General features: G+C 42.9%; 1 long non-coding RNA gene across 1 annotated transcript; it reads right to left on the bottom strand.

Annotated features, from left to right (window-relative positions):
• Positions 1-31,824: 31,824 nt before the first annotated feature.
• LOC137543977 (uncharacterized) lies at positions 31,825-65,809 on the bottom strand. The gene is made up of 4 exons (XR_011025690.1): positions 65,750-65,809; positions 56,137-56,176; positions 53,080-53,112; positions 31,825-33,591 (listed from the first exon to the last, which is right to left on the bottom strand). It is a non-coding gene; the product is annotated as an uncharacterized lncRNA (long non-coding RNA).
• Between the last annotated feature and the right edge of the window lie 6,280 nt (positions 65,810-72,089).

Below are 72,089 nucleotides of genomic sequence, written 5' to 3'. Positions count from 1 at the left end.
CAATTCAAAACTTAAAATCACTATTACTTTTCTTGTTTATAAATGATCATTCCCCAGTTTACCTGACTCTTATTTGGTACATTTGCCGCACAAAGGAAGTTTCAGGGCATGCTGGGTTGTCCTTTTTTGCTTCAGTACATTAGTTAAGTCTGAGGGGAAATAAAGAAGAAAAAAAAGACAACCCAGTATGCCCTGCAACTTCCTTTGTGTGGCAACGTACCAAATAAGAGTCAGGTAAACTGGGATATGATCATTTATAAACAAGAAAAGTAATAGTGATTTTAACTTTTGGATTGCCTGGTTAGCATCCTTATTACTTGTTTACCAGATAAAAATAAAGAATTGATTTTTGATTTTATGCCCGACAGTAACACTTTAAGGCTGGTTTCACACCAGGACGTTGCGTTTTAGGGGACGTTAAGGGAGCATAACATGCCCTTAACGCAACGCCTGGTGCTCTCTGGTGTGGACGTCGGAGTGAGCCGCGTTGTGCAGCTCACTCTGGCGTCCGTGATGCCGTGATGCGCACTCTTGGATGCATGTGGCATTACGTGGTCCCGGCCAATTGCCGCACAGAGCGGCCGCTCCAGGAAGTAAACACTGCACGTCACTGAGTGCAGTGAATATTAATTAGCCATGTGCCTGGCCGCTCTCCGCTCCTCCCCAACATTACTGAGCATGTGCAAGCAGTCTAACGCGGCTCTGCCGCTTATAAAGTACTGCATGCAGTACATTGTCTAATGGCGCAGCGTTACTAAGTAACGCAACGTGGGCACTGTGAACAGCCCATTGATTTTTAATTGCTGTGCGGTGGGGTGCGTTAAAGGCTGCTCTAACGAGCGCCTGTAACGTCCCACTGTGAAACCAGCCTAAATCTACTTTTTAAGTTTTTACTGTTTTATTGTTTTTACTAAATGACACTCATTGAAGTATGCCAGAGCTAAAATCTATGAACTATTGACCATTTTTATCTCTTCCCTGCTCTCAAAAGATGTGTGATTAAACAAATTGCAAGTGAGCAATATGAGCTGAGCTTTCCTGTTGGTCAAGTAAGCCATCCATAAAAGAACCAATAGGCAGGCAAAACCGGCGGAATTTCCTCCTGACACTGAAAAATTCCTCTTGACATTCCTAGCACCACTACTAATTTGCATATATTTCTCCTGGGTATGGCTCTGAAACATTTTTTTATTATGCAGTTCTTACTGAAGGTCACCTCTGATCGTATACTTTCTAATTACATGCTCTGTTTATATTGCTCAACTTTATCTTAGAGTCACTTTAACCATTTGCCGACCGCGCACTCATAACGCGCGTCGGCAAAGTGGCAGCTGCAGGACCAGCGACGTGCATCTGCGTCGCCGGCTGCAAGCTAATTAATCAGGAAACAGCCGCTCGCGCGAACGGCTGCTTCCTGTCAATTCACGGCGGGGGGCTCTGTGAATAGCCTGCGGGCCGCCGATCGCGGCTCGCAGGCTAAATGTAAACACAAGCGGAAATAATCCACTTTGTTTACATTTGTACAATGCTGCTAACAGTAGCAGCGTTGTACTAGATCAGCGATCCCCGGCCAATCAGTGGCCGGGGATCGCTGTCACATGACAGGCAGGAGCCTGTTAGAGGCTGCACAGGACAGGTCCGTTCCTGTGCAGCCTCCGATCTCCGGGGAAGGGATGGAGGAGACGGAGAGGGGGAATCCTGCGGTGGAGGGGGCTTTGAGGTGCCCCCCCCGCCAGCCACACGCAGGCAGGGGCGATCAGACCCCCCCAGCACATCATCCCCCTAGTGGGGAAAGAAGGGGGGCGATCTGGTCGCTCTGCCTGGTGTTTGATCTGTGCTGGGGGCTGTAGAGCCCACTCAGCACAGATCAGCGAAATCAGCGCTGGTCCTTAAGGGGGGGTAAAGGCTGGGTCATCAAGTGGTTAAAGAAGAACTGTAGTTAAACATTTTTGACAGTGTTTTTCCATTTTAAAATCTTTCTTGTCTCTGATTTCCCGTACATTCTGAAATTTATCACAGGTGGCGACATCTTTAATCCTGCCAGGTGATCTCTGTGCATAGAACTCTCAGTAAAAGAACATTCCACAGAGGGAGATATGGCTTGCTTGGCAGTTGGAAATAGCCACAAAGCAACAAGGTTACACAGTATCCTGTCAGGACCAGGGTCCTGACATCACACTGTGGGAGGGGTTTCACCACAATATCAGCCGTACAGAAACCGCCTGATGATCTATCGAGAAAAGGTAACAATTTCTCACGGGAAAGTTGGTATCAGCTACTGATTGGGATGAAGTTTAAAGTTTTGTTATCATTATGATTTATTTTTCTTTAAGCCCCATTTTTTACACACAAGCATATGCTGAACATTTACATTTGCAATGGCTTTACTTTACTCTGTGTGGGAGTCATTCCATCTTCTGTCCATCATTAGCACAAAGTGAGTGACAGAAAAGCTACAAGGTCACTCCCTCTGTGTAAATCCTACGAACAGCTTGTATATGTTACAGCCAGAACCCGAAGTGTGGCCACTTCGCGTTCTGGCCAGACACTTCGGGTTCTGGCCGGCCAATGTGCGAAGTGGCCACAGCGCAGCGGCCAATGTTAGAAATGTAACGATTACAATAAGTTCAATGTATTTTACGTCCGTCTCGCTTCAGCTAAATGTATTACAACTTGGTTAATTTAATGAAATGCAGCCGGCGGCAATGTAATAGATGAAGCCGCCGGCTTTCGCACTGCCTCCTCTCCTCCTCCCCCCACCTCTCTCCTCTCCCTGCCTCCTATACAATACGGAGCAGCCGGCAGGGACATGCGTGTCCCAGAGAGTCGTTCGTCGCGGCAGGGGAAGCAGAGCGGGGAGGCTGCAGACATCGCTTCTGCCAGCACCCGCTCTGCAGGAACGCCAGGATAACCCTGCCACGACGAACGACTCTCTGGGACACGCGTGTCCCCGGCTGCTCCGTATTGTGTAGGAGGCAGGGAGAGGAGAGAGGGGGGGGGGAGGGGAGGATAGGAGTCAGTGCGAAAGCCAGCGGCTTCATCTATTACATTGCCGCCGGCTGCGTTTCATTAAATTAACCAAGTTGTAATACATTTGGCCGCAGCGAGACGGCCTTAAAATACATTAAACTTATTGTAATCATTACATTTCTAACATTGGCCGCTGCGCTGCGGCCACTTCGCACATTGGCCGACCAGAACCCGAAGTGGCCACACTTCGGGTTCTGGCCGTAACATATACAAGAAACATTTTGGCAAAGAGCAATGGTGCCCAAAGATAAGATAAATTATCCCCCAGCTTTAATTTCCAGGATTTCAGATGGATATCTGCAGCCATTGTCAGATAAATACTATGGAGGGTAGGGGATAGATTGATGCCTGTTTCCTCAGATTAGTTGATGCTTGTGGTGACTGACAGTTGCTACACCCTTCTCCAGTGACATTAGTGCTCTGCAGCATTTGTAAGTTGCCAATTGATGTGTCCTGACTGAGGTTAACAGCTTCTGGATGGAGGTAATTGAGATCTATGCCCTGTTTTGGACCTGCTATCCCTGCCAGGGCGTAGATTTCAATAACAACACTACATACTCCCGTTGCTATCGCCAATCGTGCTGATCTCCTGTCACTGCAGCTCACTCACTCTGCTGTCGGTATGATTGCAGAGCTCCGTGAGCTGGTCAGGAGCCAATGCCTGTGATCATGTGATTGGCTGTGATTGGCTCACAGCTTAAGTGTCTAGACACTTCTGGTACTTAAGTGGTCAAATTGAGCAACATCATCCTAACTTTCTCATCTGAATTTTTCAATGTGCCAAACAGAGAAGTTTCTCTCCTTTATTTGCACAATAATTACAAACCAATCTGATCATTTGTTCTGCAATTGTCAATCTTAGCAACTGAGGTAATATCAGCCTTTTCTGTTTTTTTTTTTCCAATTTTTTTTTTTTATGTTTTAAAGCAAAAATTTAAATTTTGAGTTTTATACGTCACATATACGACTTTAAAGGGGCCTGCATGATGCTGCAGTCACTAGTCAGGCAGCTGACAAGACAGGCATTTTATATACAAGTGGAAAACCTCTGCATTCGATAACTTTGGAAGGAAAAAACATTTAAATAGGAGAATTAACAGATATGATTATTATGCAATGGCTGATTCAGACAAGCAGCACTAGAGACGTTTAACAATGCAGTTTTTAATTATGGTACGCGGTTTGCCAGGCCGATGAATGTTCCATAACACGAGTCTTTCCTGCAGTTAATATTCTGCACAGTGCTAGGCATGATTTTTTCATGTTAAAAAGATTACAAAATCATAAAGCACAGAATGAATTGACCTTACGCTTGTATTAATATAAAACGCCGTTGACTTGATCCTGCCAATATTAGAATTTTAATAGCAAATACATATGTCTGGAATAATTATCAAATGTCAACACCTTCAAATAAAGACTTTATAAGTATCCCACGTCATTTTATTTTATTCTATATATTTTTTTCTAGAGAAATGATCCAAATGTTATTATGAGAGCGGTCTTGCAAGGAATATCTATAATTTGGTGACTCATATCTTGATGAAGCAACAAGCAGCAGGCGGGCTGACACACAGCTCTCTGGATGAGCTAATCAGCGTATAGCGGCGATCTTCATCACAAATTACATTTACAGAGGGGGCCTGAAGTGAATTTCTATAGTGGATAAAGGATGTGACAAGCATACAATGAATGAGGAAGGAAATTGTATTGTAAGATTGTTTAAAAGGGATACATAGATACATACATGCATACAAGGGTATCGTAAAGTTTTAATTATCCTCTAGAAGTTATTATGGTATATTGATTAGTGTGGTGCGCTATGAATAGCTATGAGTATGTAGCTACTCATAATCAATTTGTAAACTATATATCGTTCCCCACAGCAGAGGGGGGTTAACTTACCTATCCACCCACGGTCCACGAAACTCCACCACTTCCTCCTTCCGGGTTTGAAGGAGGAAGTAGTAGAGTAGTAGAGGCAGTGACATAGGTAAGTTAACCTCCCTCTGCTGCAGGCAGCGATATCTAATTTAAATTTTGATTACGAGTATTTATGCACTCGTAGCGCACAACACTAATACTGAATACATTTTGCAAAGAACTGAGGCGTAACTTCTGAGCTACTCCATTTTATATTTTTGTCTGAGGAAGCAGGCTTGAGAACCGTGAAATGTGTAGCATATTATTGGAATAAGAATTAAGGCTATTTTTGACCATATATAGTTGTTGTACTTATCTTGGGGAGGTAAGTCCACCCTTGCCCCCCTCCCCCCTTTTATATTGTTTTATCTTTGATTATATTTTATTCTGTTGGCGCCTCTGTTCTTTGCAAATGATAATTATCCACCTGGTGGATGGGTGTGACCACCCCTTTTTTCCTTTGACGGAGAGCGACTTCTTATCCTGAGTGGGGACAGGTCTAAATTCCCCTCAAGTGCATTTCGTGGTTGCCTTATCTCGGCAACCCACACTTGTGAGTATAGATCTACTGCTGCTACTATTACACCTGGTACCATTGATAATACACTATTGGGGGCTCTCGATTGTGTTCTTCTTTTTGTTTTTCACACTGATTACATTTTGTCAGTGTCCTCATTGGTCCCTAATGCTAGGTACACACTATAAAATTTTCTGGCAGATTTACTGTAAGATCAGTTATTTCCAACATGTCGGATCTGATTTCCGATCGATTTCCAATGAAAGTGAATGGAAAACAGACGGAAATCTATCGGAAATCAGATAGGACATGTTGGAAATAATCGATCTGGCAGTAAATATGCCAGAAAAATCTCACAGTGTGGGACCAATGCTGAGAAAACCAGCTCATTGCATCCTTTATTTATTTTAGAGATTAAGACAGAAGTGACTAAAGTATGATATGGAAAAGACTGAAGGTGCACCAACTTAATGCACGGCCAACAGACGAACTTGACGTTTGAACCACTTGTTGTTTGCACGACCATTACATACACACGTACTGACCAACTAAACAACCAACTCATTTAAATACTGCGCATGCACCATACCCTGCATTCAAACAAACAAGTCGTTCAATCGACTGTACACACGTGGCCAACTTGCACAATAGTTGGTTAGTCGATCCGTAGGTTGGATCGGGAAAACCGCTCATTATCAGTTAGTCATCTGGTTGTTTACTGCCCATACACACGCCTAACTTATCGTTCAAAAGACAAGTTTGAATGATAGTTGGTCAGAAAAGTTGGACACGTGTACGCATCTTGATGCTCACGTGTATTTGAAGGGAAATTCCTTTTACACCTCACAACAGTGTCATAAGATAAGGTCATTGACAAGAAAATATAGTCTGTACAGTGCTGTGGAAGATGTTGGTGCTATATAAATACTAAATAATAATAATAAGAAGAATCTGGGCAATCGTTTTCCATAAACTGCTATTATCTCTTCATGAATTTTCCAGACACTATTACCTTTCAAATGTGTATTACAAGCACACGTCCTTCCTTAATTTCAAATGACAACTGAAAATATTCTATGTGCAACATTTTTTTCACTTGTGTTTTAATTAGATGGGGCTACAGAGACCTCTGTCCCATTATACTGCATAAGGCTTTTGGGCTCTGCAGATCTCATTGCAGCAGCCATAGCCATGCTAAACTGTTTTTCAGCACACCCTTCTTCAGTTTTATTGTGCTGCTTAAAATCAGGTTAGCATAAAGGGAGTCAAGTTGCAAGATCCAACCACTTATTGATATTTGGTGCGCCAGTGAACCTATAAATCATGGAGGCTTCAGTAAAATTCAGATAGGGTCCTACTCTATAGGTAAACTTCCCTCCCTGTGATCCCCATGGCCTATTCATCAGGTATCACATGATATATAGCGCAGTCACTATGATCCCCTTCCCCTGTAAGGCTTGATTCACATGGGTGACAGCCAGCGTTTGGGGACATTGTTTATGAGTGGGATCAACCAACGCCTGCATTGAGATGATTGAAAGCATTAATTTCTTAAACAGACACTTCAAGTCTGGGAAAACATCTACACCAGTCACCAGAGGTCCCCAAACTTTTTTAGTCGAGGGCCGGGTCGACATACATCAGACTGCCGGGGGGCCGGAACATACATAAAATCATGTTGAAAAACATTACATTAAGTCTAGGTATCGATTCCCCCCCCCCCCCCAATCATGCCGGAGAACTCCCAGCAGCAGCCATAAAGTCATGCGGTGCCCGAAGAACGTCTTTGTGCACCAGACAGTGAAGTATACCCAGGTGACAAACTGCCGACCAGTTGGACAGCAGTGTCACCTGATGCAGAATTAGATTGGAAGCCAGTGAATGACTGCTCGCTGGCTTCAGTATGTGGATGGGTGATGCCAGCACTGCTATTCTATATGCGGGCTACTGATATTTAAAGGTGCAGTGGGCCACATCTATAAGTAATACATTTTGTGTTTGGGGGGCCAGTGAAAAAGCCTCGGTGGGCCGCATATGGCCAACGGGCCATAGTTTGAGGACCACTGATCAACACAGACACTAATATATTATTAACCTGAGGAAGTTAGTAGGACCTTCAAAACGCAGTGTCATTGTAACGATATTTTATTTGGAAATAAAGGTGCATTTTTTTCAGTTTTGCGTCCATCCCTAATTACAAGCCCATAGTTTATAAAGTAACAGTGTTATACCCTCTTGACATAAATATTTAAAAAGTCAAGCCCCTAAGGTAACTATTTATGTATTTTTTTTAATTGTAATTTTTTTTTTATTACAAAAAATAAATAAATTGGGGAGTGTGGGAGGTAAGGAGTTAATTTTTTGTGTAAAACTAATTTATTTGTATGTGAAAAATGCTTTAGGATGGTTGCAGGAAGTACTAGGAGGCTGTGAAAGTTTTTGTTTTTCACAATGATCGCGCTGCTTATCGGAGAAGCAGCGGATCATTGCGGGCTTAGATCAACGAACGAGAATGGATTTTCCCGTTCATTGATTTCCGGACGAGCGGCCGGCGGCGTGTTTACGAGCGGGAGTGCGCGCTAGAGTGAGCAGGAGCGTGGGCAACGGCGGGAGCGTGGAAAGTACGGATTTCTCTGTCCCTGGTGGTGAAAGGATGGAAAAAGGGACGGAGAAATTCGTATGCGTGGGGGTAAAGTGGTTAAACTACCAGCAAGCAAGAAAATACTCAATATAATTTTGTATACCGTCTTTTCACTGACTTTTAGCTACTTTTTCAATTGTAAAATGCTTAAACGTTATTTTAAAGAGAATATGAAAATTATCTCGCAGTAGAAAACAAAGGAGGAAAAGTTATTTGCTTATGAACCATTGGCCCTTACTTTTTCTACTATGTTTTCTCTCGGGAGATCATTTTCATCTTCTATTTAAAATAACGTTTCAGCACTGAAAATATCAAAAAATATCAAAAAATAAAAAGAAATATTGTCAAAATAATGTTGAGTATTTTCTTGCTTACAGGCAGTTTAAAGGGCATTTCATTGAAAATATCACTTAGGAGAAAACTAAGGAGAAAAAGTTAATTGTATATGGGCATAGGTCCCAATCTCTTTATCCAAACTAAAATAACTCTATCCAAGACAAAAATACTATCCAAAACTGATATAAACAGTGGATATCTATTTGCTCACAAATGAGTAAATATGCGCGGTTCCCTCCATGTGCTTTGCAGCTGCTGCATCCCATTCATTACTCCCACCGGCTTCACCTGCAAGCTCCCAGCAGTGCCAAAGCAATAACAAGGCAATAACACAACACAATTTTAAACATACATAATAACTGGCAGATTTTTGGGTTTTCCTCATTCCCTCATTTCTTCATCATTATTTTCCCATGAATACTGCTGTTTTATATCACGGAATATACTCATTTTTTTACATTTTACAAATTAAAATTCTGGCTGTACTCTGCATATTGTAATTCTTCTGGCATCTCTAAGTGCTCATATTAAATTGTGTGTCTGCCTCTAATGCAAACCTTCTAAATAGCATTAATTTGCAGTCTGAGCTCGGGGACATGTTTTTTCATTAAAGTTATGTTATAGAATATCAGAGCAGATCTGGAGGGCCCCAAAAAATGATCAGATGTGACAGAAGGCATGTGACGGCATATGCATGAGCATCCTTTAATAACGTCCGAGGCATCGAGATAGAAATCATGTACAAGCAATACAAAATGTTTATTTTTTATTGGGAGCTTTGTTATAGATTATTTTCTATTATACTTCAGTAAGTCAGATTTTTTGGCAATTCTAGCAGGGTTTTAAGAAAAGGAATGAAAACTTTATGTGCTTAGGCCACAGGTTATATGGACGGGCACATGCCATTTATTGTGCTGTAAGTGTAGTACAATTAGTAAACAAAACATAAGTAACATAGTCACATATTTTTATTTTTAGTTTAAGAGTTAATGTTTTTAAGACTGAACTCTAAATAGGAGCCATAACAGTCTAATGTAAAAACCAACAGGAGAAAGGACCCTTTGAACATTTTTTGAGCGCTGAAATGTTATCAGCATCGTTTCCTCTGCTAGATAGCAGTGTTTTCAGATCATTGGGCTGGGTTTGACTTGCTGCTCAACTAGCTTATTTGCATAGATAACAACTAGTTTTTTTTAAACACTTGCAATGCAGGAAACAAGAAAGGGACTTTGAGACCAGTACCATATGTACCCATGTTTATCTCATCATAGTACATGCCACTTCCGGTACACTAAATTAAAGCTAACCTGGAGTAAACTTTCCTTTTCTTGATCTCACCTTCTTTACCATCTGCCCTCCAGCAATCAAATTACCTGCTTAAAGTTAGATAACAATACAATGCAACCAATAGTAATCAAATAAATCACAGCTCTATAAGCAAATTAACTAAAGGAATAGCAAGCAATTATACTGAATCAGAAAATTCTATTTCCCTGAAAACCATTGTTAAAAAACCCCACACCCAAGTATTATCATGTAAACACCTGCAAATAACCATACTCTAATAATGTAGTAAAATAAGTTAATGATCAATACAGATTTCACCACAAGAGGTCACTGTGACCTGGGTCTAAGCAAAATGTTACTGTGTTATAAAAAAGCATTATTCCTATATTTAAATTAACATATAAAAGCCATACATTTCTACAAATAATATCAAAGTGATTTTGGCACTATACATTTTGGTGCATAATAAATTAGATTAGACATGCTTTAGATGCAATTTCATGGGTATTACACCTATGAGTGCTTATGTTTTTGGGATGAAAAATATGAACAAATAAAAATAGATAAGATGCTGAGATCAGAGTAGCTATACCAGGGATGTCAAACTGGTCCTTTGAGGGCCGAGATCCTCACACATTTTTAACAAAGCTTAAATTAATCGATGGGTCTGAATCAGGAAAGGTGTAGTCCATCAAGTAGACCACATACCACTCTTTTTCAGTCCATTCTAAACAATGGCATGGACTAACCCCCCCCCCCCCCCCCACCCTGGCCTGGAGTTCGACACCTGTGAGCTATACAGAGTACTAAATGGAAACATTTTTGTCTACTTGACATTGTATTACTAAAGGAAGCAATATGTAAATGTGAGGAACCCTACCTGGAAATCTAATGTCAATGGCAGGTAACACAATCATTTGTAGAAGCAAGAAGTTTTGAATCAGGATGATACCATTTATTGGCTAACTTAGAGATGGATAAACAGTGAGCTTTCGACTTATAAAAAGCCTTCGTCGGACTGGTTCCTGACCAAAACTGAAAAACACAGCTTATATACACTGACATACAGAGGAGAAACATTCTTTAGCAAACATAAATGTAATTAGAAGCCTCAACTGTTACTAAGGAGGCTTTCCCAGGCATCCTGGCTAAATTGATAAGATCAATAGAATCCTCAACATCACATGAAACAGATTCATGGTGGTGATGGGGAGACATCGTAAATTCCGAGATCAAATGGTAACTGGCCTGGTTACATGCACCATTAATTCTAAGCTTAAGAGAATTGTGGCATTTAAAGCCAGCACCTGAAAGCAAATAAAATGAATAGTGACAGTGAATACCATCTTACACAGCATATGGCACAAAAATGAATAAAAATATAGAAAAATTAAAATTAAAAGAATTGTGGCATTTAAAACCCATCGTGCCAGCACAAGAAGTTAGAGTCCTTGTTTAAACCATCTTCTACAGTTTTGAACCAATGTATAAACTTTGTTTCTTGTGTTAGTCTCATGTTTCCCGATTTGAAGCCACCCATTAATACAGTGACGCGAAAATCGCTTAAACTAAAGGACATGTAAAGAGTAAACCTTAAACAAAAAGGGGTATCATCTGTAGTATAAAGAATAGAAAACTATATAATTCATTATATCATCGAGTCAATGTAAACTTGTATATAAAATTAATCAAACTTAAGTTGGAAGAGGGAGAATCTCAGAAAGTTACGTTGGTCTGAAAAGGGAATTGTGTGGACACCAGAAGAACACAAGCATCAGTGGACTGTCTCAAATGAATGGCCACATCATCCTGCCAAATCTGTCCCTCCAGCAGGGGATATATGCAGCAGGAAGCACTGCTATTGGCAGGAGGAAGATTTCAGCTACAGGACAAAGGTATGGCCACCACACACAAAAACTGAATTGTGTGCTGAAAGGTGAGTATCAGAGGAAGACAAACAAGGAGCAATGATCTGACCACGCCTCAGAGGTTTTGCTGTTCACTGTTTACAGCGGCCCACCGACTCGTGTTCTCCTCACACGTCGCCAGCTGCGGGCAGCACGGTGGCATAGTGGTTAGCGCTCTTGTCTTGCAGCGATGGGTCCCCAGGTTGAATCGCAGCCAGGGCACTATCTGTATGGAATTTGTATGTTTTCCACGTGTCTGTGTGGGTTTCCTCTGGGCTCTCTGGTTTCCTCCCACATCCCAAAACATACAGATAAGTTTATTGACTTCCTCCTAAATTGGCCCTAGACTATGAGACATAGACTACACGATATATACATTGACATATGACTGTGGTAGGGATTAGATTGTGAGCTACTCTGAGGGACAGTTAAGTGACAAGACAATATACCCGGTACAGCACCGTCGGCGCTATATAAATACTAAATAATAATAATATGCAGCCGCGGGTGGGGGGGGGGGAGCAACACCTCTGGGGCTCACCCAGGTCCGTTTTGGGGGCAGGAGAGGTCACAGCATGAGGGGAGAGCATGGGCACCTACATTGGCGGGGAGGGGGCCAATCCCCCTCTCTCACCTTGTGCTCTCCTCTCAGCGCTCCCCCTCCAGCATTAATAGTTGGCAGCAGCGGCAGGCAGGAACACAGACATACTTTCATGCATTCCACAGCCAGAGGTTCCGCTCTCTAAGCGTCTGATGCTACTTCCTGTTTATCAGGAAGTAGCGTGTGGCACTTAGAGATCGGACCTCCGTGGTGGAACACATAGAGGTATGCCGGTGTTCCTGCTCGCCGCTGCTGCCACCTATTAATGCTGGAGGGGGAGCACTGAGGGGAGAGCACAAGGTGAGGAAAGGGGGAGTGGCCCCCTCCCCGCCAATGTAGGTGGCCATGCTCTCCCCTCATGCTGCAACCCCTCCTGCCCCCCAAAACGGACCTGAGAGGGTCCCAGGGGAGGGGGGCCATCTAAATTTTTACAGGGGGGCCCAGTGATTTCTAGTTACGCCCCTGCTGTATTGCTACAAAATCTGAGTCCATTTACATAAGAGTGTTGAAAATCACTGGTCGAAAAGATCCCTGTTTTTCGCAGATCAGTAGGTTGCTTTTCTTCCCAGAGCTGATATATAGTGCTAGCTTGTGTTGCCTATGAGATAGCAGCCATATTGTTTTCATACAATATAAGTGGCAGCATACTCAGTGATTCTGGTTATGTGGTCAAGCTCATAAGAGTTTCTAGCTGCCGAAGCCTCATTTTACAGACAAATACATATGATCAGACGTTTGGGGCATTATTTTTAGCTGTTTTGAAAAGAGTTGTCCTTTATGTCACACAAAAAGGTAATGTTTGCGCACTCTGATCACTAAGCTATTAGATGGCATTGTTAGATCTGTGCATGAGAACCTGATTGGATGGTTGCTTTACATGTACGTCACCTTAACCACTTGAGTACCAGAGGTTTATACCCCCCTAGTGACCAGGCCATTTTTTACAGTTCTTCACAACTTTAATGGTTTAATGCTTGGTCATACAACTTAGCACTCAAATGAAATGGTTTTCTGTTGGTGGTCTCTGATTGTTGGTGCGTATTTTTATTAATTAAAAAAAAAAACATCTTATATGTCTATGGCAGGGATTAGAGTGTGTGGCCTTCCATGGGACAGTTAAAGAAAACCTGAACTGAAAATTAAAAGTCAAAATAAGCATACACAAGTCATACTTACCTTCCATGTAGTCTACTCCTCAGTGTCTTTTTCCTGTCCCGTGTCCTGTTTGTCCACTGTGATCAAGGGAATTTTCCCTCCTCCATTTTGAAAATGGCCATTACCCATAACAGCTTTCTGGTCAGCACACAGTTAAACTGTAACATCGCCCACTTGAGCCATAGGGAAACATAAACATTACCCGGTACATCAGTTTTCCTCTCAGCTATAACTGACAGCAACTGATATATTTCAGATCTGACAAAATATTGTCAGAACTGGAAGGGATTATTGTCAGAAGAAAATTGTGAGCTTCTGAAAGGAACTGATGGCAAGGTAACTCTGTAATGTTCATTTGAAGTTACCTCATGTGTTTATTTTAAATATTTTTACTCAGTACAGGTTCTCTTTAAGTGACAAAGCTGTCCTCTGTACAGCGCTGCGGTAGATCGCTATAGACATACATTTTTGCCTGTATATCAAAAATCACGGGAAGGCAGGCTGATCGGTGCGGCTGGCTCTGTTTACTAATGGGCGCTTGCCATATGGCGTGATCGAGGAATAAGAGAGCCACTCTGCAGCCACCATCCTGCGATAGGCAGTCGCAGAGTGGTTAAATAAATTACCTCTAAGAGGTGAACAGAACTCAAGTATTTCCTCCTTTTCGTTCCTTCCAGGATGATCTAATTCAGTGGTGTAAGGAGCTATAAGCCCCAGTGTAGGGGTCCCATCAAGACCTCTATATATAACAATTGACATGGAACAGCCACTGCCAAAGACAGTGTCAGACGTATAGTATAGTATAGCGGCACCACTTTGTGAGTTGAGCGCCAGGTGATGATAATATTTTTCAATTGACTAACCCCACTTTCATACTAGCCCTCCCTCCTAATGCCTAACACTAACCCTCCATCCTACTCTCTAACACTATCCCACCCCTCCTAATGCCTATAACTAGTCCTCTCCTAAAATCTTACACTAACTCCCCCCTTTCCACCAGTGCCCAACTGCTGGCATTTCAGCAACCAATTATGTGGCTACCAAAGCGTTTGACAAAATAAACTGCTTCATGCAAGGGAGGTGTAAGCAGGGGAGGGAAAAAGTGTGTTAAAATTACCACTATTCAAAGCACATACACAGTAAAGGTAATCACTGCCAGCCTAACAATAAAGAGCTAGTAAAGCACTTCAAGGAGGGCCTCTAGGGGGTCCCTGTAGTCCAGGATACTCAGTGCAGTTGCAACCACTGCACCCCTATAGCTACATCACTAATCTAATTAGCTACTGACAGCTACTCTACATTGTGTAATTCCAATATTTTTATGAAACCCCAAATAACAGGGTATGTGAATGAGGCCTCATCAAAAAAGTGATGCCTATTTCTTCCAGGGAATCCATTGTCCACATTTCTGTTATATTTAAGAGAGTTCAACCACAACCAAAACTGTACAAAAAAAAGAAAGAAAGTATAAAATGAATCAGTTATAAAGGAAATATATTAATAATGTATTCCACCATGAGCCAAATATCCTGGGAGATCATGAATTATTGCTCTTTCGTATATAATCCTCAGATGGGGATCCAGTCAGAATACAAAGACAAGAAAGAATCAATACTTTTTCCTATGGAACACAAGTACATGCCTGCAAACAAAAACATATACTGTATGTGTGCGTGTATGTTTTTTTGATCTTGCTTATTTTTTAGCTTTCTGTAAGTGAACACCAGTCAGGAAGATTGCTTATCGCGTTGTCATTCCAATAGCCTCGGAAATTTTATTAAACCACTTGACTTCTGGGGACAACAGAGTACTGAGCAGAGCAGGTAATACGTTCCTGCACAGCTGGCTGGCCGTTTCACAGGAGCTCAGTTCAATAGGCTTTTACATTTTCGTATTACTAACAGAAGCCCTGGGCAGAAGGCACCACCAAAAAACAAAACAAAAAAACACAGATACCTTTCACTGACATTCATAATCATAAAAAGGCAGAGGAAAAGGATGGCAATAATTTACACTATTGGAAATATCAACAGATTTTTTTTTTTAAGTCAAAGGTTTAATGTTTGTACTGAGAAGATGAATGTCACACTGTGAGCCAGTGAAGCTCTTCTTTACCACGCAATGCAGACAGCACATGGCCATTTGTAATCACTAATTTGCATGACTACAATATCCTGGGATCGGATGATTTTGTTTTTTTGCATTGCAACAATGTTATTGAGGGCTGCTACATGCAAAATGTTCAGTTGCATGACTTAAAGAGAACCAGAGAGGAAGCACCCTCATGTATTTTATTACATTTATCAGTGGGAACATGACAGTAAATACCTACCCTGCTTTTAGTTTCATTCTTCTCTGCTTAATCTGTCTGTTATCAGCTGTGATAAGAATCACCGACTGAGCATTCAGTCTAGGTTTGACCTGGAATCATTATAGCTGAGTCAGTCTTCTGTGGAGTCTTTTCAAGCCCAAGCCTGCCCCCTCCTGGCTCAGCTTTCCTGCTTTGCATACTCAGAGCTGATGACATGGGAGGGGCTGATCCTGCAGAAAAAAGCTCTAAAACAGGCAAGTGTGGCTGTGTGATCTGTGTGCACTGTGCAGCCAGTCATCATTATCTACTGTATGCAGTTTCATTTCTATGAGAGACACTTCCTACAGGCAGCCACACAGCATGCCAGAATAATAAAGTTGAAAGCACACAGATGAAAGCCTGCAGCAGCAGCCCCGCTTAACTATAGTTTCATTGAGTCTAGACAGTACATCCAGAACAGCTCATAACCTGGAAGCAGAAGGAATATGAGCCAGCGGCCATATTGGATTTTTCTCTGGAGCAATAATGGATAAAAAAACACTCAAAAAGGCACACCAGAGTGGCGAAATTATCAGGTAGAGCATTTCTTCTTTACAAGCTATCGACTGTTATGTTTATTTTGTGTGAATCGTTCATCTCTGGTTCCCTTTAAAGAGGAACTGAACCAAAAAAAGAGTCACGAAATTGAGACTCCTTATCCCTTTGCAATGAATGATTAGACACAAAACACTTGTGAAGGGCAATATAAAAGTAGATATATTTGTGCAATACAACTATGAATAAAAGAGAATGGCAGGCTCCATCTTGCAACTCTCTCCCTACATTTTGTAGCTCTCACTCCATGGGAGGTTCTGAGTCTGATTCTGTGGGCGGTGTTACAGTTGGAGTTAGACATGCCCATTCACGCCCACAGAATGAGATTTGCAGCCCAGTGCCATGAGGTCATCATCAGTCGCCCTGTTACAGGAGAGTGACAGCTGTGGCTTTTGCTGCTGCCCTGCACTATACTGGCACATGCCTTGATAAAGTATTATTATTTTTTCTCTAACTATGCCTCCTGCAGTGTGAGATCGTCTGCTTGTCATCCTGTAGCTCTCCCCATATATATATATATATATATATATACACACTTATATACTTCACTCTTTATAAAACTGACCAAATGTCCACTAAAAAAATGACAGGCACGCATATGCTTCACTGATATTACTTCACTCTTGCTAATTTCAGGAAAACTATTTTTTTTTGCCAAAAAACAACCCTTTTAGATACACGATCGCCCCCTCTCGTTATCAATTCACATACGTACACCCTGGTTTGGCACTTCACAGTGTAAAAACACTGAACAGGTTTTTCCCAAAAATCATAAATATATATGCTTCACTGTTAATGCTTCACTCTTTATAAAACTGACCAAATGTCCTTTTAAAAAATATGACAGGCACGCATATGCTTCACTGTTATTATTTTACTCTTGTTAATTTCAGGAAAAACTTTTTTTTTCTGTTGCCAGAAAGCAACCCACAATCTCCCCCTCTCGCTATTAGTTCACATACACACTAATAGAGGTTTATCGCTTCACAGTGTAAAAAGGACTGTTATATTTTTTTATTGGATATTTGTTTAGTTTTATATAGAGTGAAGCATTAACAGTGAAGCATATATATGTAGTCATGTTTTTTCTGGGAAAAACTTGTTCAGTCCTTTTTACACTGTGAAGCGCTTCACTGATATTACTTCACTCTTGCTAATTTCAGTAAAACATTTTTTTGCGTGCTAAACAGTTAGCACATGAAGTGCCGCTCGTGGACTTTTGCGCGCGCAAAGTGCCGCGATCGCAGACAAAAGTCTGCGTTATCGCGCGCAAATGTCCGCGTCACTTCTCGTGCTAAACAGTTAGCACGGCTTTGTGAATCAAGCCCAATGTCCCCCTCTCGTTATCAGTTCACATACACACTAAGAGAGGTTTGGTGCTTCACAGTGTAAGGAGGACTGCTATATGTTTTTAGTGGACATTTGTTTAGTTTTATATAGAGTGAAGCATTAACAGTGAAGCATATAAATGTATTCATTTTTTTCCAGCGAAAAACTTGTTCAGTCCTTTTTACACTGTGAAGCACTAAAAGCGCTTTTATCTTTTTAGCCATCAGAACTTTCTGAAAGCTTTTTAAAAAGGTATCCCATTGACTTACATTAAAATCGCGATTGCGGTAAAATCGCTCAGAAAAGTGCTTATAGTGTGTCTGAGCCCTTATGCAGAGAAGGGGAGAAATGGTGAGGAGAGAAAAGCTGAAAGAGAAGAAAAAAGATAGTTAAGTGACAAGACAATATGCTCTGTTCAGCACTGCGAAAAGATGGCGCTATACAAGTCACAGAGGGTGTGGCTTATCAATTATAATTGTATATTATAGTTTATTCACATATATTGTACTGTTTTTGCCTACAATTTTTAACATGGATTGCAATGCTCTGTTTTCATATTCTGAGTTCAGTTCCTCTTTAACCACTTGCCGACCGCACACTCATAACGTGCGTCGGCAAAGTGGCAGCTGCAGGACCAGCGACGCAGTACTGCGTCGCCAGCTGCAGCCTAATTAATCAGGAAGCAGCCGCTCGTACGAGCGGCTGCTTCCTGTCAAATCACGGCGGGGGGCTCCGTGAATAGCCTGCGGGCCGCCGATGGCGGCTCGCAGGCTAGATGTAAACACAAGCGGAAATAATCCGCTTTGTTTACATTTGTACGGCGCTGCTGCGCAGCAGCGCCGTAAGGCAGATCGGCGATCCCCGGCCAATCAGCGGCCGGGGATCGCCGCCATGTGACAGGAGACAGCCTGTCACTGGCTGCACAGGACGGATAGCGTCCTGTGCAGCCCGGCTTACCAAAGGGGGCCAGGTAGGAGAGGGAGGGGGAGCATTTCGCCGCGGAGGGGGGCTTTGAGGTGCCCCCCCCGCCAGCCACTCGCAGGCAGCAGAGATCAGACCCCCCCAGCACATCATCCCCATAGGGGGGAAAAAAGGGGGGCAATCTGATCTCCCTGCCTGCACCCTGATCTGTGCTGGGGGCTGCAGAGCCCACCCAGCACAGATCAATCAAACCAGCGCTGGTCCTTAAGGGGGGGTAAAGGGTGGGTCCTCAAGTGGTTAAAGAGACTCTGAAGTCTCCTAAAAATGAGGTTTTTACTTTAAAAACCTCTTTAAAGAGACTCCGTAACAAAAATTGCATCCTGTTTTTTATCATCCTACAAGTTCCAAAAGCTATTCTAATGTGTTCTGGCTAACTGCAGCACTTTATACTATCACTGTCTCTGTAATAAATCAATGTATCTTTCCCCTGTCAGACTTGTCGCCTGTGTCTGGAAGGCTGCCAAGTTCTTCAGTGTTGTGGTTCTGCTATGAACTCACCCTTCCAGACCCCTCTCTGCACACTGCCTGTGTGTTATTTAGATTAGAGCAGCTTCTCTCTTCTCTCTTATCTTTTACAAGCTGGATAAATCGTCCTATGAGCTGGCTGGGCTTTCACATACTGAGGAATTACAAACAAGGGCAAAGCTGTTTGCAGGAAGAAAAGAGCAGCCTGAAACTTCAGTGCATGGGGGAAAGAAACACACAAATGATCTCTTGAGATTCAAAAGGAATGCTGTATACAGCCTGCTTGTGTATGGATGTATTTTTCTATGTGTGGACATACTGTACATCAACCTACTTCCTGTTTTGGTGGCCATTTTGTTTGTTTACAAACAAACTTTTTAAAACTGTTTTTAACCACTTTTAATGCGGCGAGGAGCGGCGAAATTGTGACAGAGGGTAATAGGAGATGTCCCCTAACGCACTGGTATGTTTACTTTTGAGCGATTTTAACAATACAGATTCTCTTTAACATAATTGCCCCTCCTAAAATGCTGCATGGCTCAAAACCTCATAAATAACCCCTAATTCCCCTGGCAAAATCCACGACTTTCTTGGCCGTGGATTTTGCTGCCCTAAGGAGGCAGAGCTTTGGGCTGTAGCTCTGCCTCCATGCGCGTCAATCAGCGTTGATCGCCACCTCTACCCCGCCCCTCTCAGTGCAGGTAGACTGAGAAGGGCGTGGAGAGGCGGCAATCCGCGCTGATAGACACGTGTAGAGGCAGAGCTGCAGCCAAAAGCTCTGCCTCTATGCGGAAGGAGCCCCGCGATGTGCCCCAGGTAATTTGGGGTGATTTATGGTGTTTTCAGCCACGGGGATTATTATTATTTAGTATTTATATAGCGCTGACATATTACGCAGCGCTGTACAGTGTATATATATATATATATATATATTGTCTTGTCACTAACTGTCCCTCAAAGGAGCTCACAATCTAATCCCTACCATTGTCATATGTCTATATTATGTAGTGTAAGTACTGTAGTCTAGGGCCAATTTTTTAGGGGGAGCCAATTAACTTATATGTATGTTTTTGGAATGTGGGAGGAAACCGGAGTGCCCGGGGGAAACCCACGCAGACACGGAGAGAACATACAAACTCTTTGCAGATAGTGCCCTGGCTGGGATTCGAACCAGGGACCCAGCGCTGCAAGGCGAGAGAGCTAACCACTACGCCACCGTGCTGCGGGATGCAGCGTTTTAGGAGGGGCAATTATGTTAAAGAGGTTTTTAAAGTAAAAACCTCATTTTTAGGAGACTTCAGAGTCTCTTTAAAGGAACACTATCAAAGTTCTCAATTTTCTGGCAGCAGCATAAATTAATGAGTAAGAACTGACACAGCATGTATTTTTGCTGTGCAGTGTCATTTTTATTTCATATACCTTTATGGACGGCGTCCCCTTAACAATCTGACAGCAACGGATAAGTGGTCCACCTCATTATGTGGGGTGAATGGAGCAGTCAAATCTCCTATTGTGAGGATCCCCGACACCACAGCGCGTTATACAGCATGTTATACAGCATGTTATACAGCGTGCGACTTACTAAAGTAAAGTGCTATGAGGAGCGAGAGACAATCAACCGCTCTTGCTCCTTATCTGCCCAGCTCATAAATCTCCCTCCTCTTAGTTCTTGTTTCCCGTAAGCTTGTTTGCTGGGTCAGTTCCTCTTCATCCTGCAATTGACTTTCGTGTGAGACAGAAGCCGCTGCGGTTAATCGATCCTGGAAGCCACATGCGGCTTCTAGGGTCGCCTAGAAGATGGGGAAAATCAGGATCGGAACGCCCCGTTCGAGAAAATGAAGATAAACGGCTGATATAAACGCTCCCATTCACTTGAATGGGAGCGTTCTATCAGACCCCCGCAATAATCGCCGCCGAGCGTCTGTGTGAAATGGCCCTTACAAGCACAATCCATTTGCTATCTCTGCAAGAAGCTCAGGGCTACACAATAGTGGGGGAACACTGTGGTGTGAGAAGCAGTGATGGTTGCTTGTGGCTCAGTAGCACAGTGGACTGGGTAAAGTTTTTGTTGTGCCTTACAACAGTGACTATATCCAGAGCCCCAACGAAGATTACAGTACGCAGTCACCTCCAGGCACTAGAGGTCCCGTCTGTCTTCTCTCCTGATATGAAAATTAGGAAGTAGAGTGTGAGTTCCACTGTAGAGAAGACAGATGGGACCTCTAGTGCCTGGAGGAAGTGAGTTTGTGTACTGTAATCTTCGCATGCTGTGCCACAACTCTGCATATGAGGGGAGCACAGAAGGGGAGCCTCTGCCTCAGCTACATCTTTAACCTTGGGTCACATACATTTAGCATGTGCCGATTATTTGGACCCACCGACCACACCCAATTTTTGTATCTTTTGTATCGGGTATAGCACACTGCACATTTTCTCCTTCTGTGGTGGCATGAGGTCTTGTGTGTTCCTGAAGAAGGGTATTTGCATGTCCCAAAGTATCCTGGGGAAGCCGTATTTTATTTAACATTAGCTGCGTCCTCCTCCTAGAGATCATATATCTGCAGCTGTTCTATGAACATACAGTCATGGCCAAAAGTTTTCTCCTGGAGTTGCCACTAGGATTTCTGTGGGGAAACAAAGAACCATATAAGCTACTCCAGCAACTGCAGTGCAAAATACAACAAGCATTTACATGTGCATGCCTAAAATGAACATCTTACCCCTTATCTTTCCTACTACATGAATGTTATGTATTCGGTGTTAATATCGAACAATGTCTGAGATTTTCCCATTTTACCATATCTAGAGAAGAATGATTTCTCAGCTAGACATTTTAAGTGTTCTCTGTCCAAACCCTTTAAGAGATTGGTTTAAAACGTTGAAGTCTAGGTTTTCTAGGCTGCATGTGTCTAAATCACATAATGATGAACTAATGCAGTAAAGACAGTCAGTCATGTTATATTAATATCATACATACGAAATGTCTGTTTGACTAAAGACAAACCAGTAATCACAAATCGAGGAAGAATGAGTAGAGATGAGTGTCTGGATCCATTCTCTATGCCACGGCTTCGCAACCCTGTTCTCAAGTACCACCATTACATGTCTTGCAGAAAACCACAACCATTCACAGGTGCGGTAATTAGTGTCTGATCAGAGCTGATTATCTACTGTACCTCTGTGGATTGCAGTTAGTGGTACTTGAGGACAGGGTTGGGAAGCCCTGCTCTATGCTATCATTATAGCTAAGGGAACCTGCTAACAATCAAATGGAGATGGAAAAACTCTACACATCTGCCTAAGGACTCTTTCAGATGGGATGCTGAACTGCATGCTTGTTGGGCACACTTCTGCAGAGAAACTGTCATATAGAACCCCAGACCAATATGCAATGAACTTTTCACATGAGTTTTCTCCCGAGAGATATGTTCATACATTGCCAATAAAACCGCTTAAAGAACTGAGATAACAAATGGAATATTCAGAATGCAAACTTTTTTTTTTTGCCTACTTTTTCAATTGCTAAGCACTGAAAAGTTATTATTTAGAGAATATGAAAACTATGTCCTTGGAAAAATTAAGGAGAAAAGTTAATTGCATAAGGACCCTGAAATATTTTTACCGTTACTGACCCTTACTCAAAAGTTCTAAGTTTTCTTATAGATTATTTTTTTTTACACCTCGTCAACATAATACTTTTTAAGCCACCAACAAGCAAGACAATAATCAGAACAATTGTGACAGTACTTTTTCACCTACTTTTTTAACTGCAAAGTGCTGATAAGTAACATTAAACAAAAGATGAAAGAAGGAAACTAGGAAACTATGTAGGACTGGGACTACTGTATACATATATCTTTACCTTATCATACAATTTCAGGTACCCTGCAAGGATGCTTAACTCCAGTCCTCAAGGGCAGAGATCCTCACACATTTTTGGCATACCGTATATATGCGACTACAAGTCGAGAAATTTAGGTCTGATCTACTTTTGTGAAGTAGGGGGGTCGACTTATACTCGCATCAGACCTAAATTTCTGACTTGCAGCCTAGTATCAAGACTGAGTCCACTCTACTCTGCATCTGCTGTATTCCTAGTGCTGCCAACCAGTTAGATCGTATCCCCCTGCTGTAATAACATTTTTGATTTCCATAATGTCGCTCACCCCTCCACGTAGGAGAATGGACTAACCCCCGCTCATTACATATGCCTTCAGGCAGCTAATCCCCGCTCAGCACGTGATCCTCCATAGCTGCGGGGGTAGGAGCTGCTCACTGTGCCTCACTTGTACCTGTCTAGCTGAGATGATTAACGCAGCTCTCTCCCCAGCAATCACTCTATAAACAGCGCTGGCACTTCAGGGGGAGCAGCTATTAGCCACGCTGTGCTTATGACAGTGATGCGGGGGCAAAGCTTAAATCGCGGGGGCAGAGCCTAAATCAACAGTGTCTTGTTAAAAAAAGCTGCTTGCATCAGGGATAGCTGGTGAGGACAATGATCGGTGGTAGGAGCCGCTCTTAATCTCTCCGTTCCAGCCACCGATCATTGTCATATTAGGAGAAACCGGTGCACAGGCCTTAGTGTTACTGCAGAGATCACCCTAAAACTTAGGGGAAGGCAGGTTGACACAAAAATTAGACTGTATAAATGCTCTAGATTAACATTAGTGTATCAAGTTCTAGACTGCCAATTTTTGTGATTCTTCTGATATATCCCTTACTTATGACCAACAACCCATATAATATGTGATGTCGGAAGCATTCTGATAAGGGACTATATATATATATATATATATATATATATATATATATATATATATATATATATATATATATATATATATAAACAAATCTGGACTTATGTATCTCTGGAGCAAGTTGAATGTGATTTATTGCCAGCAGGAGTTCACCTTTAAATTTACGGAAGAAGATAGAGGAAAATAGCATAAAGGAACGATGATGCACTCAATCCAAAAAGTTTATGCATATACACATTTTTATCACTATGTGCAATCCTTTGTGACAACAATGATAACAATAATCTCTAAAATCAATGCTGATGATAAAAAAAGTAATTGAATTACAGAAGAAAAATGTGCTGAAACGCACAACCAGGAAATGGCATAAGAACGAGGCTTGGAGCTGGTTTCAAAAAGGAGTAGACCCGGCCCAACAGGCTACCATCGCAGCATCACACTGACGAAGCCCACGTGATGGTGGGCATAACGTATGTGGGCGAGGCCTGAGGATGATGGGCTGGAGGAACTGCCTGGTTCAGAGACGTAACGCACGTCCGTGAGACCAGCGGAGAGCGTGGTGAGCCGGGAGGCATTGCAGCGAGCCGGATCACGGTGCAGGTACCTGCCACCGCAAGACGCCGCGGAGGAGCCCAATGTGGGACTGAGAGGCGTATGAGAGGCGTATGAGGACTTAGCCAAATCTCTTGTGTGAAGACTGGTAAATTATGGCTAACACAGCCTTCACATGCTGAATGCATTACACTGCTGGGATGTTGGTTCCATGAGCAATCCTGCTGGCAAATGGACGCTTCTGTTGCTTCTTTTTGTGAATGAACTGTTTTCCTACGCTGAGGAGAAGTTCAATAGGAGGAAATCAGTAATTACGTGGATATGCTGTCTTATCCCTAAGTTGAAGTTTTTCCGCGCTCTCCAATTTTTCCATATGCATCAGTCAATAGGGTCGGCCGAGTGGTTATTTGAGGTGTGCAAGTGTTCCAGGAGTACTCCTAGAATGATGCCCACATCTTGTTTTTATGGGGGTTCTTTGTTTTACAGGGTGGTTTCTACGATCTTTTCTCTCTAATAAAAAGTTTTGTATTTTGCAGTTAAAGATCGTTTTGAGTGGCGGTTGTTTTTTCTAAAATTGTCCACCGATCATTGTCCTCACCAGCTGACCCTGATGCGAGCAGCTTTTTTTAACAAGACACCGGCGATTTAAGCTTTGCCCCCGCATCACTGTCATAAGCACAGCGTGGCTAATAGCTGCTCTCCCTGAAGTGCCAGCGCTGTTTATAGAGTGATTGTTGTGGAGAGAGCTGCGTTAAGTCAACTCAGCTAGACAGGTACAAGTGAGGCACAGTGAGCAGCTCCTGCCCCCGCAGCTACGGAGGATCAGGTGCTTAGCGGGGGTCAGCATATTCAGCCACTACCTGAAGGCATATGTAATTAACGGGGGTTAGTCCATTCTCCTGTGTGGAGGGGGTAGCATCACTGTCATAAGCCCAGCCTGTCTAATAGCTGCTCCCCCTGAAGTGTCAGCGCTGTTTATACAGATATTATAGCATCACTGTGCGGCGCCAGGGAGAGAGCAGCGTTATTGATCTCAGCCAGCAGGTATCTATCCCAGCCAGATCTGAGTCGACTGGGTCGACTTATACTTGAGTCATCAAACAAATCCAGCTTAAGAGGGTCAAATATTGGGGTCGACTTATATTCGAGTATATACAGTAGCTTAAATTAACTGATGAGGATGAATCAGGAAAGGTGCAGTTCATCAAGCAGAACACATTACTCCATTTCTCAGTCCATCCTGGCATAGATATGGCCTTCGGAGACTGGAGTTCCACACCTGTACTTAAGGGTAGGTGACACATAACATAACATGAAAGGCCTTCGTTTTAAGTGATGTGCGGTTTTATATTGTGTGTTTTTGCTGCATTTTTGGTGCATTTGCGGTTTTTACCTCAGATGCGTTTTGCGTGTGTTTTAATATGTTTGCGGTTCACATATACAAAACGTATGTGTTTCACAATTGTGTTTGATGCAAATAACTAGGAAGACAAAAGGAAGCGGAAATACATCACAAAACAATTTTTGTTTACAAAAACGCATGGAAACCGCATGAAAAATGCATTCCATTGACTTTCATTATGTGCGTTTTTGGTGCGTTTTTTGAACCAGCGTTTTTGAAAATGCACGCATAGAAAACGCATATGCATTTTTTTTCCTGCGGCCCATAGACTTCCATTAGCGGCAAAAACGCTGTGGTTTTCGCAATGCTAACTTTTCTGCTAAGTGTGCACCTAGCCTTAAACAGACTCAGAGATCTCGTGGCATGACTTTTACCTGGGGCTTCCTCCAGCCCCCCATAAGCATAGTAGAAAAAAAAGAGTATAGTGGTCAGCACTACCTGGAGAAATTGCCCCTTTAGTATGGCAGGATTGACTTAAGTTAACACCTATGTTCCCAACTGCGTGCTCAGGATGACATGGCACAACAGTGTTTCAATGTCACAAGAGAAATTAGAAAATCATCCGGCACTGCAGTGGTGACAATTGCATTTATTCCAGACTGTATTCAGAAGTTGAGTATAAACAGCAAACAGATCAAATTGAAAACAATACAGTCCTACCATAGGTGTGTAGATGGCAGTGGGCGCAGGGTGTGATATGGGCAGCCTGACGGCCGTTTCGCACGGCGGTGCTTCTTCTAAGGCTCAACCACTATACCCCATAAGCATAGATGCGTTCCTCGCCGTCCTACGTTTAGCAGCAATCGGCCCCGGTATCTGGCTCAGTGACGTCAGCCGGGGGTTCTCTGGAGCCGACTGAGCCAGATACCGGGGCTGATTGCGGACAAACGGAGAATAACGGGAGGACGGCGAGGGACGCATCCGTGTTTATGGGGCTCGAGAAAGCCCTGGGTAAGTAAACAAATAAAAACTTCATGCAATGAGATCTCTGGTTATGTTTAAAGAAATATAGCAACTAATGCAAATTGTTTTAGACACCTTTTTTGTCTTTTGCTTATACGTTGCTCAAAACAATGCTAGAATGCAGCCTGTTTTACTGGTACTGCTCTATATTGGGAGTACCCTGTACTATGTGTAGTGGGAGTTTGAATAGCCTTCCTGCATCCCTTCAGCTGTGTCAAAGATAAGCAATTATCTCTGCTTTAAACTCACCCATTATTTTCTCTGGAGCCGTCAGCCAATACATCAGTCAGTCACATTCTCAGGGAACTGTGCAAAGGGCTAACGAAAATGACAGCCTGGTGATTATTTTTAATTTTTGTGACTGATTTTTCAAGGACAAAACAAAGTTATTTTTGTTCCACGTCATGTTGAATAACAATTAGATTTTTTTTAAGGTTAATTCTAAGATATATTAACGCAAGTTTCCCCATATTTCTAGAACATATTCTGTAACTAATGTCTGAATCTCCTTATTTTCTTATAAAAGACACTTATGAATTGCTGGAAATATTTTAGTTCTAGGGTGTCAGTGCTTCAGTTTCAATGGATTTTAAGTTTCACACCAACAATAAGCAGTTTCTCAGGCATTCTATTCTACTTAAAGTGTACCTGAGATGAAGCACATCTCTGGTTTTATACTTACCTGGGGCTTCCGCCAGCCCCCTTGAGTCCGCTCGGTCCCTCACCAACTCCCTAGGCTGCTCCTGTCCTCCGCAGGACGGCCTGATACTTTTGCTGAGTCGCGCTTTACCTCGCAGTCTGACTCCGAACGCCCCAGGTCACAAGAGCGCGACTTTGCGACAGTACCTGGCCATCCTGCGGGGGACAGGAGCAACTCGGGGAAATGGCGAGGGACCAAGCACACTGAAGGGGGCTGGAGGAAGCCCCAGGTATGTATAAAACCTGAGATGTATTTCATTCCAGGTTTCCTTTAAAGAGACACTGAAGCGAAATTTTTTTTTTGATATTATGATTTGTATGTGTAGCACAGCTAAGAAATAAAACATTAAGATCAGATGCATCAGTGTAATTGTTTCCAGTACAGGAGGAGTTAAGAAACTCCAGTTGTTATCTCTATGCAAAAAAGCAATTAAGCTCTACGACTTTCAAAGTCGTGGAGAGGGCTGTCTTCTGACTTTTATTATCTCAACTGTAAGCGAACAGTTTTCTTTTTATCTGGCAGAGGAGAGGTCATTAGTTCACAGACTGCTCTGAAAGAATCATTTTGAATGCTGAATGTTGTGTAATCTGCACATATTAGAGAATGATGCAATGTTAGAAAACACACTATATACCTGAAAATAAAAATATGAGAATATTTTCTTTGCTGCTAATCTTCTAGTAATTATTCATAGTACACAACCAATTCATTATATTATATATTTTTTTTTTCGCTTCAGTGTCTCTTTAAAGGAAATCTGACACAGTATACACAATGAGCTATACTTACTGGGGCTTCCTCCAGCCCCCCAATCTATCTCGATTGCTGTCCTCCCGATCTCGTTCTCCCACAGTGAAGTCCGTGATCCAGCTAAGTTGGAGGTCACTGCACATGGATGGTCCTGGTCACGTGTGCCCTGATCGCAGGAGATTTCTGTGCAAGCGCTGTTAGTCTTAGTGGACTGCGCATGTACAGAACACTCTCAGGCAAAGAAGCAAGATTGGGGGGGTACTGCGCATTCACAGTGCCCTGCATCTGAACCATTCACTCTATGTACCAGGCCAGACTACAGGAGAATAGAAGGGTTCATCAGGACAGCGATGGAGCAGACAGGCTACACAGGGCTGGAGAAAGCCCCATGTAAGTATCATCTCTTTTTTTGTCTCAGGTACACTTTAAAGTAAAACAAATTACAGCTAACACTGTTAACCAAATAATCTATGGCAAATTAGAGGAAGCAATGCCCCTTCATGGAGTAATCCTTCAATAGGATTACTTCGAGATGGCTGTTACTTAGGACAAGTGAGACTTCAAAACTGCACTGAAGTCTACCACTATCACACATGTAATCTTGAATGACCAATGTTTGGCCAGTTTTACCACATCCAAGAGAAGAGGGTTAACTGGCTCATACTACATGGAGGTGGTAAAATTGGACAAATAAAATTAGATGTGAATACATACCCCAAGACTCCTGGGACCAGTGCTAGCTATGGTGTGGTATGAATTGCTACATACGTCCTTACAGTACAGCAAAGCAAAACCCGTTCTAACAGTCAATGCCTTTTCCAGCACTGGATGTGACAGGTTCTCTTTGAGGAATAAGGAAATGAGCATCTGCAAGCGGTTTAATGTATGGCATAATCAATGCACACAAAAGGGAAGCCGATTATCCTCGAACAACTGAGAAAATGAACCGTGCGTCATGTCATGGTATTGTTACAAACAAAATGTGCAATCAACATACAATGATAATGCATTTTCATAATGTATGTGACAAGTGCCGCAATTTCCCTGTCTTGAAAAAAAAAACACTTTACAAAACTTTTTTTTTTTATTTACTGGAAAACGTCAGTGAAACGTCAACAGTGCCATGAAAAATATTTCCCCAGAGACTAGAAAAGTTATGTCTGTCGATTTCCAAACAACAATCCTCAATGCAGAATATTATAGATTTGGGGAATTTCATTGTTACAGTACAGAATTTCATATTAAAAAATTCTGGTAATCCAGAGAAATATCCGCACTCAAAAAAACAAGACGTATTCCAGTATTGCACACTCCAGTCATAATCTATGGGCCCTGAAGTCACACTGCATTGAAAACAGATGATTCTGTTTCAGAAATGCCTGGATGGATGCTGCAACACTACTAAAAACTGTTGTCTTTGAATATAGTTCAAAAATCTTCAAAAATGCTGTAGTGATAATCAGACATTTTTGTGGTGTTGATTTCTGTGTCTGTCAGTTCTCTCACATGGACATATGCAATTAACTTTCCCTCATAGGATATTCTTTTTCATCTTCTGTTGTAACCGGTTGCTGTACTGAGTACATTATATCTACTCCCCTGGAGGCTTCATCTTAGCTCAAGAGACGTAGAGATTTGTAGTCTGCTGTGATTGCCTGCCACATGTGCACGCTCCTCTGTGTGTCCCCATTGCCAACTTTTAGAACACTGATTGGTGAATGGGAGCATGTGCTCCCAGAGCCAAAGTTCCTAATTTATGAATGACCAATGCTCCAGCGAGTAGTAATGATCATTAAGTGAAACGAAGTTAAGTGAAGTGAAGGTCCAAACAAAACAGTTTGGAGGCATCTAGTGGGTTATCAGTAAAATTAAAATAAGCATGTTACAAAATAAAATTTCCTATATCTACACCCTCTCCCATAGTTACCAAAATTAAACACTTGTAAATAATAATAAAAACAACGTGAAGGGCATTGAAAAAAAAAAAAAGTTAAATTAGGGGCTCAGCTTTTTTAATATGTATATCATGAGGGCATAATACTGTTATTTTTGCAAATAAGGGCTAGTAATTATTTGCAAATACAATATTTGCAAATAATATATGCATATATTTGCAAATAATATATGCATTGTACTGGGGCATATTTTAAAGGTTGTTATAACCAGGACAACTAAAATGTGGAGGTTATCTGCAGAAACATTGTTTATTTTAACACTGTAGGGGTTAACAATGGAGAAATAGTGTTTTTTTTTAATATTTTTCCCTTTAAAATGCATAGAGAATAAAGTAATTACTAAAAAATAAATAAATAAGTAGTGATGAAATTATTGCCAAATAAATGGAAGGAGCACATAAATGTGAAAATTGCTCTGGTCCATAAGGGGCACACAACCTGTAGTGGCCAAGCGGTTCAGTAAAGTTTAAGCACTTTGCAATACAAAAATAATAATAATAAAGTACCAAAAAGTAGGTGAAAATGTAATATAAAAACTATTTAGTATTTTCATGCCTACTGTCGGTTTAAAAAAAGCATTTTATTGACAATTTATGAAACTATCACCTTGGAAAAAAAATGAAGGAGAAAAAGTTAATTGCATATGGGCCATGGTTCTGAACCATTATTGCCTTTTTGTGATCTTTGAATTTTAAATTCTTTTGTGGCAGGAAGTGGACATTTGATAACATTTCTGCAAATTTTGCTGGTAGAAAAAAATGAACCTGATTTTTTCTTACTGTGGAGCATAATTGGATAGTCTATAAAAGACAAATGACAACATTAAAAAACGCATTTTGAAAGACAAGTATCATGTATTGATTCTTTGTATGTCTTGCTATTGTGTTCAGTTTTGTTACTGATCTTTTTTTAGCTTTACATACTTTTTTGTTTAGCAAATATAGCTTTTATAACAGCTGTGGTATTCCTCAACAACCCTATATAATTGTTTTTCTTAAGGTCAAAGCACAACACAAGCAAAGAACAACTCATACATAAACATGATCCAAAAAAACACACCTCCTCTGGGTTCAAGCTCATTTTAGGTGGACTGGAAAACTGTACTGTGTTCTTACTATCAAAATGTAACAAACGATTTATCACCATGGCGATAAAAGTAAAAACAGCCAGCTCAGAATAGTTATTAAAGAGAGGAGACAAGCTTTTTGTGGCCAATGCCAGATCACCTCTTCAAAATTTTCTTACTCATAATTTGTGCATTACTAACCATTGTAATATTACAGATATTGCCTGCACATGGGCAAGCACCAATTATCAGTTCCTGTACAATAAATTTAATTTTCCAAGTTGGATTACTGAAAAGAAGAAACATCTCCAAAGAAAACTTATCCAAACCAGCCGAATCAGATATTCATCTTCCTTTGTCTAATGTAGTAAAGAAAAACATTAGGAACAACACATTGGTCTACTATGGGTTTTTTTTTTACACAAGGCCCATTAAAATATGCATATACATAATAATATCAGTATGCACTACACATTTTGGCATACAGTAATTACAAATAAGATAACATTTGCTTTTTATTTTTCATATATTCAACTGTAGTTGCCAGGTTTGTAATAGGTTTTCTTTAGAAAAAGAGAAAAAATATATAAACACTGCAACACTTTTGCATTACAGTTTTTATTTATCTTTGTATGTGATAAAATAAAACATACTGACACAAGTGAATGTCCCAAGTATTCAAAGCAAACTTGAACTGAAAATAAACTCAATAGATAATTCATAGTATGTGTAGTACCAACATTATATAGAACTGTCCTGGTGTCTCAAATTTTTTCCTTGTAAGGCAGTGTTCCCCAACCCTGTCCTCAAGGCCTACCAAAAGTGCATGTTTTGTAGAAATCTACAGAGGTAGTTAATCAGCTCTGTTTAGACACTAATTACCCCACCTGTGATAGTGTGTGGTTTCTTAAAAAACATGCGCTGTTGGTGGCCCTTGAGGGCAGGGTTGGGGAGCTCTGTTGTAAGGAGTCCCATTTTGAATGTGAAGTTTGCAAAGCAGTCATGTCAGTGTGCTGTAGACCCTGGTGCATTTAGCTCTGAACAAAAATAAAAACTTAGCTTTGAGTCTGAGAGCCCTCTCCAGTTATTAGCACTATATGCACAGCCAGATTATTTTGTTTCTATGTACTTTTCAGGAAAGCCTGGCTGAATTTGACCTGCTGTGAGGCTGCCTCATTTGCATACAAAACAGCACTGTTTAACACTTGCAATGCAAAAAAAAAAAAAAAAAAAAGAAATGGAAAGGACCCCAAATAAGTTATTAGTAGAACTAGTACTATAGTATATTTATGTTATGTCACATGCCAGTTCAGGTATTTGTTAACCTCCTGGGCGGTATACCTGAAAACTATGTTGGGCACGAAAAGTTAGCTGAAAGCAGTATGCTTGATACAGTGTGAAGGGTTTGCCAGGCACCGCCGCTGATACTAGGCGGTTTGATGCGGTCTGCCTGTCTGACGATTTATCTTGTTGTAGAGAGTGAATAACAAAAAATCATCACAGACATGCACAAAACACACACTTTTTTCTGGAAGGTAAACAACTTTTTTCCTATTTTATTTTCTCCACAGTTCCATCTAGTATTTTTTCCACAAGATGCAAATGAACAGCAGAATATAATGGCACGTGGAGTTAGAAGAACAAAAGACAATGAGACATTCAGTTGTGAAGAGGGCGGGATCTGCATATGTACAAAGATCACTGTGGAAAAACTAACAATTTATAAAATAGATTAATGGAAGGTCACTTTTCCCAGGCCCTGTTTTCACAACTTTTACAGAAAACATGCCTAAGATCTCTAAGACAGTGAGGGTTTCATCAACTAAGCAGCAGAAAACTGGAGTGATCCCAACTCATCAATGTGGAAAAGTCAGATCATTAAAACTGTGCCACCAGCCATCTTAGCAGAATTTCATGCTGGGAACATGCTATAATAACCAATGCTATTAAAGAAGGTTTTTTTTTTAAAAAAAATAACCCAATTCAATGGCATAAATAAAAGTTATATTCTTATCTCTGTTATTTTATATACACTGCCAATATTACAGTTTAAACATATGTGTTACATCCTCTATGCATATTAAATAAGACAAACTAGGGAGTTGCTAGAGATATGTGGTTTTAAAGACATCTGAAGCAATAATGAGGTCTTCCAAATCTTTAATCTTCAAAGTCACTTTGATTTTTAAGGAAACATGACTGTAGTAAATCTTAGATTAGATTTCAGAGTCTGATCTTTTTCAGGTCCTTAATAAATAGGCTCGCTCTGAGTTCCATGTAGTATAAAAATTCCTGAAGCTATTAAGAGCTGCCCACTCGGTCTCTGGGAATGAGTCGAAGTTCCGAGCCATGTTTCAGAAACACACTTCCTAGAAAGAAAACAAATAGGAGAATGTGGGTCAAAAACAGAAGGAAGGTCAAAACAGAAGTGGGTCAAAACTTGATTTTCAAAATGCCCAGTAAGATACATTATCTTGTCTTCAGTGTTGTTGTATAAGGTGGTGTCCTGGAGTTTGCAAGGGTTCCCTGTATTTGTGTGAGCTTCTTTTGGGCATCCCAGTTTCCTCTAATAAATACAGAGACTATGGTATGGATTAGACTGTGAGCTCCTCTGAGGAGAAGTTAGTCACATGATTATGACCTCTGGATTCACAGTGGTCTGTAGCATAATGCATGTGTTATAATCAGTGTGAGCTGCAATGGAGCCTGGACAGACAGGACAACTATAGTGAGAGGTATATGGAGGCTGCCATATTTATTTCCTTTTAAGCAATACCAGTTGCCTGGCAGCCCTGCTGGTCTATTTGGCTGCAGTGGTGTCTGAATCACACCAGAAACAAACATGCAGCTAATCTTGTCAGATCTGACAATAATGCCAGAGACAACTGATCTGCAGCATGCTTGTTCCGGGTCTATGGCTAAACGTATTAGAGGCAGAGAATCAGCAGGGTAGCCAGGCAACTGGTATTGCTTAAAAGAAATGAATATGGCAGCCTCCATATGGCAGCCTCATTATTTCTCAGTTTTCGGCCATTATAGTTTCAAAAATAAAACAATGTCATAAAAGAGAAAGGGTAGAAATGCTGGTACTGCAGCAGCAGCAGTCTTCCATACAGGGAGGGGGGCAGCACAGTCCCAAGCTGTGGTATGTGCACCGTGAATCTTAAGCGTGCTCAGGCCACAGTAGTATCTAATGTAAAGAGAAGGAGGAGAGAGCTGGCACTGCTGTCATACACTTTATTCAGACTTTTGCGAAATACAATGAAAATGTCCATATAAAAAATTATTAGACAATACATACCATCGATGACTGTGAATGGTGCAGTGGGTGCAGGGGGTGAAGAGCCTTACAGGCATTTCACGCGTTTGCGCTTCTACGGTGGCAGCCTTTTTTATAAAAAAGGTAACTTAAGGGGAGTGTGGGAGATCAGGGGTCAATTTAAAAAGAAAAAAAGGTAACTAGGGATCATTAACTGAAAAAAAGGGGATGTAATATTACAATTTGGCCACAAGATGTCCTCAGTGGTGACTTCAGCTTACCGTACTATCGGTAAGGAAACACTGCGTGGATGGGATTTATGAATGGCAGAGCCGTCTGAATAGAAGGCTGCGACCATTCACAGGGGGACCTAGATCAATGAATGGGATTTGTTTTCTCATTCATTGATCTAGCGGCTAATGAGCGGCGGTACCGAGCGCAGGGGGGCGAGTGGGGGGGATGGGATGCGCGACGGGAGGGACGTAGTACCTACGCCCCTGAACAGAATTGTGGGCCATTTCGCAGGGGCATAGTTACTCGTCCCGGCAGAGGGGGAGTGGTTAATTAAGTTTATACTTGTATACTTGTTAGTCATATTCGACTATAAGTTGACCCCGTGTTTAAGTCGACCCCAATATTGGACCCTCATAAGGTGAATTTTTTTTAATTACTCAAGTATAAGTCTATGTATAAGCTAGCCAGGTAGGTGCTTCCAGTGTAGGTAGCCAATATAGTTGCCCCCAGTATAGGCTAGCCAGGTAGGTGCATCCAGTATAGGTAGCCAGTATAGTTGACCCTAGTATAGGCTAGCCAGGTATAGTTGCCCCCAGTATAGGTAGGTAGCTAATATAGTTGCCCCAGTACAGGTAGGTAGCCAGTATAGTTGCCCTAAGTATTGGTAGGTAGTCAGCATAGTTGCTCCCAGTATAGGTAGGTATCCAGTATAGGTGCCCCCAGTATAGGTAGGTAGCCAGTATAGTTCCGCCAGTATAGGCTGCAGTGGCAGGGGAAAGCGGGCACAGAGATGAACAGCCCAACTTCCAGGATCCCCGCAGCTTCTATCTTCTTCTCCAGCGGTGCCCACTGTGAAAGTAGTTACATCATCACAGGGGCGCCGCTGGTACCAACGCGAGGGACGCATGGGGGAGGAAGAATATAGAAGCTGCCGGAAGGTGAGTTGTTCACCTCTACGCCCGGCTCTACCCTGCCACTGCAGCTGTTCCATCCACCACCAGGCGCAGCATCGTCCCTTCTCCTCCATTCGTGCTGTAACTTCCGCTCGGAAGCCAGAGCATGAGTGAGGGAGAAGAGAGGAAGCTGTGCCCGGCAGTGGATGGAGAGTAATTCCCACCACCCCACACAGGCTGTAAGAAAAAAATGTAGGACCATTCAAGTATAAAAGTCGATCCCGCTACTTTTATACTTTGACTTATAGTTGAGTATATACGGTATATAAATTTTAAATAGGAAACAGAGTTAGGGCTTGTTCACACTGCAAGAGCTTTTGATTTTAAAAGCTCATGCTAGGGTTATCCCGTGTGTGTCCCCACTGGAGTGATGTGATTTTGTAAAAATTCCCCATAGCATTGCATTTGCTAGACCTTTTCAAATCACTAGCACTTAAAAAGCTCTTGTAGTGTGAACCAGCCCTAAAAGTCAGGGTAAATATGCTTTGCACTGGAAAAAACTAAAAAAAAAGGGCAATAATGATTTCTTTCATTTTAGTTTTCTTATATTTATTGCTAAAAAAAATAAAAAAAAAAATTTGAATTTGTATTACTAAGACGACCCGCGTATAAGCCGAGGTACCCTCTTTTGCCTCAGAAACCAGGAAAAGGTGATTGATTTGTGTATAAGCCCCCTCCCCAATAAAGCCCCCTCCACAGTAGCTAGATTTGCCCCCAGTACAAGTCAGCACCCCTCCCCATAGCCAGGTGTGCCACAAGGATGATAGTGGTGTCTCAAGACGCCACTACATGGGGTCATAGATATGAGACAGCGAATGCCACACAGGAAGAATCCCTGATCATTGCACCACCGATTAGTTGCTTGCATGTTCTGCTCCACATGCTGGGGGACACAGGTAGTCTTGAGCAGCATACTCTGCACACCATGTTGCAGGGGATGTGGGGCAAGGAGCCAGCTGGCAAGAGCAGAATGACTAGTGCACAATCCTTACGCCATTAACAAAACCTGCTCCACCATCCATTCTGCTCAACTGACTTGCATATAAGCCGAGGGGGTAACTTTTCAGCACAAATTTTGGGCTGAAAAATTAGGCTTATATGCGAGTATATACAGTATGTTATTTACAGCTGCTAGTATAACTTTCAAGCTTTTTAAGGAAGAAAAACAAAACAAAATTCCACTATTAGCTCCCTACAAACATCTTCTCAACTGAACATAAGATCACACAGAGATCTAGTTCTATTTTATAATTCAAGAAAATGTTATTTCCTTTTAATTCAATAAAACTATTACAAATGTTGGGAATGCTTGTACAGAACACCTAATCAATGGTATCTAAACTGACAATATCTTTGAATTCTACCTGAATACAAATAAACTTTACAGGAGATGCTCCACAGAGATTGCGTCATACTACATATATGGCATGAATGCCCAAGGATCTTCTCCTTCTGGAGGAATATTATCTACATAAACATTATCACAGACTTTAGATACCATCTACCTTCAGAGCTAATCCTTCTGAACTGGATTGCTTTTACAGGCTAAGACATTGTTTTGTCACATTCTGACCACAGCAAAACTCACGATCCCCAAATTTGGAATCAAACAATCTCTCTCCTAACTGAAGAGTGTTTTCATCGAAGCTAAGAAAAACAAAAGTTTGCTTTCTTAAAACAGAAAGAATTTGCGATAATCCAGGTTGGAATGAGCTTGAGATGTCTCCCAGAGCATCACTGCTGAATATATGCAAATTAACCATTGTTACCCTTAGAAGCTAAACACACCTCCAGAATGATCCGCTGGAATGCAATGATGTGTCAGCTTGTTAATTTGTACAGAGCCACAATAATCCAACATGCATACAGACAGTTTCGGTTTATTGAAGCTAGCAATGTAACTGCTGATGAGCTATATTTGAAAACAACAATACTCAGCCTCTCTAATACACTTGGAAAACTAGATTCAAATTCAAAGATTCTAATAAATTCCATACCGATTTGCTCTGAATTGTGCTCTTGTAATAATTTACAGTCTGGATATCTTTCAACTATATTATTCTTGTTCCAACCTAAATTATTTCCTCTGGAGCACACATCTCCAATGATCATAACATAGCACCAATGTCTCGGGCTAGGTTGACAGTGGTCAGTTGCATAGCGCATGCGTTATAATCAGGGCTGTGGAGTCGGAGTCGTGGAGTTGGAGCAATTTTGGGTGCCTGGAGTCTGAGTCGGGAAAAAATGCACCGACTCCGACTCCTAATGAATTTAAACTGTAATTAAAATAGAAAATATGATAAAATGTTCTATTTCTCAGATAATAGTCATCATAAATAATTTATAAATACAGTAATAGCTGTGCTTAGTCCACAAAAACGAAATAAACCAATCAAAATTCGTTACTTGCGTTGCTTTAATAAAGCAGTCCCCGTATTTTTAAATTCAGATATTCATATCTGATTGTGACTGTACAGTATATATGATCTGTACACAGGAATCTCTTATATATACTGAATAACATCTATGCTGTAAGAATAAAGCCTGATGTGTAGCCGGGTCACTAATAGATGGTCAATGAGATGGAAATAATTCTGCGTTGATGCTAATTTATGCAAATGTATGCACTCTCTTTGCTCATGAAATCAAATCATTTAATATGTTGTTAAATTTGGTTTGGTGACTACGAATTAAAGGGTATCTGAGACGGATGAAAAGAAGTTTTATACATACCTGGGGCTTCTTCCAGCCCCCTTCAGGCCAATCAGTCCCTCGCTGTCCTCCTCCGCCACCTGGATCTTCTGCTATGAGTCCCGGTAATTCAGCCAGTCAGCGCAGTCCGTCCGCGTGCCGCTCCTATAGCCACGAGCATTCGGCGGCGGAGTGTGTGCATGTGCACTACGCCAGACTGGCTCAAGTACCTGGACTCAGCAGAAGATCCAGGTGGCGGAGGAGGACAGCGAGGGACTGATTAACCTGAAGGGGGCTGGAGGTAGCCCCAGGTATGTATAAAACTTTAATTTCATCTGTCTCAGGTTTACTTTGTTACACAGTAGTACTATACTCTACATATGCTCTCCCCACAGAGCTGCAGAGAATCCACTGAGAATGTTGTGCACATTGAACACAGAGGTGTTGTCTATCGCCCATAATCCTGGTTCAGATTGTGCATGAAGGATGTGTAATAGAGGAAGAATCCCCTTATTCCCCTGCAGAGTACCTGCACATCACTCTTACATGTACCCACAGTTACATTGTCTAGGGCCTGATCCATGTTCAGATTGTGCATGAAGGATGTGTAATAGAGGAAGAATCCCCTTATTCCCCTGCAGAGTACCTGCACATCACTCTTACATGTACCCACAGTTACATTGTCTAGGGCCTGATCCATGTTCAGATTGTGCATGAAGGATGTGTAATACTCTATAATAAAACCCTAAGTGTCAGTGCGTCCAGCAGCTGTCCCTGTGTCCAGGGTTTTTCTTACTGTGCATGTGAGCAGTAACAGACAGCTGGACGGGACCAGGGAGCGAGGCGGGCGGGCAAGCGAGCGCGGCGGGTGCATGTGCGTGCACATGCACACTGGCGGCGGCAAAAAAAAAAGACCTAGAACGCGTTTTTAAACGGGCTTGGGTCTAGTAGTAGAGGAATAATCTCCTCATTCCCCTGCAGAGTACCTGCACATCACTCTTACATGTACCCACACTTACATTGCCTAGGGCCTGATAGATGTTCTTTGTTCCGGTCTGTTCCTTTTACAAGTACTCTTACCAAGGATTAGTTTTAGTCTATGACTAAAGGGAATAAATATGGCAGTCTCCATATCCTTCTTACTTCAGTTGTCTTTTAACATTCCTAAGCGTTGGCAGTTAAGAGACAAATTTCATGTTACATACTTTCAATCAACAGATTGTAATATGTAAATTAGAGGAGTCGGAGTTGGTGGAATCCTAAACTGAGGAGTCGGTGGATTTTTGTACCGACTCCACAGCTCTGGTTATAATGACTGTGAACTGCAATGGAGACTGGCTATAGACTTTATTACAAAGCCAGCATGCAGCAAGTTAGAATAACGCGATCTGTTACTACGCAGTGCTGTGAACAGGCCCACAGAATTGTATCGGCAGTGAGCTGACATGCAAAATTATTCCGCAGCGCAATTGACCACTGTGAACAGGGACTCAGTGTTAAAGAGAATCTGTACTCTAATATTCTTACACTAAAAAGCATACCATTCCATTCCTGATTTTCTCCTGGGCCCCTCTGTGCTGTTTCTGCCACTCTCTGCTGCAATCCTGGCTTGTAATTAACAGTTTTAGACAGAGTGTGTGAGTCATACAGAGCCTGCAGGGGGGGTGTATCGCTTCTATCCAATCACAAGCAGCCCTGCACCTTCCACACATTCAAGCCTTAGCCCGACAGACACCACAGAGGAAAGGAGATAAGATTTATTACAGAGACAGTGCAATTAGGAAAGGCTGCAGTAAGCCAGAGCACATTAGAACAGGCAAAGGAACTTATAGAAGAACTAAGGCTGAATAATTTGTTACAGAGTCTCTTTAAACTTACTGGGATAATATTTTTGTATACTTCCACCATCCACCTTGCAGTCTGAACAGTGGAGACCATGCAGTCCACACAGCAACAGCAGCCACACCTACTTGAGACTGAAATCTGACTCTTTTTTTCTGGTCATGTGAAGAAAATTTTAAGACAGGAGTTTTAGCTGCAGAAAGCTCTTTTTTTCGCACAGAAAGTGAACATACCGGCACTCTGATAGCAAAGTTATAAGATGGCATTTTTAGATCCGAGCCAGGAGATGGGATTTAACTAGCGGAGTTAATGGGATTTGGTTACTGTAATATTCATAACAGCAGTAAATCCAAAAGCTTTTGTACTTACTAAAACTGCCACTCAAATCAGCAGGTGTGAAATATTCATGTGAAATAGTCCAAATATGTCTAATTGGAAACGTTTGGGGTGGGGGAGGGGGATTTTTATTAGGCAGGCAAGCAGCTGATCACCAGAAGAGTCTGGTTATCATTACAGAGAGAATGGTGCTTTTTTTTAGATTATTAATTTGGCCCTTTTTTAGCTAGTTGCATTTTAAGAGCGATGATCACCTTAAAGCAGGGGTGTAAAACTCAAATACAAAGTGGGCCAAAGTTATGGGCCCCCCATAATATCTAGCGGTCACCACTCTCCCTTATACAGTTTTCTGGTGTCTGGAGTCCGCCTTCCCTCCCCTATAAAGTGTCTGGCCCTCCTCCTCTCCTTCCCGTCTGTCTAGTGGTCCTCCCTCCCCTGTACAGCTCCCTGGTGTCTAGTGGTCCTTCTTTCCCTATACAGTTCCCTGGTGTCTGATGCTTTCCCTCTCCCTATGGCTTCTCTGGAGATCAAGGGCTTCGTCCCCAACATAGCTTCCCTGGTGGTCTTCAGGGGGCCAAACCTAATGCAATGTGGAAAAACCACTTGTGGGCCAAATTTGATGCTCTGAGGACCAGATTTGGCCCACAGATCAGAGTTTGACATGTATGCCTTAAAGTGAACCTGAGGTGTGAGACCTATGGAGCCTGCCATATTTATTTCCTTTTAAACAATACCAATTGCCTGGCGGTCCTGATTATGTTTCTCTACTTTTAGCCATAGACTCTGAACAGCTGACTCAGGTTTTACTGGATTAGCCATATACTTGTTCCAGGGTTCTGACTCAGACACTACGAATGCCAGAAGATCAATAGGACTCCCAGGCAACTGGAATTGTTTACAAGGAAATAAATATGGCTGCCTCCATATCACTCTTACCTCGTGTTCCTTTTCAATGTGTATAAGTACTTTATGAATAGAGAATAGGTTTGGAAAGGAAAGGCTTAGGAAAAATGTAGGAAAGGGTTCTTTACAGTAAGAGTGATTAAGATGTGGAATGCATTGCCACAGGAAGTAGTTATGCAAATTCTATATCTGCATTTAAAGGGGGCTTAGATGCTTTCCTTGCATTGAAAGACATCCATGGCTATAATTACTAGGTAATGCCTAATGATGTTGATCCAGGGATTTTATCTGATTGCCATCTGGAGTCAGGAAGGATTTTTTTTCCTTTTGGGGCTAATTGGACCATGCCTTGTAAGGGCCCGTTCGCACTGCACGCGTTTCCAGCCGCGTTTTGGAAACGCGTGCAGGAGGCCGACACGCACGACATCAGACAGTGCATAGAGTGCACTGTCTGATGTTCACACTGCATGCGGTCCGGGAACGCATGCTGCACGCAGATTTTACAAAAACGCGCGGCTGTCCCATTCACTTTTCAGTGATGGGATCAGCCACGCAACGCACGCAAACGCGGATGGCGTGTGTTCGTACGCGTTGTGGTCCGCACGTGTTCCGCACACATGGCCATCCGCATTTGTGATGTGAACCGGCCCTAAGGGTTTTACACCTTCCTCTGGATCAACAGGGATATGTGAGGGAGCAGGCCGGTGTTGTACTTTATTTTCTGGTTGAACTCGATGGACGTATGTCTTTTTTCAACCCAAATAACTATGTAGCTGTGTAATATTGCTGCACACGCTTCATTTTCCTTCACAGTTACATACATTAAACCGATTCAGCTGTCAATACCACGCAGTATCACAAAACCAATATTTACATTTAAAAAAATAAAAAAAAATAAATTCCACTGATCAATGCTGCAAGGCTAAAGCACGTATGTGACTTGATTAGGCTCATGCCGCTTTTATGGTTACTATACACATTTTTAAACAGTCAATAAAAATTATTGAAAAATAATTTATTTTCTGTGCGTTACACAGCAACAGAGATTACAACAAATAATTTATAAACCTTAATTACATGCAGCAACATGTGTTGTGGGTTTATAAGAGCTCATTAAATGCACCATAGCAGACCTGTGTATACACCAGCATAGCTGTTCCGGCAGCACACATAGAGATGGATCCAGTATAATGAAAGCACTGCTACTGCTAGCTTCAATAAAACTGCAACAACAGTAAAGCTGCTCCAGTCATGTAGCTCCCCTCCCTCTGCGGTCACAGAAACACATGGGAAACAATGCCCACTGACACTGTATACTGTCTTCTTCCTCACAGATGTCTTCACTACAACTTGGACAGTTATTAAAGTGATCTGACCAGTATTTTTTTTAACCTTTTGGGGTCCGCTAAGCGTAAATCCTACGCCGCACTTGTGGCTGTCTAAGCTTGATGCGGCGTAGGATTTACGCCACCTGCCATTTTCGCTCCCGACACGATTGTGTGCACCCGAGAGGGGAGATTAAGCTGTCATATAACAGCTGACATCTCCCTTCAGTGAACAGGAGCCATCGCGATTGGCTCCTGATCACTACGATCGGCGGCAGATCGTAGTGAGCACTAACAGAGCAGCGGTAGTCTGAGGGGAAGAAGAGGATCCACTCGCCTTCCTGACATTCCCCTGGCGATCGTCGTTCCCCTTCGCTCAGGCCGGAATCCCCGCTCGTTCCGACGTAAGTGTCGGGTCCCAGCTTGATGACGTCATCAAGCCGTGACCCAGAACTTAATGGCAGTGCGAGCGGGGCTGCCGGCAAGAGTGGAGGGGGCTAGAGCTGCTCATCGCTGGAGCCTGGGAGGTAAGTAAAGGCTGCTGGCAGTACAGGGGACACCTGGAGACACAGGGGACACCATGTCCAACCACCTATAGTGGGGATCCGGCTGCCTGACCCCCCAAATGTGTCCCCCCACATGTACAATTTAAGGGGGGTTAGGTAGCAGGTCCCTAAAGGGTTAAACTGTCAGGGCCAGTGCATACCTAAAAGCGCTAGTGTAATTGCAATACACCCAGCGCTTTTAGAAGTGATTTTTTATTTGTGATTCTAGGCACACGTCTAGCGATTTTCTATTGAAGCCTAGTGATTTTGGGAGCGTTTTGGTGTGTAACGATTTTCTATTTTAAATACAGTAAAGCTGCAAGTGTACTTACATGTTTTTTTTTAAAAAAACGCTTGGAAAATAGCTCTGTTCTAGAGCTTTTCAGAGCGATTTTCCACTTTCCTATACTTAACATTGAGGCTGAATCGCTTCAGAAATCAGCAGAAATGCTGCAGGACCCACAATTGCGTTTGAGAAAAACAAATTGCTCTGGTGTGATCCATCCCATACAAATACATTAGCCAAGGGCTTTTTAAAGCGCTAGCATTTTTAAAGAGACACTGAAGAGAGAATAAATCTCGCTTCAGAGCTTATATTCAGAAGGGGCATGTGTGCCCCTGCTAAAACGCCGCTATCCCGCGGCTAAACGGGGGTCCCTTACCCCCAAATCCCCCCCTGCAAAATCCACGACCAACTTGGTTGTAGATTTTGCTGCTCTTGAGGCAGGGCTAACGGCTGCAGCCCTGCCTCACAGCGGCGCATCGCCGCCTTTCCCCCGCCCCTCTCTCCCGTGCCGCCCCACGTTAGCACAGAGATCAATTAATCGGAATATATTTCCCATTCATCGATGTACGTCCCCGGCAGAAAAACAGACGGCTTCTTATCAGAGGCCGCGGTCTTTCTGGAAAAAAAAAAAAAAAAAGCTTCCCATCCTCCTAGTGCTTCCTGAAAGCAAGTTCTCGCTTCCAGGACAAAAAAAAAAATCTCAATAGAAAAACTACATCTACATACCGGTACATTTATTTTAATGAAATAAACCTACATTATTACATGTAAAATTAACTGTTTAACTCCCACACTAAAAATTACCCAAATACAATTTTTAGTGGGAAAAACAAACAAAAAAACAAACAAACAAAAAAAAACCATAAATAGGTACCTAAGGGTCTGAACTTTTTAAATATGCATGTGAAGAGGTTATATTACGAACATGTTTTTAAATTATAAGCTTGTAAATGGTGATGGACGCAAAACTGAAAAAACGCACCTTTATTTCCTAATAAAATATTGGCGCCATACATTGTGATAGGGACATAATTTCAATGGTGTTAATAACTGAGACAAATGGGCAAATAAAATACATAGGTTTCAATTATGGTAGCATGTATTATTTTAAAGCTATAATGGCCCAAAACTGAGAATTTTTTTTTTCCATTTTTGTCTTAATATTCCTGTGAAAATGCACATGTACCACCCAAAGAAAGCCTATTGGTGGCGGAAAAAACAAGATATAGATCAATTCATGTAAACTTGTGTGTGCTGTGGGTGATAAAGCAAACATTTACTTACCTAGGGGGGCTGCTTCATAGCCACCTTGTCTATCTGGACGCCTCCATTTTCTCTCTCCCATGTCGCAGAGCTGCAAGTTCCCACAGTTTAGTCCTATGTCCTTGGCAGCTGTGATGCATGCTGGGAACGTGCAGGGCATGCTAGGCGATGTAGTTCCTATTGATGTGGTTACATCTGTAATTACATCAATGGGAACTACATCTCCCCTCATGCATTGTGCAGTCGTGGACATACAAATAACCAGCGTGAACCTGCTGCTGTGCTGCATGGGGGAGAGAAGATGGAGGCATCCAAACAGACAGAGCAGCCCCCCTTGGCAAGTATATGCCTGCTTTATCCCCCACAACCCACACAGTTTCAGAACCTCCCTTGAGGGGAAGTTTTTTTTGACAATATAAAAAAAAAACAACACAAAAAAAAACCTGCTCAGATTAAAGCGGCATTGTATGGCTAACCCAGGCTTTTTTTTTCCTTTTATTTGTCTTTTTTTATTGCAGATCAGGCAATAAAAATGTTTTCATCATGCTGGGCAGTAAAAAAATGCTTTCACACTGAGAAGTAGCTGGCCTCTGTACTCCCATATAACAGGCAGCCCACCAACACGCCGATATCTCCAATAAAACAAGTGCTGCAGAGGAAGGAGAGTATAAACACTGCACTTTTGCTGTTAAAAAAAGGTAAACTGTACTTCACAGAAAAAGTCAGAAGTACCTTCTTAAGATAATGCGTATAGCTTATGTTATGGATTGTATTATTCCCTGTAGCAATATACCTGAGGTGGCAGCAGGGCCATTGTATGAATGGCTGCCATTTACAGAGCTCAGTCCTCGACCTATGGGCAGTCTTATAAAATGCTCTTATTATATTTACCAGCAACCAATGCCGATATAAGCCTCCTAATACAGCTTCTCTGTGAAGTTTAGATTCTGTAATCCTTCCCCAGTAATCCTAAATTATCTGTAGTCTCTTAAATGTATCACTGGTAACGAAGTACAGGTAGCTCAGGGAAATGGCTTTCAGGACAGTTAATAAAAGTACTACCTTGACCCCAGAGCTACCTTTATTATTATTATTGATTTATAAAGCGCCAACATATTCCGTGGCAGTTCATGGGGCTCCCAGTACGGCGTTTAGCACACACAGCTCCAAAAATTGTGGGGGAAAGAAATAAAAACAAAATAATTCCTATATATTAAAAGCCCTGTCCATGAGCCCTCCTGTGTCTGTTGTGCATCAGGGCTGTAGAGCCGGTACAAAAATCCACCGACTCCTCAGTTTAGGATTCCACCAACTCCGACTCCTCTAATTTGAATATTACAATCTTGTTGATTGAAAATATGTAACATAAAATTAATCTCTTAACTGCCAACGCTTAGGAATTTTAAAAGACAACTGAAGTGACAAGGATATGTAGACATACATATGCCATATTTATTCCCTTTAGTCATAGACTAAAACTAGTCCTAGGTAAGAGTACTTGTAAAAGGTACAGACAGGAACAAAGAACATCTATCAGGCCCTAGGCATTGGAACTGTGGGTATATGTATGAGTGATGTGCAGGTACTCTGCAGGGGAATGAGGAGATTCTTCCTCTATTACACATTCTTCATGCACAATCTGAACATGGATCAGGCCCTAGGCAATGTAACTGTGGGTACATGCAAGAGTGATGTGCAGGTACTCTGCAGGAGAATGAGGAGATTCTTCCTCTATTACGCATTCTTCATGCACAATCTGAAACAGGATTATGGGCGATAGACAACACCTCTGTGTTCAATGTGCACAACATTCTCAGTGGATTCTCTGCAGCTCTGTGGGGAGTGCATATGTAGAGTATAGTACTACTGTGTAACAAAGTAAACTTGAGACAGATGAAATTAAAGTTTTATACATACCTGGGGCTTCCTCTAGCTCCCTTCAGGCTAACCAGTCCCTCGCTGTCCTCCTCTGCCACCTGGATCTTCTGCTATGAGTCCCGGTACTTGAGCCAGTCTGGCGTAGCGCGCATGCACACACTGCCACCGGGAGCGTACTACACCTGCGCAGAACTATTGCACAGGTGCAGAATGCTCCTGGCTGTAGGAGCGGCACGTGGCCAGACAGCGCTGACTTGCTGAACTACCGGGACTCATAGCAAAAGATCCAGGTGGTGGAGGAGGACAGCGAGGGACTGATTAGCCTGAAGGGGGTTGGAAGAAGCCCCTGGTATGTATAACACTTTTCTTTTCATCCGTCTCCGGAACCCTTTAACCCTCTGGGGGATAATCCCGAGCTGAGCTCGGGGTAAGCCGCCACAGAGGATTTCTCAGGCCCCGGTGGGCCGATTTGCATAATTTTTTTGTTGTTGCACGCAGCTAGCACTTTGCTAGCTGTGTGTATATACCGATCTCCGCCGCTCCGCGCTGATTCGCCGCTACCCGCCGTGCCGCTCCCCCCCCCCCCAAGACCCCGTGCGCAGCCTGGCCAATCAGCGCTGAGGGGTGGATCGGGACGATGACGTCATCCCGATCGTCGCCATGGCGGCGGGGGAAGCCAAACAGGAAATCCCGTTCTGAACGGGATTTCCTGTTTGCTTTGATTGCCGGAGGCGATCGGAGGGGGTGGGGGGATGCCGCTGCACAGCGGCTATCATGTAGCGAGCCCTGGGCTCGCTACATGATTTAAAAAATAAAAAATTTTAAAAAAATAGTGCTGCGCCACCTCCTGGGCGATATAATTGTATCCCCCAGGAGGTTAATTCGTAGTCACCAACCCAAATTTTAACATCAGCATCAGCGCAGAATTATTTCCATCTCATTGACCATCTCGATTAGTGACACGGCTACACATCAGGTTTTATACTTACAGCATAGATGTTATTTAGTATATAAGAGATTCCTGTGTACACATCATATATACTGTGCAGTCACAATCAGATATGTATATCTGACTTTAAAAATACGGGGACTGCTTTATTGAAGCAGCACAAGTAACTAATTTTGATTGGTTTATTTCATTTTTGTGGACTAAGCACAGCTATTACTGTATATATAAATTATTTATGATGACTATTATCTGAGAAATAAAACATTTTATCATATTTTCTATTTTAATTAGTTTAAATTCATTAGGAGTCGGAGTCGGTGCATTTTTTCCCGACTCCAGGCACCCAAAATTGCTCCGACTCCACAGCCCTGTTGTGCACAGCGCGCATGCACAGCACGTGTGTGGACTTCGGGCAGTGGAGGGGGCGCGTGGGTCGTGGTCGTGTGCATGTTACAGGGGGATGTGTGGCCGTAGCCTAGCACTCATTTTTTAACAGGCAAACGGGCAGGCCTTTCTACTAGTAATGGTAATTAACCATCTTAGCGGTATGGACGAGCTCAACTCGTCCATCACCGCCGATGGCTGCCGCTCAGGCCCTGCTGGGCCGATTTTGTTCAAATAAAGAGCAGCACACGCAGCCGGCACTTTGCCAGCCGCGTGTGCTGCCCGATCGCCGCCGCTCTGCGGCGATTCGCCGCGAGCAGCGGCGAAAGAGGGTCCCCCCAGCCGCCTGAGCCCAGCGTAGCCGGAACAAAAAGTTCCGGCCATCGCTAAGGGCTGGATCGGAGGCGGCTGACGTCAGGACGTCGGCTGACGTCCATGACGTCACTCCGCTCGTCGCTATGGCGACGATCTAAGCAAAACAAGGAAGGCTGCTCATTGCGGCCTTCCTTGTTTATTCTGGGCGCCGGAGGCGATCGGAAGAACGCCTCCGGAGCGCCCTCTAGTGGGCTTTCATGCAGCCAACTTTCAGTTGGCTGCATGAAATAGTTTTTTTTTAATTTAAAAAAAACCCTCCCGCAGCCGCCCTGGCGATCTTAATAGAACGCCAGGGTGGTTAAAACAAAAATCATAAACAAGCAGATCTTTGTGCAGAGGGACGAGATTCATTTATTTCAATAGCAAATTAGGTTTAAAAAAAGGCCCATACAGGTAAGTAAATGATTGTCACACATAAAGAAAGTAGATGGTGATCAGTTTGGGTGAAATATTTAGGGATGCTTGCTGTACTGACACTGCTTGGTTACAAGCCAAGCAGCCTCCTATAGTATATGGAGGGTGTTGGGGGTTATTGAGGGAGGACAAACAAGAGACGAAAAACAATAGCAGTCATTTGTGTCAATCATTTAGAGATTTAACAGCAGTTTGCTAAAAGATGTGAGACTCATGTATTGGCCTCTACTGTAAACACAGCAAATGACCTATTCTTTTGAGGCCTGCCTGGCTTCTTATCACAGGGCAGTAGTTGAAAAACAGAGATACTAGTGTAGATCTGCCTCTCCCTCAGCTGAATGCAAGTTATGACCCTGCAGTTGCCCTGGTAAATTATGAATCACCTGTAAAATACCTGGTAAGGAACTTCCTGCCCCACTGACTACCTGTGCTGTAGGCTGCAATCTACTCACACAGACTCAGACTGTGCTGTCCCCTTAAGCTGGCCATACATCTATTGTTAGGTCCAATCGACCATCTGATTGAAAAATGTTATCAAATCAGATAACAAATCTGTGCAGAAACAAGCATGCCCGATCGCCAATTCAACAAATTTCCAGCCAAAATTGGCTAAATGTATCAATTGAGCATGCTGCAAAATCTGGGTCCAACGTAGCTAACTGGGTGCCTGGCAGATGCGGGTTGCAATATCGCAACATCCGACAAACCCTCGACCACTGTCCCCTTCAAGTGTACATGTACCCCCCCATGCATTGTAAATTTAGACTGCTCAGGTGCCACAGCTCCCAGGCCTCCTTCGCCATCTCCCCGAACAATGCCAGACGTGTGTGTGTGTCAAACGTGCCACATGGTATTCAAGCCACCACGTGGTGGTGCTCGGTGTGCTGGCAGCGCTCAGGGGAAACATCTGAGGAGACAGGGACCAGGTGCAGCTGGACAGGTGAGATTACAATGCAAAAGCACCGGAGGGGGGAGCAGCTGTGGAGTCGGCACGACAAGGTCCATTCCTGAGAGATTTAATGCTGAAATCTCTTGGGAATCAGTATGCTGGTGTATGGGTATCCTAGACAGCTCTCTCCATTCAGATTGGATCAGAGAGAGATCTATCTCTTGGTAGATCTTTCCAAACATCGCTAGATGTATGGGCTCCTTTACAGTCAGAACAATAGAAATGATGCAATCCAGACTTTAGGAGCAGCCACACCCTCACACCCTGACACTTGACTCACAGCAGTTTATAGTCATGTGGCCACTATTTCAAAACAGGATGTTTACGGTAGCTGCAGAAAGCTTAACTGACACGCACGGCTGCAGAAAGCTTGACTGACACGCACGCATGCACGCACACACACACACACACACGTAACATCTGAGCACTGAAGATGACTAATTTATTAGATGGTGTTCAGGGGTGTAACTAGGAACCACTGGGTACCCCCTGTGAAACTTTGAATGGCCCCCCTCGCTTTCTGCACAGGTAAACTGAGAACCAATGATATTCAATTGGCTAGTGCACACTTGAATGTGTTTTCCCCATGCTGATAAAAACAGGCAGCAGTGAAGCACTGCAGGCATTTTCTCTATCGATTACATTAGCTTCTGTGATAAAAAGTGCATGTTTTCACACATTTAGACACACATGGTGTGCAGAAAATGTATGCAGAATACTGACAGACAAGCGTGCTCCCAGCCTCAGCTTATTACACTCACTCTGTCCATCTCCGATGGAGCATAACTGGCTCTGCAGACTTCTCCAGCATCACTACAGTACACAGAACTTGGGGAGGAGTAGAGAAGTTAGGGGCAGGATGCTGTACACAAGAACCTGCTACACACTGAATAGGGACTGTCTACAAATCTTTGTATGATTTGTTATCAGTAGCTGAGCAGATGCAGTCATTAGAACAATTGTACAGAGAGCAAAAGGTTCTTTTTTCTCTCTGTGCCCTTAGCTGTCAGTCTCTCAGGACAGGGAAAAGAAGCTTCTCCCCCATGGGGCCCCTTGTAGCTTCTTGGCCCCCCTGCAGATGCATCCCTTGCAGGGTCTATTGTTACGCCACTGATGGTGCTTTTAGACATATGCCCTTAGAAGTGTTTCATGCAGTCCTAATGAAAAACACACACTTAAAAGCCATACTGAGGAGATCTTGCAATATTCTCCTTTATACTGTGAAACAAAACCTCTATTCATGCTGGAGAGAAATAGAATAGTCTCGTTACCTTTAATCCTTGGGAAGATTCATTCCAACAGGTAAATGACAGGTATATTAATTACCCAGCAAGAAACCGGAATTAATTGGTTCATGAATGTTGAAATTACATCTCCATTTTAATCTGATCTGCGGAGCCATTTGCCCACCGTTGCTCGCCGGCACCCCCGTTGCTGGGAGTAAATATTTAATAGCAGTGTGCGCCAATCATCAGGAGGAATGGGAAATTAACCAGGATCAGAAGGTCGAAAATTAATTTCCCCAACTAGTGGCTTCTCTGAAACAGTGGCGGCCAAAGTCAATTACCAGCTTCCCAAACTTTATCAGCTTGCATGTGGCAGTAATTCAATACGCTTGTCTTCATTTTACCCAGTGTTACTTTGTAATTAATAACAGCAAAATACCATTTTTGTAGACAAACGCTATTTTTCTCTGACAGAAAATAAATGATGCACCGGCAGGGCTGTCATTGGCTGATGAATAACAAAGGATAGAGGAATTTGGGGAAGCTCAGCTAAATGAAAAATGTCTGTGCCCATCTGGTTTTGCTTATCAATAGGAAAGCTGCAATCACAGAAGTTAGACACCTGTGGCAAATAACGAGGCAAATGCAGGCAAACTGCTATATAAATGGTTAGATCTACAAACACAGGAAGTTATTTACCTGCCAGAATCTCTGCAATCCTCTGTATAGGAGCTGCACGATATCTACTACTTTCTGTACTGTATATACTGAAATAGAGACCAAGAATGCTCCATTGACATTAAACTCCCTCAATGCAATGCATGGCATTGAGAAGTCCATCTGTAAAAGCCAGCTGTGCAGAGCCAGGACTTAGACACCAAAGTGCACCCCACCATCCCTGCCACCCCAGCCGTCACACACTGATTGCTATTAGAGAAAAGGGGCGCCCCAGGGGCCCCAACACCCTTATCTCTAGTTATGTGTCTTGCAGTCACTGCCATGCATCCCCTTTTCTTATCTCTCTCTGCTTCAAACACAATATAGGAGTGACAGCTGGGTGAGTTGGGTGCCCCCTACACTGCGCCCTGAGGCTGGAGCCTCTCTCGCCTCTGCCTTGGCCCTGCAGCTGTCTCACCTGCTCCATGAGTCGATCCTCATGTGGCCACACGTCATACAATTAAAAGGTCCAATTTTACACCAATTCGATAAATGTGATTAGTGGCCCTGAAAAATCAAAAGCTTTGTTTTTGATTGAGAAATCTGATCGAAGTTCTCATTTTTCCAATTTTTTTTTGAGATTGGAAATGTTGGGAAATTCAGACCAATTTTATCAAGAATTGTATGGTGTGTAATGCATTGTGAAATTGTATTCAGCCAGGAAAAAAAATTGTATGCAACTATTCAGTACATTTTTCTCTCTATTTTTCTAGCCAACCAAATTTTGGGAGCTTACGTTCCAATCTGTAGTCTGCATAACTGCATAGTTTGAGATAGACGTAAACTGGCAAACATGGGTTTCTTTACCCAAGTGTGCCAGTACCCAAGACTCTAACCTAAGCTAGGACACTACCTGCATGGAATTTGTGTATTTGTGTAGGTTTCCTCCACTCTGGTATACTCCCCTATCCCAAAAACACACAGATAAGTCAATTTAACTCCCCCCCCCCCCCCCAAAAAAAAAATAGATGTGCCCTAGAATGTTAGGAATATAAGTGTATGACAAGGATTAAACACATTAACATCCTCTGAGGGACAGAACTGTGGAATCTATAAATCATTGTGGAATATATCATCTCTATACAGACAATAATAGTCATCATTATATCTAATGTACAGCACTATGGAATACATTAAGAGTTTATAAATGATAATAAATGATGAAGATAATAATACTAGTAATTAACTACATCAACACTCCCAATATATTTGATATTAAGAGGCCAGAAATGTCTTTTCCTGGCTGCTTGGCAAACTAATTGCAATCACATCATCATTATAGAACAATTTAGTCTGCGCTGTTATTTACCACACTCAGTTTTACTTACCAGCTGTTTGTGCTGGATTTAGTCCTACTCCATCTGTAGGATAAATGAAATAAAAAAAATAGAAAAAAAAAAAAAAGCAGACAACAAATGTAAATACGGTAATGCCAATTTTTAAAGACAGAATGACACAACATGGTTTTTGAACTGTGTCATTTGGGTTCCTGGGTTATCGGAATAGGCGTTTAGGTGCTCATCTATAATATAGCCGAGTGCTGGGAGGTGGACTTTAGGCATCAGGTTATCGTCGTAGGTAAGGAGGGAGGCCAGTGTTAGGATTAGGTGGTGGGTGGGAATTTAGTGTTAGGCAAACATAGAGGTGAGTGTTTAGAGTAGGTTAGGGGAATTTAGTGTTAGGCATAGATAGGGGAAGGTTAGTGTTAGGATTAGGTGGTGGGAATTTAGGGTTAGGTATAGATAGGGGAGGGTTAGTGTTAGGATTAGGTGGTCGGAATTTAAGGTTAGGTATAGATAGGGGAGGGTTAGTGTTAGGATTAGGTGGTCGGAATTTAAGGTTAGGTATAGATATGGGAAGGTTAGTTTTAGGTGGTCGGAATTTAGTGCTAGGTATAGATAGGGGAGGGTTAGTGTGAGAATAGGTTTGTAGTGAGGGGTAGTAGTATATCAGTACAATCACTGATATTCTACTATCAGGGAAAGTAGAATAATGGTACATTTACCGATATTCTACCATCAGGATTTCCTCTTGCCAATTTTACCAGGCAGCCCTTATAAAAGTATGACCCTGAGGTACCCAACTGAATTTCCCAGATATGTCCTTCATGGGGCTGATATATGAACTATCCTATATAATATTTTCCTTTTCCCTGCATCCTCCTGTGTCTGCTGTGCCTGGCGTGCATGCGCGGCCATGTGCTGGTCGTGATCGTGCGCAAGCATGAAGTTGATCGCTGCAGTGCCTGGGAGGTCGCACCCATTGGCCAAGCGCCCGTTAATCAATGGGCGGGCCTTTTTTTTTTTTTTTTTTTTTTTTTTACTAGTAAAGTATAATCTAAAACATATCAGTCTCCATTTGATATGAACGCTCAGCAGGCTTAGTACAAAAAAATCACTGTAGTTGTATTTATTCTCCTGCACCTCAGGATCAACATATAATGTGGCCTGATGGTCCCTGGATCTGTTTTCTCAACTACAGTCACAGATTTAAATGGGAAAAAGTGTAAAGGTTGTGAGTGCATTTTATTACTCCTTCACCCGAAGCAGAAATTCAATTTACAATTCCCAGAAGCTGCATTTATCACTTTATAGATTCTGTGTAATTTGTGCTGTAAATAGCCAAATAGCATCAATATCACTTTATTAACGTTAGCGAAAAATATCAGATAAATATGTCAGAAATTATCATTTGCAGTGTGACAAAATCGCAGTCCTTTTACAGGGATAATCTAGAACGAAAAAATATTCAATCATATCATGATCATGTTTTTATACACATTTTTATTTTAAAGAGCCCCTTTTGCAGCAGGAGTCAATAGGTATGTAAACACTGCTGGTTGCTGTATTCCTAATTGCATAGGTTTTTTTCTTTTGTTTTGCCGATCTGTATGGCAGCAGAATATGAAGTGTCTGGTGAATTTACCAGTGATGTATCACTGACATTTAGGAGCTCTATAAAGCCACCATAGTCTGGCACAACAGGAATCACAGTGTGACAGCTAATGAGTACAAAACCTCAGGCACTGATGCAAAGGTTCTGTGGTAGACAGGTCACATTAACAAATGAATCACACATATGAAGGACCACATAGGCCTTCTTATACAACAACAACTACAGGAGAACCTTAAAGTGGACCTAAACTCTTGTACTGGACTGAAGAAATACATAGTGGAATGCACCCTGTATGTATTTAGAGAGTTTAGCCTTTTTTAACCCCACCCCCGATTTGTGTCTAATCACAAGTTGTAATCTAATCTCTTCCCTGTGTCACGTGACTGCTTATGGCAGAGATGACAGATAAGGCCATTTGAAAGTACAGAAGGTTGTCTGCTTTCATGAATCAGGAAGTAGAAACAGTGCAGATTTAGTTTAGGATTTGTATCAACTGTAACAAAGAAATGTTTTTTTGTTTAACCACCTTGGCGGTAATGACGAGCTCAGCTCGTCCATTACCGCCGCGGTGGATTGCTCAGCCCCTGGAGGGTCTTTTTTTAATAACATTTTCTGTGGGGGTGTAGCTAGCACTTGGCTAGCTACATCACCCCCCCCCCCCCCCCAATCGCCACCGAAAAAGCCACCCGAGGCCGCATGTTTAAAGGTTATTATGCTATTTGCGTATCTTTTAGAACAGAAAGGACATTCTGAGTTCAGGTCCGCTTTAAAGCCACGTACCACCAGTGGGAAGATGACAGATCTTAAAGTGAACCTGTACCGAGTATTACATACCTACCTCACCCTCACTTCCTCTCAGAAGCTCACCAATTTCTTCTAACAATGATTCCTTTCAGTTCTGACTAGAATTTGCCAGAACTGAAGTATATCAGTTTCTGTCAGTTATGTATCAGTTGCTGTCAGTTATAAATGAAAGGACAACTGATGAGCAAGGTAATGTCCATGTTTCCCTATGACTCAAGTGGGTGATATTACAGTTTAACAGTGTGCTGACCAGGAAGCTGTTATGGGATACTGGCCATTTTTACAATGGAGCAGAGAATTCCATTGAGCACTGAGGACAAACAGGACACAGGAGAGGAGAAAGAGAGAAGGTAAGTATGATATGTATATGTTTATTTCAACTTTAATTTTCAGTTCAGGTGTGCTTTAAGGATTTATTGTGGATGAGGGGTTGCTTTCTCACTATATTATCATCATTTTTAGTATGTATTAAGCCCCTTTCCATCTTTTTTACAACATTTTCAGTTTTTTTTAGCAGTACTCTGAAATGACTGCTACTGCGGTTTGATGTGGACAAAACACTGGCAGTCTCTCTCGCTCAGTGTCTGGGAGCCGGCTGCTGAAAGCATTCCATTCCAAGTGCAAAGATTACCAATGAGTTCACTGTGGTTGGTAAGACATAAGTAGACATAAAATGAACAACTTACCATTTGTTATTATAGCACTTGTCTCTGCAGGAACTTTAAACTGGAAGGAAAAAATAAAATCTATCACAAGGTGTTAGTGCCTTAGCAGAACGCTATTCCACCGTGTACACATTTCTATCAGTGTTCAATAACAGGTACTGAATGTTTGCAACATGACGAAAGGAAGAAAAACATTTTGTCGATCGTGAAAAAAAAAATACAAAGACCAAGACATCTCCTTGGTTTTCTAATTCCACATAAGTCACTGAGTGTTTTGAGAGGCTACTGTAGTCAGTGTGCACAGTGCTTTTATTAAATTAGAATTAGAAATTATTAGAATAATGTACAAGTCAATGTGTAACTTGGCATTATTGTTAATAATGATAAGTATAGCACCATTATCTTTCATGGCACAGTAAGGGCCCGTTTCCACTAGAGCGAATTCGCATGCGTTGTCTGCATGCGGATTCGCATAACCAATACAAGTGGATGGCCCTGTTTCCACTTGTCAGTTTTTTGGTGCGTTTTTCTGTGCAGGATTTTTCTGCACGGTAGAGCCTGCAGAATTCGCCTGCGTGTGGAATGCAGGCGATTCGCAGGCAATGTATTTAATAGGGGAAATCGCACATGCGTTTTTTGCCGCGATTTCGCGTGCGAATTCGCACCAAAAGTAATCTAAATTGAACCAGGCAGTGACATGGTTAAATTCGCATATATCCTGCCTATGCGAAATCGCGGCAAAAACACATGCGGAATCGCATCCGCATGCGATTTCGTCAGCGGTGGAATCCCGGCGATTCGCACCGCACTAGTGGAAACGAGCCCTAAAGAGTAAGAAACCAACATGGGTACATAAAAACAGACATTAATATACAGTACACACAGTATACAGTGGGTTGCAAAAGTATTCGGGCCCCTTGAAGTTTTCCACATTTTGTCATATTACTGCCACAAACATGAATCAATTTTGTTGGAATTCCACATGAAAGACCAACACAAAGTGGTGTACACATGAGAAGTGGAACGAAAATCATACATGATTCCAAACATTTTTTACAAATAAATAATTGCAAAGTGGGTGTGCGTAATTATTCGGCCCCCTTTGATCTGAGAGCACTCAGTTGCCTATAGACATTGCCTGATGAGTGCTAATGACTAAATAGAGTGCACCTGTGTGTAATCTAATGTCAGTACAAATACAGCTGCTCTGTGAGGGCCTCAGAGGTTGTCTAAGAGAATATTGGGAACAACAACACTGTGAAGTCCAAAGAACACACAAGACAGGTCAGGGATCAAGTTATTGAGAAATTTAAAGCAGGCTTAGGCTACAAAAAGATTTCCAAAGCCTTGAACATCCCACAGAGCACTGTTCAAGCGATCATTCAGAAATGGAAGGAGTATGGCACAACTGTAAACCTACCAAGAGAAGGCCGTCCACCTAAACTCACAGGCCGAACAAGGAGAGCGCTGATCAGAAATGCAGTCAAGAGGCCCATGGTGACTCTGGACGAGCTGCAGATATCTACAGCTCAGGTGGGAGACTCTGTCTATAGGACAACTATTAGTCATGCACTGTACAAAGTTGGCCTTTATGGAAGAGTGGCAAGAAGAAAGGCATTGTTAACAGAAAGCATAAGAAGTCCTGTTTGCAGTTTGCCACAAGCCATGTGGGGGAACCAGCAACCATGTGGAAGAAGGTGCTCTGGTCAGATGAGACCAAAATGGAACTTTTTGGCCAAAATGCAAAACGCTATGTGTGGCAGAAAACTAACACTGCACATCACTCAGAACACACCATCCCCACTGTCAGAGTTGATGGGAAGATGGATGGAGCCAAATACAGGGCAAACTTGGAAGAAAACCTCTTGGAGACTGCAAAAGACTTGAGACTGGGACAGAGGTTCACCTTCCAGCAGGACAATGACCCTAAACATAAAGCCAGGGCAACAATGGAATGGTTTAAAACAAAACATATATATGTGTTAGAATGGCCCAGTCAAAGTTCAGATCTAAATCCAATCGAGAATCTGTGGCAAGATCTGAAAACTGCTGTTCACATACGCTGTCCATCTAATCTGACTGAGCTGGAGCTGTTTTGCAAAGAAGAATGGGCAAGGATTTCAGTCTCTAGATGTGCAAAGCTGGTAGAGACATACCCTAAAAGACTAGCAGCTGTAATTACAGCAAAAGGTGGTTCTACAAAGTATTGACTCAGGGGGCCGAATAATTATGCACACCCCACTTTGCAGTTATTTATTTGTAAAAAATGTTTGGAATAATGTATGATTTTCGATCCACTTCTCACATGTACACCACTTTGTGTTGGTCGTTTACGTGGAATTCCAATAAAATTGATGCATGTTTGTGGCAGTAATGTGACAAAATGTGGAAAACTTCAAGGGGGCCGAATACTTTTGCAACTCACTGTAAATACAGACATTAATATACAGTACATACAGAATAAATACAGACATTAGTTTACATAAAAATATAGACATTGGTACATATTACAAAAGCGGTCGACAATATAACTGTTAAAGTGCGAAATGTATAGCAACCTACAAACACATAAGGGAGAGAACCCTTCTCTTGTGAGATTACACTCGAAAGCAGGGGTCTCAAACTGAACCCTGGGACCAAGTCACGGGCAAACCTCGATGTCTTTTGCCACCTCCCTCCCTTATAAAGTTCTGTGGTGTCTGGTAGCCCCCCACTCCCCGTACAGTTCACTTGTGTTTAGTGTTCCTCCTTCCCCTATACAGTTCCCTGGTGTCTAGTGACCCCACCTCCCTCTCTCCCCTATACTGTCTACTGGTGTCTAGTGGCCTCTCCATCCACTAAATCATTTCCTAGTGTTTAGTGACCCCCCCATACAGTTCCCCGATGTCTAGTGCTTTCCCCCTCCCTCCCCCATATGGCTTCCCTGGTGATCTAGGTCTTCACCTCCAAAATAGCTTCCATGGTGGTCTAGAGTGGGCCAAACATTAAATATGCATATTTGAAACACTTGAGGGACACACTAAATAGCAAGGAAGGCCACATTCAGCCCACGGGCCTTGTGTTTGACGAGATAGTCATATGACAAAATGCACTCCTGCATTCTAGGAAACGGAAAGATACTTTAATGGACAACTAAACAGAGAGATTTGGAGGCTGCCATATAAATTTCCTTTTAAACAATGCAAATTGCTTGGCTGTCCTGCTGATCCTCTGTCTCTAAAACGTTTAGCCATAAACCATGAACAAGCATGCAGAACAGATGTTTCCGACTATTGAAAATAGTGTATTTACAAACCAACATGGTTGTCTCACTTGGGCCCATCCAAATTCCTAATTTCCTAAAACTGGCCAAAGGCTGGCAGGCCACTTGCTGCTGGTTATTCTTCTTTTGTTGATGGGAAGGCTGAGAGAAGACCTGAGGCTAGACTCCTCAGTCACAGCAAACTGTTATCCTGCACTTAGTATAAGCAAGAAGTTTTAAATCAGGATGATACCATTTATTGAACAAGCAAGCAAAGCTTGCTTGTTTTTATTCATTTTCAGTTAGCCAATAAATGGTATCATCCTGATTTAAAACTTCTTGCTTTTACTGATGGCTAACACGGTACAATACCCTACTGCACTAAAAGTGGCCATACACTGGTCGATTTGCCATCAGATTCGACCAACAGACAGATCCCTATCTGATCGAATCTGATCAGAGAGGGATCGTATGGCTACCTACAGCAAACAGATTGTGAACCGATTTCAGCCTGAAACCGTTCACAATCTGTTGTGGTGGTGGTGCTGCTGCCCCCGCCCGCCCGCATACATTACCTGCTCCGCCGGCGCGACTCCAGTCTCCCGGTCACCGCTGCTCTGTCTGCGCTCTGGTCTCCAGGTCCGGCATGCCTCACTTCTTCTAGCCCGGCAGGAAGTTTAAACTGTAGAGGGCGCTCTACTGTTTAAACTTCCTGCCGGGCTAGAAGAAGTGAGGCATGCCGGACCTGGAGACCAAAGCGCAGACAGAGCAGCGGTGACCGGGAGACTGGAGTCGCGCCGGCGGAGCAGGTAATGTATGCGGGCTCTATTGCGTCGGTCGTCGGGCACTCGAACACCGCTAGCGATGCGCTCTTTACCCGCGGGCGATCGACGGTTATTTTCCGCACGGTGCGATCGACAGGATCGGACGAAATGGATCGAAATTCGGCGTGTAGCGTGAACGATTGGCAGCAGATTCGATCCCAGTGATCGAATATGCTGTCGAAACGGGCGCAAATCGGGCCAGTGTATGGCCAGCTTTAGTATTAATCAATCTAATCACATCATCAACAAAGGCCGCTCCTGAGCTTTCTCTACAGGGCTTATTTTCACTGAGCCAGAATCCGGGCCGAATCTGCAGCATTTCACTGCATACGAGGGGGGGGGGGGGACCACTGCCTATCTCTTCAATGGTTTTCCGGCCAGCTGGATGGCATGCTGCAGATTTCTGCAGCTTGCAGCCAAATCACCATAGCTGGGTATGACATGGCTTAGCGATTCGGGCTGCGTCAATTCAGCAGAATGGGTGCTGGATGGCATGCTGCAGATTTCTGCAGCTTGTAGCCAAATCACCATAGCTGGGTATGACATGGCTTAGCGATTCGGGCTGCGTCAATTCAGCAGAATGGGAGCCGCGGCCAAATCAAAAATGAGTGCGGCACGCTACGGGAATAATCCCTCATGGTATTGAAAGTTGTTTCAAACTGATCTCCCTTTAAGGTGGCCACACACGATACAATAAAATGATCCAATTTTACATTAATTCAATAAAAATGATCTTACCTCTCGAAAAAAATCGAAAGCTTTTTTTTTTCATTCGACTGAAAAATCCGATCGGATTTCCCGTTTTTTTCTATTTAAATCTATCTGGAATGGCAGATATTTCTCTTCAATTTCTACTAAAGATTGTATGGTGTGTGTTGGATTGTTAATTTATTAATATACACACCATAGCAATTTTCTTTGAGTTTCCAATCATTTTATCATAATTGAGGAAAAAATTGAACATAGGTGTGTGGTACATTGGTCATATTTTTGAAATGTTACAATCAGTCAGAAAGTTGATTGCAATTTTTAAATTGAACAAATATTTAAATAATTGTATGGATGGTGTGTGGCCACCTTTAGAATATCAGTGAGGTTACCATCTCCTTAAAAAAATACATATGGAGTGCGGAATGTTGGATTCTGGGAGAATTTCCTCACATAGCAAAATGTAACATCTGCACTGAGGATAAACACGGAACGAAACAGCGAAAAACTGACCCAGAGCAGACAACGAAGCACAGAGTAATGATATTTACAAGCAGAAGACAGACTGAAGCAAACTGGTTACAAATTCAGACCCAAGAAGGGCGAGTGGAGAGGAGGCTGTCAGGGCTCTTCATGTCATCATTACAACACAGGTTGCCATGGAAATCGATTCCTCAACTGACATTTTAATCAGCTGGGGGAGAAAAGAAAAAAAAATCCCAAGAAGCAATATTCAATATTTTACAGCTGACTTCCCTCATTTACTTATTATTACTTACTTAATATTACTCCCCCCCCCCCCCCCCCAAAAAAAATGCATTGTGGAAGATTCATATTTGCAACAGGAAATGATGCTGAGGATTGGAAGCACTCTGGTGAGGCAAGCAGCAGAACGGCAGGTGCCATCGGACAGCTGACTGAACTCACTGAGCGCCACTCGCTTGCTAGTGATTGTGAAGGAAACAGCTGAGGTAAAATAAAAGCAATGCTATCCATGGAAACAGGATGTAATTAATAAGCAAGATTCTCATATTTCTAAAGAAAAAAGCTGCAACCTATAGTTCTATACAGCAACTGGGAACCAATGACTTTTATGTTTTAAAGGCTACCAAAACTGAAGTAAATAGGAAAAACATGGGGGGGGGAGGCATGTAGTGGAAGCCGTCCTGATGCCCATCGCTGTCCCTGTTCTCCACTCTGCTGACCCTATCTAAATGCCTTCCGGGTCAGGCATCGGTGTGTAGGCACTGGCCCGGCTGCGTGCTTCCTACATCGCGTGCGCACAGACGGGAGTGCACTGCGCATGACGTCACGACCAAGTCATGCACAGCTCGCGGCCGCGCGATTTAGGATGTAAGCAGCATCAGCTCATCAAAAAAATGGGCACTAGGCCTTGGCACACGCCCCCTGTCCTCCTCTGCTCTCTTAAGTCCAGGCACAATGCACAGACACAGGAGGATGCAGCAGCAGGAAGTTTATTATATAGTATAAGAATATATTATAGTATAAGAATACAAGACTTGCCAAAATGGAAACCCAATGGATACACATTACATAATTATTATGCATTTCTATAGCAATGGCACTTTTTGCATAACATTTACAGAATACATTGATGAAGTCACATCATTCAGAGGCGCTCATAAGCTAATGTTCCCACTATGGGCTAAGGCCAGTTTTCGGGGATAAAGCCAATTAACACTCGAGAATATTTTTAATTGCTCATGCACAAAAAGGAAATACCTGGGCTGTGCAGATTCCAGGCTGGAAAATTAAGTTCAATGTGTGCTAACAGTGCTTACACTTTGAAATGGAAAGATTATTATGAAATACATTAAAGCGGTGTAAAATTCAGAATAACATTTTCACTCTAGAACATTAAACACAGCAATAAACTAATAGAAAACATAAAAAGACTGATCTAATGTCATTCAAAGGTTTATTTACACTTCACTGGAGCTAATTGATAAGACTGCCTATTGAAGGGCATATTATGAGATTGTCTTGAAATTAAATAATTCATGGTGGATCAAAAGTCATAAATATCCACAGCGCTATGTATAAAAGTAATTAAAGGGACTCCGAGCTCTAAATAAAAACGAAATTGGTACTCACCTAGGGCTTTTTCCAGCCCACCGTAGGTCAGGAGGTCCCTCAGCGTCCATCTAGCTCTTCTCCCAGGGCCTGGTCAGAAATGGCTCCCCCGGCGGCTCCCGGCGACACTGGGCCCGAGTGTCTGGCTCCTTCTTCCTGAAACGTCACGTCTGTCGTCACCACGCCGGCCACCTTGTGTCATCACGGCGGCCGGCGTGACAGTACTGCGCATGCGCTATTAAACAACTCTTGCGCAGTACTGTCACGCCGGCCGCCGTGGTGACGACAGACGTGACGTTTCAGGAAGAAGGAGCCCGACACTCGGGCCCAGTGTAGCCGGGAGCCGCCGGGGGAGCCATTTCTGACCAGGCCCTGGGAGAAGATCCAGATGGACGCCAAGGACCTCCCGACCTACGGTGGGCTGCAGAAAGCCCTAGGTGAGTAGCAATTTCATTTTTATTAGAGCTCGGAGTCCCTTTAAACCTTTATCAATCTAATTGTATACAAATTGCATAAAACAATAGATCTCCAAACCAATTTGGCACCTACACCTTTAAACCACTATTCATACACCGATTCTCACACACTCTCACTGCAGTGAGTGGGGGCAAAAATAATTACTATAGGATACGGTACAAGATCATATGATCGGCTGAGTATAAGAGCTGGTTCAACACTGGTCCGGAAACATGTCCGTGGCTCCGTTTTCAGCCCTGATTAAAAACGGAGCCACGGACAGCAATGTTAAAAATAGCAGCCGTTTTCACCCAAGAAAAAATGGATCCGTCTGCATTTTCAGGACCCGTTTTCAAAACCTGAATGGAAGGTCCGGATCTGCTGCATTTTCATGCAACAGATCTGGACCCTAATACACGCAGGGGTAGTGGCAGGCAATGGGAAAATTGATTTCCCTCTACACAGGCAAATTTTGACACAAAACGGATCCGTTTCTGTGTCACAGCCTGGGGGGTGGGAGAGGGGGCCACCATGCATAGCAGGCAGGACAGAGGTGGCAGCAGTCAGCGGGGATGCCCCCTCACCTGGGTCCCCCATCCCCACTACTCCTCCAGCAAGTTTTGGAAAACTACTTGTTACAATGTATAGCAGGGAGCCAGGAGCTTACCTACTCCTTTGGTTCACGCTCCGGAATATAAGACGCACTTAGAGGGCATAAGCGGGGGAAAAAAATATATATAAACTAAACCTGGTGCATCAATATTTCAGGAGCATCTTGTACATGTCCTCCCCCAAATGGTGTCCTCCTGTGTCCCTATGTCTCTCCCATGCACCATCCTGTCTCCCCCAAGTGTCCTCCTGTGCCCCCCATGTCTCCCCCATGCATCCTCCTGTCTCCCCCAAGTGTCCTCCGGTCTCCTCCTGTGCCCCCGCTGTGCCTGGCTTCCTCCCCATGTGCCTCTCCTCCATCCCCCTTGTGTCTCAATGATGCGTCATTAGAAGCCCAGCACTAGAGGAAGCCGTGCAGAGAAGACGGATGTCTGCAATCACCGCAGGCATGATGGATAAGGTAAGCCGCTGCTCGTACGGGGGGCCCTGAGACACAAGAAGCAGGGAGGAGAGACAGGCAGGGAGGAGACAGGCATATCGGGGACACAGGCAGGAAATCCCAGATGGCGGTGGGGTCGGTTGTTCGTAAAGGCGGGGGCTCGTAAGTCAGGGATTCCCTGCCTTTACCGTATAAGATGCAGGGACTTTTTCTCCCCACTTTTTGAGGGAGAAAACGTGCACCTTATACGGCAGCAAATACATAGCTTATGACTGAAGTAGAGGTTTGAGTATTAAAGTGGATCCGAGATGAACTTTTACTCATTGCATAATTGTGTTCCTTTCCTATTGTTTATAGGGCATTCCTCAAGCCAAATACTTTTTTGTTTTTGTTTTAATGCTCCAATTCCCTATAAACTAAACAAGCCTCGCCCACAGCCTTTCAGAGAGCCTTGGCACTGTAGCAAGGGCTCATGGGAGCTCAGTCTGGGCAGGAAAAGGGGGAGGTATTACTAGCCAGAGATTTCAGAGGCAGAGGGGAGGAGGGGGGATTAGGCTGAGTGCTGAAGATGCAGATAAGCTTTTCCCTGTGTGTAATGTTTACAAACAACATTGCTGCTGTCGTATCACAGGAAGAAATAATCATATTCTATTGAAGCTGTCTGTAGCTAGATTTGCTGTGTAAACAATCTAAACTTTAGATAAGATATATAGACAAGTTACTTGTTATAGTTATTCATCTTGGATCCGCTTTAACTCCTTCAGAAGCTTTAAAACCTTTTTCTATTACACTTTTATGTTGTGTATAATGTTTTAGACCATAGCTGACATTTGAGTTTCATGCCACTTTAAGTCCCAAAAACATTTATGCAGAAATGGTTTCTTATTACAAGCAAAGCAGACTGATGAGACTTAAACGTAGCTTTTATAAACACATGGAGAAATTGTGGGAAGAGTTAAATCCTTACTCTGCACCAGGAGCACCTCTGGAGGGGGAAGTCGTGTAGCTTTTTACAAAAAAACAAAAACGTTTGTGGCTAATTGGGCTGCACATAACTCCCTCCCAATAACATAATCATTGAGGTGGCAAAATTGGTCAGTGATTGGGCAGTCATAATTAAAAGCATGCACTAGGCTTTAGACTTCCACTCCTGGGGCTGTAGGTTTCATGATAAGATATAAATTCAACATCAACAGAAAAAGTGATCCACCTACACAACTGATATCAAACTGTGCTTATGTCAAATAATGAATGAGGGCTTACCTCTTCTGCAGCAAACTTTAGCACTGCTGTGAATGGCGTACATTCAGGAACGCTCATGCTGAAGAGAAAGAAGCATTATTAATGCATCGCGTGTCTTTGTGCTTTTAGCTTGCACAGAGGTTAGCAAATGGTTGTCATTGGCACTTAGAACATAGCTACAATCACATTTGGGTTCGATATCTAAGCGCTACACAGTCCTGCTACTGAAGGAGGAAAATCCTCTCTATCATAAAAGTTCTTTTATATTGTCGATTTGGTTCTCACCACCACCACACCAAATATTGGAAAGGGACTCACCCTCTTCTAAGACCCCCAATTACGTCTTAATCCGCGCCTTGGGGTTATTCCCAGGTCACCTCCGACCTTATGGATCTGTATCTTTAGTAGGCTAGGCCAGGCTTTGATGTTATTCCTAAACTGCTGATAAGTTACCTCCAAATAAAAAATCTCTCAAATTGGAGTTTTTGAGAAAATCAAAATTTTAAAAATTCAAACAAAAAATGTCTCTTAACCACTTCCCAACTGAGGGGTTTTACCCCTTGACCACCAGAGCAATTTTCACCTTTCAGCGCTCCTTCCATTCATTCGTCTATAATTTTATCATTACTTATCTCAATGAAATGAACTATATCTTGTTTTTTTCGCCACCAATTAGGCTTTCTTTAGGTGGGACATTATGCCAAGAATAATTTTATTCTAAATGTGTTTTAATGGGAAAATAGGAAAAAATGTAGGAAAAAATTATTATTTTTCAGTTTTCGCCCTTTATAGTTTTTAAATAATGCATGCTACTGTAATTAAAACCCATTAAATGTATATGCCTATTTATCCCGGTTATAAAACCGTTTAAATTATGTCCCTATCACAATGTTTGCCGCCAATATTTTAGTTGGAAATAAAAGGTGCATTTTTTTCAGTTTTGCGTCCATCCTAATTATAAGCCCATAGTTTATAAAGTAACAGTGTTATACCCTCTTGACATAAATATTTAAAAAGTTCAGTCCCTAAGGTAACTATTTATGTTTTTTTTTTATTGTAAATTTTTTATTTTTTTTTTAATTACAAAAAAAAAAAAAATTGGGGAGTGTGGGAGGTAAGGAGTTAATTTTTTGTGTAAAACAAGTTTATTTGTGTGTAGAAAATGGTTAGGGTGTAGTTTTACTATTTGGCCACAAGATGGCAACATTACTAATTTGTTTCATGCTACCTGCAAGCGTCCTTCCGGACTCTTGCAGGAAGTAGAAAGAGGCTGGGATTTTGTTATTTTTTCACAATGATCGCGCTGCTCAGCCGAGCGGCAGCAGGTCATTGCGGGGCTTAGATCAACGAACGGGAATGGATTTTCCCGTTCGTTGATCTCTGGGCGAGCGGGCGGCGGCGTGTTTACTAGCGGCGGGCGGCGTGTTTACTAGCGGCGGGTGGCGTGTTTACGAGCGGGGAACGCGGACAGCGGCGGGAGTGCGCAGAGTACGGATTTCTCCGTCCCTGGGGGTGAAAGGATGGAAAAAGGGGCGGAGAAATCCGTACGCGCGGGGGTAAAGTGGTTAAACTTGTATAAGCAGGTACAAAGGGCAAAGGTGACACAGATGGAGACACTGAAGGCACAAAGGAGGTACAGGGGGACAGAGATAGCACACTGTTCTGACTTAAGAACAGATTCAGGTTAAGAACGAACCTATAGTCCCTATCTCGTTCGTTAACGGGGGAACTACCTGTACCTATATATAACTTTATTGGATAATATTATTTACCATGGCCCATTGGTCCATCCAAACTTAGGGCATTAGAAGCAGATCTGACAGTAATGTCAGAAACCCATGATCCCGCAAATGCTTGTTCAGGGTCTATGGCTTAAAGTATTAGAGGCAGAGGATGAGCAGGACAACCAGGGCAACGGATATTGCTTAAAGGGGGAATAAATATGGCAGCCTCCATATCCCTCTCGTTTCAGTTGTCTTTTAACCTGCTGAGCGGTCCTGGACGAGCTCAGCTCGTCCAACACCGCCAGAGGCTGCCGCTCAGGCCCTGCTGAGCCGATTTCAACCAAATAAAAAGCAGCACACGCAGCCGGCACTTTGCCAGCCGCGTGTGCTGCCTGATCGCCGCTGCAGCGCGGCGAAAGAGGGTCCCCCCAGCCGCCCGAGCCCAGCGTAGCCGGAACAAACAGTTCCGGCCAGCGCTAAGGGCTGGATCGGAGGCGGCTGACGTCAGGACGTCGGCTGACGTCCATGACGTCACTCCGCTCGTCGCCATGGCGACGAGGGAAGCGAAACACGGAGGGCCGCTCATTGCGGCCCTTCCGTGTTATCTCTTGCCGCCGGGGGCGATCGGAAGATGAAATAGTTTTTTTTTATTTAAAAAAACCCTCCCGCAGCCACCCTGGCGATTTAATCAGAACGCCAGGGTGGTTAAGAGTGTGAGTGTTAGAACCTCTACCAGGCTATTATTACTGTATGTGACCCTACTGGGCAGGCTTTTTATGCCACTGGAAAGAAAGAAAAATACTTGGATAAGTAAAAGTGTATAAAGTGCCAAGCAAATATGCTCATAAGCTATGATGCAAGTAAAATGTTCCTTACATAAAGACATATATTTTCTTTTTGCCCATCCCTGCCAGTGGTGTCAATCCTAAGCTAATTAGATATACAGGTTGCAGTTCCCCCCCCCAGGGTGTTCTGCAGACCAGTCCAGGCCAGTTTGTACTGGCTTCAGCACTCTCACTACACAAACATACCGCACAGCTGCACCTGACAGGACTACAGATGTCACCGCTTGTGATGAGTTTCAGAATATAAATCAGGGTAAAGAAAGATTTTACAACGGGCAGAGACTGAATAAAGAATTTATAAATTAATTTGGTGAAAAAAAAAGTCATTATTTTTCATTCATTTCATATTATCCATTACGTTACTCTCACTACAATTCCTCTACATCTTTAGTCCGTGACTTTTCCAAAACTGAACAGATGGTCCCGGTACGTGTTTATGGCGAAGAGGACCAATTCATTCTGAAATCAGGAGTAAGCAGGAAATTGATAACCAGGGATGCTCCATGAGATGCAAATAATTCTGAGGCGTATGCAAATTTATACAGCATGAAAAATGGACCAGTAGAATCTCGCCAAGGTTGAATCTGCTCTTTTTTCAAGCTGCATTCATTTGCATATACAATTTACATAATCCTGCATCAACTCAGAATGATTGACTTCTCATTGACCATTCCTACTGACAATAGAAAAGGACCAAAAAGTGAAGGTGGCCATACACTTACAGATTTATAGCAGATTCGTCCATCAGATAGACTTCTGTCAGACGCCTGGTAAAGCTGAATCTGACAGGAATCTATCTGATGTGTGCCACACTAGGAACAGATTTCCAATAGATTTCAGAATGAAATCCATTGGAAATCGATCTAAATGCATTATTGGACCATTAGATCCAATGCAACTCCATGGGCCATCAGATCGACCTATATTTTCCATCCTGTCCGATAGATCAAATCAATCAAAATCGACCACAAATCGATCGATTCTAATAGAATCAATCGATGGATGGATGAAATCGACCAGTATATGGGCTCCTTTAGCCCCTGCTGTAAATTGTAATGAACCTTGGCTATCTGGCTCCCAGGATTTGTCCAGCCCCGTTTTCTTTTACACATTTTAAATTAATTTATTTTATATATTTCATTTATTTATTGTATTTATAAAGCGCCAACATATAAGGTTATTGTCCTTAAATGAATAAAGAACAGCAGTTTTGGCATGGACATTATGTTTGCTTTGCCAAAGAAAGAGCTACTAAATAAATATAGTCAAGTCAAATGTTATGACAGGCTTACCATAAACTCTACAATGACTGGCAAAATAAATAACAACTGAGAAGACTATCAGTGACCAAAAGGTCATCTAGCCCTGTTATACAGCCTCATCATGTTTACAGGTATTTTGTAAAACCCTAGTTCAGCCCCCCATTTTCTAATGTGTATGACAGTTTTGTACATTGCACGTTGGTACTTTTCAAAATAAAAACTTTAAAAGTTCCTCTGCCTTTCAGCATTCAGTAACTCCTCATTGCCAGGAGAGTTCCCTCCTCCTCCCACTGCAGCACTATGCAGTGCGGTGCGTGCGGACGAAGGGAGCGCGCGTAGCCTATCTGGACGAGAATGTTCGTCCAGATAGGCGTAAGTGGTTAAACTGCAGTGCTGACCACAAAGAGTTATTTCAGATGCCTGTAAAGTTGAATCTGACAGGAATCTGATGTGTGCTACACACTAGGAACAGATTTCAATAGATTGCCGGGCTTGTAATGACGCGTCATCGATGACGCGTCATTACAAGCCCGGCACTAGAGGAAGACGCGCATAGAGGAAGGAGGTCTGCCAGTCTCCGCGGGCATGATGGAGGAGGTAAGCCGCTGCTACTACACACCCGGGGGGCCCAGGCAACACGCGGGGGAGCCGTACACACAGCGGGGGGGGGGGGGGGGGCGGGGCAGACAACACAGCATACACACAGCGGGCGGGGGGTCAGACAACACGCGGGGGAAGCTGTGCACACAGCGGGGGGGAGGCAGACACGTGGCGAGCAGACATGATGGAGGTCACAGGCATGGTGGAGGAGACATGAGGGAGGTCACAGGCATGGTGGAGGAGACATGAGGGAGGTCACAGGCATGGTGGAGGAGACATGAGGGAGGTCACAGGCATGGTGGAGGAGACATGAGGGGGACTGCTGGACGAGTGACAGTAGGTGGCATGGGGCAGGCAGATGGACGGCATGCGGCAGGCTAAAGGACGGCATGCGGCAGGCTGATGGACGGCATGGGGCAGGCTGATGGACGGCATGGGGCAGGCTGATGGACGGCATGGGGCAGGCTGATGGACGGCATGGGGCAGGCTGATGGACGGCATGGGGCAGGCTGATGGACGGCATGGGGCAGGCTGATGGACGGCATGGGGCAGGCCGATGGACGGCATGGGGCAGACTGGAGGATGCATAGGGGGCACAAGGGGAGACATGGGACAGAAATGGGGGACACAGGAGGTTACCATTTGAGGGATAACATGTACAAGGCGCTCCTGGAATATGGACGCACCAGGTTTAGTATTTTTATTTTTCCCCTGGTTTTTACCCTCTAAACCTGGGTGCGTCTTATATTCTGGAGCGTCTTATACGGCGGAAAATACGGTAAGTCATTTTTTTCAAACCAAGCAAGGCAAGTGATAAGAGTAACAATGCAAAAGTGGTTTATGTGCAATTCACATAATATGCATTGAAAAAAAAACACACCTGTTCAAAGAATTTATAAGAAACTGCTTCTGCCCAAAAGTAAAAGGAAGTCACATAAAAATTGATATATGGGGCTGAACAGCAGCAGAGCACACAGAGGACACTGCATGCAGAGGCTGAAGAGAACAGACCTGACAGCTGAAACATAGTGCAGTGGCTGTATAAATCCCCTTCCAACATACAGTATCTGATGATCTCTCAATGATGAAAGGAGATAATATGTCCCTACCATTACCTCTTGATTGGTCTTATGCTGGGCATACACGGGTCATTTTTGCCGCTCGATTCTGCCCCTGATTGTTTTCCGCACTCGATTCTCTTATCTTCCATTCGTTTCTCTTATCTTTTCCCATTGCCCTCCATGCAGAATCGAGCACGGAAACGATCTGGCGGCGGATCGGACATGTCGGAAATTATCTATCGTGCCATCTAAATGGCTCAGAATCCCACCTGTGTATTCCCAGCATTAGCTACTAATCCCTCTGACTAGGGAAGTGTAGCTGCAAAATCTGCTGCTAAAGCTACAGCAGCTAAAGTAAAAGTCTATGAAGCTACAAACTCCCACCAGCTAGCAACTTGTATTTAAAGGTGAACTAAACCCCAGCACTTTCTCTCTGCTCTAAAAGATAAGAAACAGCAATAACCTTTACAGAAAAAAATGTTTTCCTTGTTACAGCTTATAGAGCTCAATCAGAGATGCTGCAGTGTAGGTACTTCCTGGTTTTCTGGGAGCACAGAAAGGGTTAAAACTCCTGTGTTTACATATAGCCTGTTTGAACTCCACACCCCTGGCACATATCAAACAGAGCTGACAGCTCAAATTACAGTGGCTCATTACTAGCAGATAAGGGAGAATAAGACAGGCTGTTCTCTTTAAATAAAACACAGGGTGGGTTTTCCTTTTCTCCTGTGGAAGAGTTTAGGTCCTCTTTAAAACCAAAGACCAAGGACCATTTTTTCTAAATGCATGGATCAGCAATGCAGCTTACTTTTTAATGTAAATAAAATGTTACAGGGGGAAAAAATCTTTTAGGTGTTGCAATAAAATGT

Source organism: Hyperolius riggenbachi, chromosome 2 (assembly GCF_040937935.1).
Source record: "Hyperolius riggenbachi isolate aHypRig1 chromosome 2, aHypRig1.pri, whole genome shotgun sequence".
NCBI classification, from domain to species: domain Eukaryota; kingdom Metazoa; phylum Chordata; class Amphibia; order Anura; family Hyperoliidae; genus Hyperolius; species Hyperolius riggenbachi.
The sequence above is the reverse complement of the archived record's forward strand: the minus strand, read 5'-3'. Positions and strand labels throughout refer to the sequence as shown.